The sequence below is a fragment of the Callithrix jacchus genome, chromosome 15 (genome assembly GCF_049354715.1).
Source record: "Callithrix jacchus isolate 240 chromosome 15, calJac240_pri, whole genome shotgun sequence".
NCBI lineage: Eukaryota > Metazoa > Chordata > Mammalia > Primates > Cebidae > Callithrix > Callithrix jacchus.
In genome coordinates this window covers 5,499,898-5,571,986 of record NC_133516.1, presented here as the reverse complement: position 1 = coordinate 5,571,986, position 72,089 = coordinate 5,499,898, and the positions used below count along the sequence as shown (strand labels likewise).

General features: G+C 44.7%; 1 pseudogene across 1 annotated transcript; it reads right to left on the bottom strand.

Annotated features, from left to right (window-relative positions):
* Positions 1-35,630: 35,630 nt before the first annotated feature.
* LOC144579461 (coiled-coil domain-containing protein 77-like) lies at positions 35,631-64,654 on the bottom strand (annotated as a pseudogene). The gene is made up of 10 exons (XR_013527001.1): positions 64,390-64,654; positions 57,484-57,626; positions 50,250-50,349; positions 48,726-48,798; positions 47,111-47,199; positions 45,402-45,550; positions 39,894-40,113; positions 37,472-37,597; positions 37,229-37,381; positions 35,631-36,483 (listed from the first exon to the last, which is right to left on the bottom strand). The product of XR_013527001.1 is annotated as a coiled-coil domain-containing protein 77-like (transcript).
* Between the last annotated feature and the right edge of the window lie 7,435 nt (positions 64,655-72,089).

The window sequence follows — 72,089 nt, the reverse complement described above, 5'->3', positions numbered from 1 at the left end:
CTTTTCCTGTCATTTTCTCTGTGTACCAACAGGAAGGAGGTTGCAAAGCACTCAATTAGGTTACTGGCTCCGGGTTGAGTGGGAGGCTGGATTTAGCCTATAAACCCAGAACGGTTTGGGGACACCTTTTTCTCCCTGTTGCCCCTACCTGCCACATTTCAGAGGCCCACTGACCTACCATCTAAGATGCCATATTAGTGGCTATGAAGCCACCTGGAAAGAGGAGATGGAGGACAGAAATATCTTGATGCAAGAGGAAGGAAAGAAGCCTTGGAGAAAGTGGAGGCTTCAAGGCCCCACCCTCTGTGCAGGGAAACCCTGGTCCAGGATTCCCCACAAGCTGAGGCTGAGGCAGGAATATGCCCCCAAGAGAGGACCTGGAGGGCTGTGTCCAGGGCTCCCTGCAGGGTGGCTGAGACTCCCCCCAGCCCTCCAGCCCAGTTGCCTGGGCCCAGCCACAGCTGTTGGCACAGAGTCTCCAGGTCTAAAATTAGCTCCACTCTCCACCCAGGCAGCTCCACCATCCACTCTGGCAGACAGGAGCCCTGCGGTGAGGTAATGACTGGGGCCTGTCTGCCCAGCTTCAGGACAACACAGGGTTAAGAGAAGGCAGCACAGAGCAAAGCCCCACATTCCCACCATGGCCAGGCCTAGCTGGGCACTGGAAAACCACGAGACACGGGAGTGTCTGGTGTGGGGAGCTGGGCTTCTGCTTTGCTTCTGGTTTCCATGTCTGCACCCATGGTGTCTACCCTGTCATATCCTAAGGCACACCAAGGAAAGGAAAGCAAACCTTCACCGAGAGCTTAACGTGCTAGCTTTTCAACTTGCTGCCACAGTCTTGTGAGGTCAGGCCATTATTCCCATTACACAGATCGCCATGGGGATGCTCATCACCTTAGTTAACCTAAGTCAGTGACCCTGGGAGGAAGAATCCAGAGTCCCACCCTGTTCTTTGGAGGGGACATCTGTTTCCTTGAGGGGCACCTCTAGCGAAAACTCCCTCCCTCCCTGAGGCATGCCCATGACTCACTAACTCCCACCTCTCCTTCCCACAGCTTCTGATGGTCTTTGAGGTGGGAGCTGCCAAAATAAGCAGCCAATTCCATGGCCAATCCCTGGGCAGAAATCCGTCCCACCCCTGGGCTAAGCACACAGCAGTGCTTCTGTGTTGGCTGCCAAGCAGGCAGGGAGGGAGAGAGGTGAGGCTGAGAGGGACTGGTCCAGTGCTTGGCCTGGAAGGGCAGAGGAGGAGGCTATGCAAAGATACCCATGGTCACCAGGGCCTGGGGAAGTACCCCAAGTCCCTGCATTTCTCCAGCCAAAGGCTCCCCAGAGATGTCTCTCTAAGAACCATCATCCATGACCCATGCAACTGCACCCCTCCTCACAGCCCCACCTATGGAGCCTACCCTTTTATTCCCAGGTGAGAGAAGGAAGGGTGAGGACAGCCGTGGTTCTAGGAATAAGGCTGGGCCTGGGTCCCACTCCCAGTCCTGCTTGAACAAGAAGGCGAGGTCACCAATAGGAACCCAGGCATCTCCCTGGTGCTCCTTTTTATAATCATTCTCCAGCCACAGGCACCTCAGAATCCCCAGTGCTGAGGCAAATGCTATTTTCTTTGGGAATAATGTCAGAGTCCGAGGGACCTCAAGAACCATGACGTCAAGCCTTCTGCATTTATGGAAAAGGAAACCGAGGCCCAGGGGCCAGAGCCGATCTGCTCAAAGTCACAGAGCCAGTTCACACAGAACCAAGATGGACCTCACACAGCCCGAATTCCACAGAGTATTCCTATCTTAACCATATGCTTAAGAGAAAAAGGACTTATGCTGTTTTTAAATGGGTTAGTCCTGAATAGAACTCCCCATCCTGATTGCTGCTGGTAACAAACTCTAGGATCCACTGTACTTACATGAGCAGACATGTGAGACAAATCACCAGACCACTGAGGCCTCAGTTGAGCACGGTTCCCCTCCAGCCTAAATCCTCTATGATTTGACAGCATGGCTGCTGCCGTCCTCCTGTTATGGCAGGTCTGTTGTCACGCAATTCACCAGTGATTTTCCCTGTTCCTTGGCCAAATGTGCTGGTTTCTTCCCAGGTGTCATTCTTCTGGCCTTTTTATCTGTACCTGACACAGTTGCTCAACTTCCCCCTCATCGAGAGTCCTTAGAAGTGTGATCCCCTCCCCCCGTATTTCCTTAACTTCACTTTGTTTCTCTTCTTAGCTAACTGTAGGTGACCAAAGGTCCCCTAGTTATATGCCCTTTTACTGTAATGACCAGATTCAAAGTCACAGTGCCCCATCCAGTTTGGCAGTCCAAGAACATCAGCTCAGGGAAGGGATCTGGGCAAGGTGGGACAGTAACACCATCAAAGCCACAGCCATCACCAAACATGGTGGCATGGCCTTGTAACCCAGATATTCTGGAGGCTGAGGTCAGATGATGGCTTGAGCCTAGGAGTTTGAGACCAACCTGGGCAACATGGTGAGACTCTGCTTCATTAAAAAAAAAAAGCCACCACCATGAGACAAAATACCTTCAGCAAGAGTTAGGGCATTCCAGAGAGACTCTGGGTTCTCTCCTGTGGCCTGCTGAGCCTCTGAACTCTTCTACATCCCCTACCTGGAGCTGGGTCAGAAGCCCTGATTCCTTTAGGTGTGTCCATGCCAGCTCCCTCTTGCCTCAGTTTCCCCTCTGTAAAGGCGACTGTAACGTCTGTCTTCCTTTTTATTTGCACTCCGGGGTTCATCACGCTAGGTGGGTGTCATTTTCCCTTCCATTGCTCCATAAGGACACCTTCCTAGACGGGTGGAAAATGAGGAAACTTCCTTCAGGGAGAAGAGAAGTCGCAACCTCTGATCCTAAAGGTAACCACAGCTGTGACTTCCTGGGAGAAAGGCTCTATGCAAAAACAAGGTACTATTGTTTGCCAGCCCTTCCACCCCTTCCTTCACAAGAGTGGTTCATAAAAACCCTGCCAGCTGGAGAAGGTGTTCACCACCCTGAAACTTTCCAAACCTCAGAGATACAAAAGGACCCGAAAAATATAGAAAAACTCTTTCTCAAGGATTTTTTCCCTTTGAAATAGCTGCTAGACTGGCATTGGAAAAGAGGTGAAAGAAAAAGAAAAAAAAATGAAAAAGAAAAAAAAAGCTGCTAGAAGAATCACCACTAAAAATATCGCAGTAAATTTCTATATCCTGAACTTTCCTATTCTTTTTTGTATTAACAAGTACCTTGGGTAGTTTATACCCATTTCTTTATCTCAAAATGGTAAACGTTGACTTCCAATTTGATAGCTCTTGCTTCAATCAATAAATATTTCCCTGTAACACATAGGTGGTATTTTCTAAGCCATCTAATTAAAGCTTCACTACTGTAGAATTTTCTTTATGCAAATATTTTTTCCATTTTCATGCATCAGAGCAAAATTGAATCCTTATTCAACAAGCTAAATCAAGCTTGAAAATTATTTTTTTCACTCCCTCTGTGTAATCTTTATTTTTTTTTTAAAGACAGAGTCACTCTGCCACCTAGGCTGGATTGCAGTGGTGCAAACACGCCTCACTGCAGCCTTGATCTCCTGGTCTCAAGCAATCCTCCCACCTTGGCCTTCCAAGTAGCTGGGACCACAGGCTTGAGCCACCATGCCCGGCTAACTTTTAATTTTTTTGTAGAGATGGAGTCTTGCCATGTTACCCAGGCTGCTGTCAAACTCCTAGGTGCAAGCCGTATGCCCACAGCAGCCTCTAAAGGTGCTGGGATTGCAGGTGTGAAGCCCTGTACCCACTCTGTAATCTTCCAAACATGTTCTGAACCTGTTTGTTGCTAACGCTCTGCAGTTTTTCTTTGTTACTCATGTTACTTTTTGCCCCCACATTGCCAGTAATGGACTTCCATTTGCTAAGCAGAACTAGGATTATGAAAATATCTGCCCTTGGCTGGGCGCAGTGGCTCACGCCTGTAATCCCAGCACTTTGGGAGGCCGAGGTGGGTGGATCACGAGGTCAAGAGATCAAGACCATCCTGGTCAACATGGTGAAACCCTGTCTCTACTAAAAAAAAATACAAAAAATTAGCTGGGCATGGTGGCACGTGCCTGTAATCCCAGCTACTCGGGAGGCTGAGGCAGGAGGATTGCCTGAACCCAGGAGGCGGAGGTTGCAGTGAGCCGAGATCGCGCCATTGCACTCCAGCCTGGGTAACAAGAGCGAAACTCCGTCTCAAAAAAAAAAAAAAAAACTTCCCTCACCAACTTGTATATTTCTACACAGAGAGAATAATAATGGAAAAGACAACAACGTTTTAAATACATCACTAGTCTGTCTACCAAAGGGCTTCATCATTCATGTGTTCCAGGATTCTTTTGATTTAAAATCAACTTCATCTACTCATTATTTTCCATCCCTTCTCAATTCAAGAAAGTGAGATGGGAAATCACGACTCCATTTGCCTTTTATTTAAGAAGCCGTACACCGGAATGGGCTGTTTCTCAGCATGGGAGTGTGGAAAAAAGGAACCTGTGAGATGAAGAATGTCAAGGCTTGGCCTTTCTCTTGCAATGTGAAAATTCAATTAAACATCAACAATAACTTCTTTGAAGGTTACTCTTAACTATCAATATCAATGCAGGGTGTCAGTGCACGGATCACGCCTAAAGGCACCTGAGTTGGGGACATGCATGATCCATCCCCAGCTGAGTGGCAATAACTTCAGCTAGTTCACTCGTGAGAAAAAATAGATCAACAGACTTGAGGTTGGGCTACATGCAGGCACAGTATACTACCAGATCGCTAGGGCAGTTAGAAAAAGAAAGAACCTTCCCTGACCTCATGCAACTCAGATGTTAAAAGGAGGCATCCTCAGCAAACAAAAAGGGAATGAGCGAAGGCAGTGGGTGAGTGGCATGGTGTGGTGTAAACAACAGCCTAGGCACCAGGAGTCCTGAGCCTGGCACTGCTACATGGGGAGGCTGAGTAAAGCTCTCCAGGCCTTAAATTCTTCACTGGTAAAATCAGGAGGCTGAGTAAACAGATAACATCTTAAGGGGCAGCTCAAGTCAAATTGTAGTGACTGCCTGGTGGGCTATGTTGAGAAAGATTCTGAGACTGCATCTGAGCTCAGTAAAAGAATTTCATGTTCCATTGGAGATGTGTGCCATGAGCCTAGAATCAGAAATGTAAGTATAATCCATCTTGGAATTTAAAATCTCTGGACTTCTGCTTTGCTTTTGATTTTCCTCCATGTCTGTACCCATGGGGTCCACCCTGTCCTAGGATTCGTTGATATGTGAAAGACAGCACAGTAAAACCAATCAAAACAGAGACAGAGGGTCTTTAAAAGCTGATTAAGTTATGATAAACAATAATTGCGCCTAACATCTGCACATATCTTCAAGTCAACTTTCAATTCTGGACACATACTAAGTGCTTAGATAAGCATTTATTTATTTATTTTTGAGGCAGAGCCTTGCTCTGTTACCCAGGCTGGGGTGCAGTTGTGTGATCACAGATCACTACAGCCTCCAACTCCTAGACTCAAGCAATCCACCTGCCTCAGCCTCCCAAGTATTAATAACTAAGACTACAGGTGCCCACCACCATGCCCACCTAACCCTAACTTTTCTTTTCTTTTTTATTTTTAGAGACGGAGTCTTGCTGCCCAGGCTGGTCTTGAACTTCCAGCCTCAAGGGATTCTCTTATCTCAGCCTCTCAAAGCACTGGGATTACAGATGTGAGCCACTGTACCCAGCCAACAGCAAACATTTATCAAGCACTATGTACTAGAAACTGTTCTAAGTACGTTATCTATATTATTTCACTTAATTGTCACAACAAAAACATGAGACAGGTACCATTAATAGTTCCATTTTACAGAGAAGGAACTGGGCCATATTGAGGCTCAATAATATGCTCACTGTGCCACAGCTTACTAACCACTGGAGCCGGGGTTCAAACTCAGGTAGTCTGACATCAAAGCTTCTCACCACTATGCCATGATAAAGGAAGGAAGAAATGGAGGAGCAGAGACAGCAGCAGATGGCCTGGAGGGCACACCAGGAATTCCAGAAGTTTAGGCAGGAAGGATGGCCATGTCATATGGAGGAAACATGGGCACAGTGAAGCCTGTGCCAACTCGATTCTAAGTGAACTGCCTGGCTCTTCCATGCATTCCAACAATGCTGTGGGGAGAATGAAGCAAACTGTCCTAACCAGATACTCTGGAGCCATCTTTGGCTTCTCTAACAACCTAGATGGGATACACAAGACCAACCCAAATGAAGTAGGAATGAAAGAAAGTCAGTGCTCAGTTGTAAGTTTCAGAAAACTTAGGTGCAACAGAAGTTCCGAAAAGAACGAGGTCAGCTGGTTCTGAAATAGTTGAGGAAGGTTTCAGGGAAGAGATGAGAGAAAAGGATGAGCAGAGCTTTGAAAGGCAAGCAGAGGGATGTCAGAAGACTGGAGAACAGCAGGCACAGGGTGAAGAGGAGGTACTGCAGAGCCTGAGGGAAGACAAAGCCCGGGGAGGAGACCCCACCTCTGGTTCTCCCTTGGACAGGAAGTGATGAAGCTACTGCTCTCTGAATGGCTGCTTCCAGATGGATTATTTAAACACTCTTCTCCATCTCCCAGCAGCGGGGCTCTTCCTGGCTCTCTTTCTCCCACCTAACATCTGTCCCCTGCAACTAGAGTAAGGAGATTTAATCAGGAGACCATTCCCAAGTCATCAGATTCCAAGAGCTTACCAGATACCAGGCACTGGGTAAAGCTTCAGGCTGAGTTCTTAACTAGGGATCCATGGATAGGGGTCAGGGGCCTGTGTCACCCTCTGTCACCCATGCAGGGGCCTGTGCCACCTTCTGTCACCCAGGCTAGAGTTCAGTGGTGCAATCTTGGCTTGCTGCAACCTCTGCCTCCCAGGCTTAAGTGATCCTGAGCCTCCCAAGTAGCTGGGACTATAGTAGTGCCACCACTTCCAGATAATTCTTGTATTTTTTGTAGAGACAGGGTTTCACCATGTTGCCCAAGTGATCCACTCATCTTGGCCTTCCAAAGTGCTGGGATTACAGGTGTGCACCACCATGCTTGCCCTGGGCTAATTTTTAAATTTTATGTAGAGACAGGGTCTCACTGTGTTGCCCAGGCTGGTCTCGAACTCCTGGGCTCAAGCCATCCTCCTGCCTCAGTCTCCCAAAGTGCTAGAATTACAGGTGTGAGCCACCGTGCCTGGCCTCTTCATCAGATTCTTACAGGTGTATGTGATCCACAAAAGTTTAAAAATCTCTTCCAGCTGAGGAAAAAAATATAAATAAATAAATAAATAAAAATCTCTGCACTATGGAGACAAAGAGGGGGAAATGCCCAGGTCCAGTACTCCAGAAATTTACAATCTCATGGGGAAGACAAACACAGACAAAAATAACTCTGATGCAAGCCTGACTTTTATAAGTGCACCAATGGAGGTGTGAAAAAAATGTTGTAAGAGGAAGAGACAGGGTTAATTCAGGCTGGCTTTCAATAGGATGTCCCCCATCCCTTCATACTGGTTTTGGGATCTGGGTTTGTGATAAAGAAGAAACAGTCACTATCATTTTCTGCCCAGCCCAGACAGTCTTTAGCCAGTACTTCTTCCTCAAGCACTCCTGGTCGAAAACTCAAGTCTGAGGCTGACTCTATTCCTGCCAGTGAGGTGAAGGAGGACCTTGTTTTCAGGACAAGGGGAGTAGGAAGGAGACACTTGCCCTGAAAACCAGTGATGACTCTTTTCTACATTTTTTCCCTCTTCTACCCAGCTCCCATTCTCCAAATTCCCGAGGTCTTTGTAATCCTGACACCCTTTTGGTATCAGTCCTCCAGGCCTGAGTTATCTGTTTTAGGATTGTCACTCCAAGCCAGTCCCTTTGTGTGATTACTGTTTCTGTTTCTTCCCAGGCAGCGTCACCATCTCAAATCCTGATCTCTTTGTTTACTCAATTATCCTGTCTCTTCCTCACCGGAAATGTGTGCTGTGTGATGGAAAACTCTTTCAACATCTTGTTCCCTGTGATGTCCCTAAGACCTAGAGCACAGCCTGGCATATAATAAGATCTCAGTAAACCCATGCTGAATGAATGACTGTCTGCCTTCCCACCCTTTGCATTCTTCTGTAGGACCACCATGGTACCCAAGCCCCAGAGAGGAAAGTACAAGAACAAATGAACGCATTTTTTTCCTCAGGAGACCATTTCTGAGATGCTGGGTGCACAAGACAACCCTTATTTAAATGATGCTGACAGTACAGCCAGAGAACCATGTGTGAAACCCATAACTTTAGTATTCTATCACCTTCTACAACAACCCTACCGCCAAAGTCTGTCACTTCCTGCCTTGAGATGTCTCAGCTTTTACCTGTCACCCCTTCAGGGTAGGCACTCACCACCCACCCCCTGGGTCACTGAAGTAACACCTGAGCAACCTCACTATGTCCCAGCCATCCTGCAAACTTCCAACAGCATAATCAGCCTGCATAGTAAAGCCCTCCATAAGGTAAGAGAAATCTCCGGCAGCCAGAATACGAAGATGTAGAAATCGAAGCAGTAAGCAGATGCTAACACATTAGCAGCCTCTTAGTTTGGGACAACCAACAATTTTAGATAATTAAATAAATTTGTTTTAAATTTTAGATAATTAAATGAATTTGTTTTAAAGAACGATGCAGTATTTTTATTTTTATTATTAATTTTTTTGAGACGGAGTCTTACTCTGTCACCCAGGCTGGAGTGCGATGGCACAATCTCAGCTCACTGCAACCTCTGCCTCCTGGGTTCAAGTGATTCTCCTGACTCAGCCTCCAGAGTAGCTGGGATTACAGGTGTGCACCACCATGCCCAGCTAATTTTTGTATTTTTAGTAGAGACAGGGTTTTGCCATTTTGGCCAGGCTGGTCTCGAACTCCTGACCTCAAGTGATCTGCTTGCCTTGGCCTCCCAAAGTGCTGGGATTATAGGTGTGAGCCACCTCGCCCAGCCACAAGATAGTATTTTTAAAGGGACCCAACAAATTTGAAATAGAACTAAATAAAACTTATTAAAAAATACAGTCACTAGGCTAGGCACGGTGGCTCACACCTATAATCCCAGCACTTTGGGAGGCTGAGGCAGGTGCATCACCTGAGGTCAGGAGTTTGAGACCAGCCCGGCCAACATGGCAAAACCCCATCTCTACTAAAAATACAAAAATTAGCTGAGGGTGGTGGCACATGCCTGTAATCCCAGCTACTCAGGAGGCTGAGGCAGTAGAATCACTTGAACCTGGGGGGGGCGGAGGTTAGAGTAAGCTGAGATTGCATCATTGCACTTCAGCTTGGGTGACAGAGGGAGATTACATCTAAAAAAAAAAATACAGTCACTAAAATGAAAAAAATGGGATAAAGCTTTCTCCCTCCATTTCACTCCCTAATTTCTCTACCCATTTTCTGTGCCTGTGCAATCTCCCCTGCCTTCTGCTGTTGGAAGTCATTCACCTGGCATGTGTTCCCCATCTCCACCTCTCTTTCCCAGGCCCTCTGCTCAGCTGAAATGAAAAGAAAGGAGACCCAGGACATGGAGTACGTATTGCGCTGTGTGCCTGGTCCATGAGGGAATCCTCCCCATCCTCATTCCTCCTGCCCACCTTTGCCTGAGAGGTGCTGATGAGCAGCTGGGACCAGCTGGCTGGCAAGGGAGGTGTGCATGAGCACACACCACACACATTCATTTGAACCCAGGCTTGGCAGGCAGGGTGGAAAGGAGTGGATCAGAGGATTTGTAAGAAGATCTCAGCAGGGAGGCCTTTAATCTTTGAGGCAACTGCTTGTACGGAGACCATGTTGTCAGAGATGACCTTGGAGGCCAAAGCAGTCAGAACTACTGGGAGAGCTGCCACCTCCTGGTTCAGGCAACTGAGCCTTGGAAAGACCAGTGCCAGAATGTCAAAGATATTCCTTTCTGACTGTCCCCTTCACCCCTTAGTGACATGGGCAAGTTCCAAATCTACTCCTGCAAAGAAGCATCTCACTCCAAAGATTACAGAACTGAAGCCCTCAAAAGGACAGAAAATTAGTTTCAGATAAACTGATTTCCTGCAAACAGGAAACCAGGAAAATCAGTTACAAAGCTAGGATGTACAAGGAGAAAACTGGATGGACATAGTGGCTTATCCCTGTAATCCCAGCACTTTGGGAGGCTAAGGAGGGAGGATTGCTTGAGCCTAGGAGTTCAGGACTAGCCTGGGCAACATAGTGAGATCCCATCTCTAAAAAAAATTTTTTTTACATAAATGAGATAACTGCCATGTGTTCCTGTCTTCCAGTCCCAGAAATCTCAGCATGTACTCAGGGGCATGCAGCAGAGTAAGAGGCTATCACTTCCCAATTGCTGTGCTTCTGTGCCTTGGTACAGCCCCCCACATAGCTCTCATTCTCAGCAAAATCCTTGACTCTTAGCCTGGCCCCCTCCCCTAATATAAATCTTTGCCAGGGATGGAAAGATACAGGCACTGCTGAACATCACGGAGGGAAAAAGTGATTGAAGAATGTGTATTTGGTGGCAGGTGCTGGACACGGATGGCATAGTGACCACTGGAGGACTGGACACAACTATGTCATGGGCTGAGAAGTTGAAGAGGCACTGGAAAATGGGCCAGTTGAGGAATGTGTCTGTTTGCCCCTCCTGCCCAGCCATTCTCTAACTCCTATCAGACTGAGAGGGAAGAGATGGGAACCAACATACGTTGAGCTCTTAATATGTGCTAGGCTCATTAAATCTCATTTAGTCACAAGAAAAGCTCTACAGGAACTGCATTATAGCCCCACTACCCAGACAAGACCCCTGAGACTTAGAAAGTAATAAATGCCTTCTACAAGGTCCCACAATTGGTGAGAAATAGAGCTTGAACTTGAACTTTGCCTGTCTTCAAACTCCACAATTTTTTCCAGGAATTATCAATGCTTTTCAGTCCACTCAGTCTGCCACAAAAAAGTAAATGTTCCATAAACATTTTGCTTTAAGTTTAGAATGAATTGCTTCTGTAGCCATTCAGGGTTTGCAAAATAAATAGAAACTGCAAAATACACAACAATCAATTTCTTGAGCATTTATAAATAAGATCCTTGGTCGATGTGAAATGTCATTTCTTTATTTCCACTCCCACCTCTCTCTATTCTCTTCCCATTTGTAGGCCCTCTTCCTGGGTAGTGTGGCCACAAAGCAGAATTTTAGCTGTGCAGAGTGGGACACACGCATAGCCTCTATTAGGCACCACAAGAACACAGTTTCAAAGAAGAAATGGGTGGAAGAGATGGATAAAATGTATTCCCTGAGCAGGGATTCTCAGCTGCTAGTAGAGGGGCTAGGGGCTGGTTCTCTAAATTAGTTTGTGACTTTATGCATCCAAAAGCAACAGGCTGGCAGTGGCTACAGATCTTCACATTGAGGTTTCCTTGCTGGTGTGAGGAGCTTCCTCCCAGGCCTTTGCAGGGACGGTGCCCACACAGCAAACCAGGTTTCTGGCCTTCCTGGTCAGTCTCTCAATTGTTCTCTTGGTAGTGTCAGGGATGCCTCAAATTTTATTGAATTTGCCTTGTATGGGGTCATGATTTTCAACAAAAGTGGCTCAGGCCCCAACATCTGTCAGTAAATTCCAAGCTTTTGATAGTCTTCTGTTATGGAAAGAGGTAATAATTTGTGGATGTGATTCAACTTTTTAGTACCTAAATAAAGACCTCCAAAAAGGTCAGGACGATACTATTTTGGCTTTTTAAGTTTTTAAATCCAGACTTTTTGTCTATGGCATCCTGGAATCCAACCTCTTGTTATCACTGCTTATTGTACTTTATTTTTGCAACAATGTCTAGGTCAGAGTGGTGGCATTTTAGGGGCTCACTTCTTCTTCATGCTTGTATGCATAACATAGTGCTCTTGTTGATTTATTATATGCCTTGATTTGGTCCAGGAAAAATTAACTTATAAAAATTAAAGTAGCTTAGAATATAAGATGACATAAACTGGAAATAGTTGGTTGTGGGGCTGGGGAGATAAAGGCACAGGCATAAAATTAGTAGAAAAATACAGATCATAAAATCCTTTACACTTTTCACCAGGTGAGGATAAAACTGAATCTGAAAGCTTTCTAGTAACCAACACAAAGAGAGAAATCAGAGTGATTATGCAACTTATATGACCAATAAAAATTAAAACAAACAGCTCAAGAAAAGCACAGCTATTTCCAAGATCAAGACCAGAAGAAACATGTTTAGAGAGTTCTCACATATGGATGAGCAGCAGTTCTCAATTCCACCCTGGCAGAGAGCTACTGGGGAATTTCAGAGGCTGTGTATCCTATAGCTTTTAGGCCCCTGGTCTTCCTTGGCCTTAGGTTATTTTATTAGTGATGCTGGGGTGCCTAAAGGCAAAAAAGTACTTTCACAGGAGTTAATGTGGTCCAGATACATAGCTGTTATCTAGTATAATAAGCACACATTTTTTTTTTTTTTTTGAGATCGAGTCTTGCTCTGTCGCCAAGCTGGAGTGCAGTGGTGTGATCTTGGCTCAGTGCAACCGCCTCTCCCGGGTTCAAGTGATTCCCGTGCCTCAGCCTCCTGAAGAGCTGGGACTACAGACAAGTGCCACCATGCCCAGCTAATTTTTTGTATTTTAGTAGAGATGAGGTTTCACCATGTTGGCCAGGATGGTCTCGATCTCCTGACCTCGAGTTCCGCCTGCCTCAGCCTCCCAATGTGCTGAGATTACAGGCATGAGCCACCGTGCCTGGCCCAAGCATGCATTATTTTTATCCTTATTTTATTTTATTTATTTATTTTTTTGAGACAGAGTCTCCTTCTGTCACCCAGGCTGGAGTGCAGTGGTGGAATCTTGGCTCACTGCAACCTTAGCCTCCCAGGTTCAAGTGATTCTTGTGTGTCAGCCTCCTGAGTAGCTGGGACAACAGGTGCACACCATCATACTCAGCTAATTTTTGTAGTTTTAGTAGAGATGAGGTTTATCATGTTGGCCAGGTTGCTGGTCTTGAACTCCTGACCTCAAGTGATCTGCCCACCTCAGCCTCCCAAAGTGCTGGGATTACAGGCATGAGCCGCCACACCCAGATGCATCATTTTTATAATCATAAATAATATCATTTTAAAATGAGAGTGAGCGCAGTGGCTCACTCCTATAATTGAGCCCAGGAATTCAAGGGTACAATAAGCTAAGATCACATCATTGCACTCCAGCTTGAGAGATAGAGTAAGACCAGTCTCAAAAAATAATTTAATTTTTAAAAATGTTTAATAAAAAAGCACAATCTATTATTCCATTTATATAAAATATTAAAATATGCTAAATTAATCTATGCTGATGGTAGTGATTGACAGCCCCCTGTGGGGGCACTGGGATGCTGGTAATATTCTGCTTCTTCATCATGGTGCTCATAACACAGGTATTTTCAGTTTGTGAAAACTGCTCATCAAGCTTTCTGTACATATACTTGAATAAAAAGAGGGACCACAGGAACGATTTGCATGTTTATCTTCTTAAAAAGTTGGTCAGTATCAGGCCTTTTGTAGTTACAAAATAAAGAACATACTGAACATAAAAATAAATTATATACTAGGCCAGGCACGATGGCTCACACCTGTATTCCCAGCACTTTGGGAAGCCAAGGCAGGCAGATCAAGAGTTGAAGACCATCCTGCACAACATGGTGAAACCGCATCTCTAGCACCTGTACTCCCAGCTACTTGGGTGAACCTGGGAGGTGGAGAGGTTGCTGTGAGCTGAGATCATGCCATTGCACTCTAGCCTGGTGACAGAGTGAGACTCTATCTCCAAAAAATAAATAAATAAATAAATAAAATCATACACTAAAGTATCACAAGAATACAAAGAATATTCATTTTTGCTTATCCAATGGATATTTCTAACATTCAAAGTACCACTTGTTAACATGAGTCTGTAAAAACTGAAAGATCTGTCACGCTTTGTTAAGAATATGTAACACATGCAGCCCAGTGCCCTTTAGAGCCACCATACAACTATTCTCACCTCTTCCACTCGCATTTTTGTATATTGGCTAATATATAAATCTATTAATTATATGAATCACAAGGTCAAAGGATTGAAAACTTGTTCGCCTAGTTGAGACCACATAATCTTTACATATAAAGAAAGGCGCTTATGGAAAATAAAAGCTTAGTTTTGAGACTGGTGGAACACTGTAGAGGAGAACTAGACAGTGAGTGGCCAACTCCAAGAACAGCCTCTAGGACTCCTTCCAAAGCAAACTCTGCTATGTCCGCTGCTCCGCTCTGCTCCATACAGCTCAGTACTAGAGGGCTAGACCAGGATCCATGGCCTGGAAAATTACTGCCGTGTACTTACCAGCCTCTCCTGAAACCAGCCCAGAAGCGCTTTCAGAAAACCTTGTGCTACAAAGCAGTTATAACCATGCACAGTGTCTGAACAACTCCCAGGACAGGGAGTGGCAGGCAGCCCCAGAACCACCAAGCAGGGGAATCTCAGCTGAGATTGAGGGTTCCTGGGTAGTAGGCAGGGTAAAGATGGCAGATGTGTTGCTGAGGTTCTGCTGGCCACATCCGCACAGGGACTGAGAGACCACGGAAAGGAGAGATTCTAAATATGGGTAAGGTCGCCTATTGTCAAAAACTGCATTCCTTGTATAGGCAATAACCAAACAAAGCACACGATTTAAAAAAAAGTCTTATCATTTATCTTTTGCATTTGTATTCACAGGCTATTGTTGTGTATGTGTATTATGGTACAAGGAACAAGAACTTCTAGGTTTTATTCTTAGGTCAGTCCCTGATAAACACAGTATCTGCATGTGGAAAATATCAGGTGCTTGGAAATTCAGAGCTGACACATTCATATCCAGAAGGTACTTATCTGAGCACCTAGTATGTGCCCAGAATTGAATGTTGATTTGAAGACACACAGTAGCCTGGTGACCTGAATGTCAGCATAAAGAGAGGTAAACAGGACACGTGAAAGGAAGCTAGAGGTTCCCTGGGACAGAGAGGCAGCCCAGCCAGAGCTGCATGAGACAGTCCCTGCCCATGGGAGCACACGAGGCAGTTGTGCTTGCTGCTGTGCTGGGGTTCAACTCCATGCCACACTATCCCTCCTCTGCCCACACATCTGTCTCATTCGCTTCTCCCTCTTTCCCTGCCTGCATCTCAGATTACTGCTCTGCCCTGTGTTACCTCTGTTACTGGAGGGTTTGTATCCTTTCCAAATCAGAATGGCTGTGGTGGCCCGGGCTGCAGTGACTGCTTCACACTGTGGATGCGCCTCCCTCAGCCCACTCAAGTCAGCCAGAAGTCACTAAGGCCAACCAGGGAGACGTGGTACAGATAGAGGAAGGCAGTGAAAGTCAATGGCTTTCTGAGCCTCAGAATACTTTGGGATCCAGCACGTAATCCTGGCACTTAAATGGGGACATGCCAGACCCAGCTTTGGGAGATCTAAAAGAGGCCAGCGTATGCCTTCCTTCTGTCCTGGATTTGTGCCCAAAAGTCATCCTCTGGCTCTGAGATGTTTCATCTCTAGAAACCATCTTTTTTTTTTAAGGTGGAGTCTTGCTCTGTCACCCAGCTTGGAATGCAGTGGTGCAATCTTGGCTTGGTTCACTGCAACCTCTGCCTCCCGAGTTCAAGCGATTCTCCGACCTCAGCATCCCTAGTAGCTGGTTTTTTGGTTTTTTTTTTAGTAGAGATGGGATTTTGCCATGTTGACCAGGCTGGTTTTAAATTCCTGACCTCAAATGATCCGCCCTCCTCAGCCTCCCACAGTGCTGGAATTACAGGTGTGACCCACTGCCCCTGGCCTCTAGAAACGGTTTTAGTCCAGAACTCTGTCTTCAGATAGAATCTTAGCTGATCCAATCTGAACAAATGGGTATATAACTTGTTAAAACCTGCCTGATCTGAGAATCGTTAACTTCCAATAACAGTTTGTTCCCAGGGCTGTTTTTCAGCCAGTACATATCTCAGGATAGCCACGTCACTTATTAAAACACTGAAATCCTTACGCGTGTGTTAGTACAGTGACTGCCCTAGGCCCTCTGAGTGTCCCACTGCCACCTGGACCCCCTCCCTAGGACAGCTTCATGACCCAGCAGCTAAAGGGTTATGGTTGGCCTCAACAAGGGGACTCATCAGGACACTGTTCCAGAACCACCATGCCATACCAAAAGTATTGTTACCCTCCACTTGTCCCATTCTACAATGCTACCCTATTGTAAAACGTTCAACTGCTTTCTGCTAGCTACTGAATAAACACCACTCTTCAAGGTTTTTACTGTCTTCCACACATAACATCATCCTCTATTCTCCTTATACCCTCTGTTTCACCAAACTCAGCTGTTCAATATTCTCAAATACAAACTTTCCCAGACTCTCAGTCTTTGTGACGTTACTTCTGTCTGGAATCCTTTCTGTATCCACCAAAATCTTACCAACTCTTCAAAATCTCCCAAAATGTCACCATTTCCATGAAATATTAGTTGGGAGAGCTGTTCCCCATTTCAAGAGGTGTTACAGAAACATATAGGTCCTATGTTTGCAAAACTTAATGACTTTTATATTACAACCATTTTGATGTAGGCACCTTAGCTCTCCTCCTAGATAAAGCTGTAGATGCTAGAAACCCCATCCTGGTCATCACACCTACCTGGCCCCACACAAGGCCTGGCTCCAGTAGGCGCTAAGTCAATATTTGTGTGAATGAATGAGTGAACAGTCTCAATTCTTTTGTCCATTTTCTACTTGTTAAGGATTTTGGTTGTTTTTCTCTGAAGCCACTCCAGCTGTGGTTATATCTCCTTCTACATATGGAGCCCAAATTGTACATCATCCACATCTTAAACTACTGGGTTATTTCATGAAGATAAAGAAGGAAGCATGTGCCCCTGTCATTACTGGTAACCCTGGAGTTTGTGACTGCCATCTCTCCACACTCTTCTTCCAGCACCAGATCCAGCACAGGGACAGGCAAATGAAAGGTTCCTGGTAACGGAGGCTGGCCTTACAAATGACAGGGAGCTGTGGAGGGTGGAGGGAGTTGGCAGGGATTGCTGGAGAGGGGAGGCGGGGTGGATTGCTGGAAAGCAGAGCCAACAAGCTGGTTCTGGTTGCTGTGGTTGAGGCCAGGGATACACGCCTGGGAGGTGCAGTTTTACTACCCTGGTTGACATGCAAGGGTGTGGAGGAGGGAATGCTAGCAACCCCTTTCCACCTCTCCTTTCCTAATGCCTCCCCCCTGGCTCTCCCTCCAGAGGAATAGCTCTGAGCTAGAGTGAAACCTACAGGAAGAGGGAACTCTGATGCAAGATATCGGCTTCATCACAACAAAAAAGGATGGGAGACAAGAAGCCAGAAACCACAGCTCCTGTCCTAATCTCATTCAATAGGGAAATAGAGAGTAGAATATAAGGGGACAGCCCAGGACAAAAAGACAATGTAGCCAAAATGATGGCTACATTGGGAAGAGGTGTCACCTCCCAGGCCCCCACCTGCACACCCTCCAAAGGAGCTCATCCATTTGGGGCCGAGTGGCCGTACAGGGGAGAACAGATTCACTGTCTTTCAGAAGGAAGAACAAGGCCCAGAGGAGGGAAGAATTCACTATGGGCAGGCAGATTTTGGTCATCAGAGGCAAGGGCTCTTCTGCGTCCAGCTGGGGCACTGGGGTGGACTCAGCCTTCCTAGTGATGTGCTGAGCTCTCCAGCCCTGGAAATGCTCATGCGCAGTCCAGTCTTGGTATCCAGACTGAAAGACAACTTGGAGATCATCTAGACAAATCATTTTCACCTGAGAAGCTGTCCTTTTCCCCTTGATTCCCCAGCTAGTTAGTGGCACAGCCAGTCTCCTCTAACTCACAGCCAGAATTATTTCCATCACCACAGAAAGGTTAGGCCATAAACATACATTTCCAACCCGAAGAAGCTCAACGACGGTCCCTAATAATTCCCTCTCTTGGGCCACAAGAGAAGGCACAGCACCACACCCAACTCTGGATAGAGGAGCTGACAGGACTAGAGGTCAGAGTGTCTTCTCAGCAACTTGCTCAGTCACTCTGTCTGAGTTTCCCCAAAGCGGGAGGGAAGTGAAGGCATGGGAGGCCATGTGCCAGAACTTTGAACCTCGGCCCCTCAGTCTTGCGTTGGGCACCTGGCAGTAGTGAGAGTTTCTCCAGTCCTTTTCCCAGCGATTGCAGGGTCTTTTACAGCCCCTGACACTGTCAGTTTTACTTTGTTACTCCCATCCGCAGTACTTTGAAAACCATCTGGCACCGCCATACCTATTTATGTAAAAAGGCAGAGACCATGCTCTCCTGTTGTCCTCGGAGGAAACTGAGGCATGGAATTACTAAGTGGCTTTGGCTAAGTTAAAAACAGAAGTAGGAATCTACCCGCTGCCCACTCCACCTTGCTTTCCATCCATCTCCTTAAACTGGAGAGTTTAGGAGATTGCTCAGGCTTCAGATAACTAGCAGAAGGGGCGGCCAAAACAGGCAAGGCAGGGCGCAGCGGGGAGGTGGGAGATTCAGAGGAAGAGGACTGCGCTGGGAGAGTAGTGAAGCGGGAAGGAGAGGGGACTCTCCGAGGTATCCTGAAAAAGAACCCCCCACAAGACGCCGCAGGAGAGGAAACGGAGTGAGCCAAACAGAAGGCGGTGGGCAGTTTGGGCCGCACGGACTGGAGCGCGTGCCTGGGCATGGACAGCCGAGAGCATCCCGCACACGAATCCCCAGCTAGCGCGTGGACCCTGCGAACTTCCACCGCGGGAGCCACAAGCCGGACACCGCAGGAGGGGCCGAGTCTCTGCCAGCGTCTCGGCGGGGCGGGCGAGGAGCCTCTCTCCAGGTCGCTCGCTCTCCGAGGGAAGAAGCGAGGAACACCCCCGGGATGCCCCGGCCCCACACGGCCAGCGGGCAGGCCCGGGCTCGGGAATTCTGCGCTCGGCCCCGCGGCTTCCCCCGCCCGCCGCTCTCCCCGAGTACGCGCGGGGCGACGCCAGGCACCTGAGGGAGAAACGGGTGGGAAATCGGGTCTGAGGATGGGATGAGAGGCGGGTCCCCCCAGCGCAGGAGCCGCCGCTGCCCACCCCCACGCCCTTCGCCTCCCCTCGGCGCTACTTACTCCGATTCAGGGGACTCCCGCCGACCTGGGCCGACGCCACCAGTTCCAGATACAGAGTCCAGAGCCCCGAGGACACCAAGGCGAGCGCCAGCAGCAGCCGGAAGCGCCTCTGCAGCAGCTTCACCCGGCGTAGGAGGAGAAGGAGCCGCGCGGCCCGGGGGCTCCCCATGGCGCTGCGCCCAGGCGGCCGCCGCCGGCGCGGGCTGCAACCCCCGGAGCCGCCGCCCCCTGGCCGGGCCCCGCTCCCCGGGCGCCCCGCGTCCCGGCCCAGCGTCTCAGGGCTCCACCGTGGCCGCCTCCCCCGGCCGCTCTCCGGCAGGGCGCGGGCTCATGCTCCGGGCGCGAGGGGTCCCCGGGCTGAGCGGGCACCCCGCCGTTCTCTCCGGGAGTGGAGCCCGGCTCCTGCTCTGCGCGTGTGCTCCGCGCCGGGCTCTCCTCGCCTCGCCTCTCCGGTCGCAGGCTCGCCGCCGCCCTCTCTCGCTGCCCAGAAGGAGGCTTCCCCGGCGCACGGCCGCCAGCCTCCGCCAGTCCGGGACTGGGCTCCCGGCTCGGGCCGCTCCGGTTCGCCGCACCTGGCCCGGCCCCGGCCCCGCCCCGGCACAGGTGGGCTCCGCCCCCGAGAAGCCGGGGACAGGAAGAGGCTGTTCTGGCTTCCCTAGCAAAGCGAGAGGTGGGGCCAGAGACCTGGTGCCTCTGCCGACCGGGCACGGGTGGGGTGACTAGCGGGTGAGTGATGATCCGGACTCTGGGCGACCGAGGGAAACCGAGTCACCGCCCCGGCGCCTGACGGTGTGGCTTTAAGCAGAAGCGAAGTAGAGGCTGGTATGGGGGTGCCCAAGGCTTCAGCCTCAGAGCCTTTCGTCGCCTACAGCAATGACCCTACCCAGAGTAGACGTGATATTCGTCGGGAGATATCACTGGACACTTAACTCCGACGTAGCTTCGTCGTCCACCGGAGATTTGAAGACCTTTCTCCCCAGCCTGAACCACATCTCCGAGAGGCACCCACGGTGACCCCCAGCAAGCAGTTTTCCCAGACTGGTCAGGAATGGCTGTTTGAAGAGAGTATCTGTTTGGGGGGTTCAAAAAATGAATTTTAAAAAGAAAAGAAAGGAGCTCACTCTTAGAGTTGAAAAGATCGCCAAGATAAGCCAGGCACGGTGGCTCACGTCTACAGTCCCAGCACTTTGGGAGGCCGAGGCGGGAGGATCCCTTGATCCCAGGAGGTCAAGGCTGCAATGAGCCATGATTGCAGCACTGCACTCCAGCATGGGCAACAGAGTGAGACCCCATCTCAAAAACAAAACAAAACAAACAAAGAAAACCCACAATATTCCGCTCCTCTGCCTTGAGGCAGGTTAAGCATTCTTATCTGATTTAAATGAGATAATTAAAGTATCAAGGGCGAAATGAACTGCCCAAGGTCATTCAGCAGGTTACATTGCAGTTTTCTTTTTCACCGTTCTCTCTTCTGGGAAAAATGGTCAGGAGACCATGGGAAAAGTGAAGGGGTCAAAGTGTTCCTGGACATTTTTCAAGCAAATTAATATCACACAAGTACTGTTCCAAGACAAGTTCTCACAGAATTGAGAGTCACGTTTCCCTTTTCTCTGTTCTCACCACAGTTGGACATTGTACATCTCTGCAGGACTTTTCCTAATCAGCCTCCCACCTCCAAGCTTCCCATCTCATCCTCTCCACTGCCACCAGATGGGCTTCATAAAAAGCCAGGCTTGGTGACACGCACCTGTAGTCCTATCAGGAGGCTGAGGCAGGAGGAGTGTGAGGCTGTAGTGAGCCATGATCATGTCACTGCACTCCAGGCTGGGTGACAGAGTGAGACCTTGTCTCAAAACAAACAAACAAAAACCTCATATGTACCTACACACCTGCTCAAAAATATTTAATGGCTTCCAATGCTTATTGATTAAGATGCACACTGTAAACCCAGAATTCAAGGCCTTCCAGAACCTTCTCCAACTTTAGGTGACCACGTGAAACCTGCTCCAGCTAAAATGAGTTTATTCACTGCTCTCCAACACATTCTCTTTTCTAGTTGGTCAACTTGTACCCTTTCTCCAAGGTCCATTTCAGATTCTATAAAGCTTTCTTGGGCAAGCCAAGTCCTAAGCACCTCCTTCCTTCTTGGAGCTTTAGTAGAACTTGCCATCCGTCTCACCATCTGATATGTTGGAACTCACTTGGAGTGTGTGAGTCTTGTTTTCCTAACCTCACTGTAAGGCTTCAAAAATGGGAGCTGGATTTCCAGTGGGTGCCACAACATCCATTTAGCACTTAGGAAGGTTTGAGGATGACAGTAGCACTTTGAGCAAACATCTCCCAGAACTTTCACTGTAGTTCTTGAGCAAAGGGTGGATCCAAAGGACAATTCTCTAATTGCAGGCCCTGGAAAAGGTCTCTGAAGTTCCAAAGACACAGATTCCTGCACTTCTCATGTTCTTCTTTGTTTCCACAAGTCCAAGATAGGGGCAGCCAGCGTGTGCACAGCCTGTGCAAGCTCAGCTGAGTCATGTGGGAAGTGACCGGGGCCCCTGTAAATAGAGTCCCTCTCTCATTGAGGGCAACCCAACTGGGTGTTAGGCTGAGTCATTTTAGCACTTTGTCATGGAAACAGGTGGCAGCCTTGCCACAGTTCTCTCCTCAGACTGAGAAAACTCATGCATTCACTTCAGTCAACCAAATGCTTGAAGCATCTATTATGTAGGAACTGGGAGAGATTTAAAACAGCGAGCATGTTGTTTAGTTGAGGAAAAAAGATAGTCGACAGGAAAAGAAATCTGACACTTTCAAGGCCAAATTTCTGGTCCAAACATGAATTCCAGAGGAATTTAGAAGAGGAAGGAGATCACCTTGTACCTCTTGATTTTTTGTCCTCCTCTTATTTCTATTTTGTTTTTATAACTTGAGCAGATTGTAACTTTTCTGGCTTATGGTGAAAGGATCCCAGCTGTCGAAGAGAAAAGAGGCCAGGAAATTAATGTGGCTCTCCTCTCTCCCTCTTCTGTTCCCTTCTCTCTGTGGGTGACACCTTAGAACTGAGATATCCCTCACATTCAGACCCTGCTTGCTCCACATCCGTTTTTGACTCCTAGTGATGTTACAACAGGGGAAGATCTGAATTTTGAGGCCCGAATTTCCCAATTAGCTGAGCTCCAGAACTAAGTATATGGATTGAGGCATCATGGTGGCAAATTTTAGTAGAATAATATATTGTCACCAATGTCCATTGTGTGAATTTACCCGGATACTCACCAGTTCTTTTTATGGTTTTCACTGTCCTTTCACCCTCCCATTTCAGCTGCAGAACCTGACCCAGAATGGCCCAGGGTCACATTGTAAAAATTGTACCCAAAAGGAAAAATAATGGTAGAAGGTGTATTGCATACACCTGCAATAATGGTAGAAGGGTCTGGTCTTTGCTTGGCAAGAATATCACAGGGAGGGCAGGTCAAACCATAAATGTTCTTCTCCCAAATTACAGAGGCTATAAGAGAGGTTGACTAAAGTTTTCTAAAATGTGTCAAGCTTAGCATAGGGACCAGAAATTTCTCATTTGTGGAGAATTCAGAAGGGAAGGGTGTTTAGTGAACTATATGTATGGTGGCATGTATGCAGAGCAAGTCTGATTCTACTCTACAGGGATGTCAAATATACTCAGTAACTCCAGTGCCCCCTGTACCACCCATCCTTTTTCCTAAAACCTGATACCTACATTATCAGGTAGCACCTTTGAGCTTACAGAGCATTTTTACATCTATATTACATGTGTTTTATTTCTCACAACCATATGAGAACAGATGGGGAGGTAGCCTTTGCTGTTTACAGATAAGCTTTGCAAGCCTCAGTTTCTTCACATGACCAATAAATGATAGAATCAGAACCGGAACCAGATGTTTAGCCTGCTGGTCCTCTTTCCATTGTACCCAGAGAATTCCTCCTTCTCCAGCCTGATCTTCCATATCTGCATCCATATTCATACCTTATCTATCTCTATCTCTATGTATCTTATCCCTGCCTATATATACCTGTGCATGTGTTGGGCAGACTGTGTTCCATTACTTTGAGGCAATTTTTAAGAGATAAAAGAACGATGCTGAGGCCAGGTGTGGTGGCTCACGCCTGTAATCCAAGCACTTTGGAGGCCAAGGTGGGCAGATCACCTGAGGTCGGGAGTTTAAGACCAGGCTGACCAACATGGTGAAACCCCGCCTTAAAAAAAAAAAAAAGAACTGTGCTGGAGATAGGCATGAATACCTGCTCCCCAACTGCCAGGGCCATCCTGGCAAGCATTTATTTGTTTCATCTCTTTCAACTCATGCAAATCACGTATCCTGGAAACTCGTTTCACTGATTCCATTTTCCAGATAAAGAAATAGGCTCAGAGATGTTAAATAACTCGCTCAAGGTCATGTAATGTACGTGACCAGTCTCTTAGGGCTCAGACTCAGGCTTTCTAACTTCAGATCCAGGGCTTTTTTCCCTTTGCACATGCTATGCCCCTGGAAGTTCCCCTGCAGAAGTATATTCACTCCGGAAACTCTGAGCTCACCTTCAGCACAACCATAACTCATTCAGCCACATGATCATTCTTCTCAACTTCCCCCTTCCCACCCTCACCGAGGCTGCCTGCCCTGCTCTTTATAGAAGAGACCCTTTTTCCTAGCCCTCCTTCCATGAGTCCATCTTTTACAAATCTTTCTGTATGGTTTGCTGCTATGGAGGCCAATCCCAGAAGAGGATGGAAGCCCACACTGAATACTTCTTATTGGCCACTTCTCTTGCTTTTCCAAACAGTTGGGCTCTTCTGTTTGGTCAATGGAAAGAATGGTATGAGCTCTGGCAAAATCTCAAGCCTCAGTTTCTCCATCTGTGGTCCTAAGTAATTTTGCAAACTAGCCTGGGAAACAGATGAATATTGCTATAGAAGCCTCTCTTTAGAAGAACATGTTCAAGATTGCATGGTAAAAAGTCAAAGGAATCAGATGAGGGGAGTCAAAGGAAAGATGAAGAGAGGGCAGAGAGGTTATGCTGAGGGTCAAAATAAAGCTTATTTTCTGGGGAAAATCCCGGGCAATTCACACACTGAGAACCTCTGACTTCATCTCACTCCCAAGCAAGTGATTTGTTAATATCATCCTCAGCAAACCGTGAGGGGCGACCCAAACCAGAACTATGTGCTTTGAAGTTCTAAGTTTGGCATCTATGGCTGGGCCTTGCTTCCTCTTCAATCTGCATTATGAATGCCTCCAAATTGTTCTGGTGTCTTTTTCTGCCTTCCTCCCTCAGGGAGAAGGATTCCCCAGCAAGTCAAGAGACAATTGTCCAGGTCAAAAAAATTATCTTTGTCTTCTTCAGGCTTTTCAACTGAGCAATATCAATTCCTTCCAACCACTAAGGTTTTCTTTGTTGCTGACACACCCAGAAGGACATAGTGTGAACAGCGCTCTTGGTTGCTCATTAGCTGGTGCTGAGACAGGAAAGCTCTACCTCCTCTCTCTCTGACCACCAAACTCCACTAGAAAGACATTCTCTCACCCTTCTCTAGAAAGGCACTCTCCTGTCTGCACTCTGTAGTCTTCTGCTACAGGTACTAGTGAGGAGATTTGTAGCCGAAGGTAAGGCATGATGACCCACAGCTCTGAGTAGCTTCTTCCCCACTCCCAAGTCATGGCATATGTTTAATGCATGGAAGCTGTGTGGCTCACCAAGGTGCTAGGGTAGTGCCATCCCTCCAAGTGAAGTCTTAGTGCTTCCTTCTCTTCTCCCAAGGACACATCCCACAGGCTTGGTCCCTCCCTACAACTTTGAGCAACACACATACGTGTGTCTGAGCACACACAGATGTGTGTGTCAGCATTTTCAGAACAAGGCATAGGTCCCTAGGACTCTCAGTGAAGCTGGATTTCCTACCACAATTCTTTCCTCCTGAATAAAGAAACTCATATGCACACCTCACTCCTGACTTCACAGTTTCTCCAGCCCCTCACAGGGCTTTTCAGTGACCACACCTTTTCTACATTTGATAATCTGTACTCCTTTTACAGGCTCTGGCCCAGAAGCCATTCAGTAAATACTCTGTAGTAATCGAGAATGTCCTTACTCCCCATTCATACGAAGCTCTGTCAACGTGAAAGACCGCTCTCTTAAGGATGCTTCCCCTAAGAACACAGAAAAGAGGCGTGGATGTTCTTCTCCCCTTGCCTCAAACACGGTTGAATCCACGGCGGGGGAGCGCCGCAGCCCAGGTAAGTGGAGCGCACGGCTGTGTTAACCCACCTCATGGCTTGGCTTGGGAGGAACGATGGTCCTAAAGCCGGCTACATGTGCAGAGCGCCTCAAAACAGCTCAATTGCTCAAGCCCCAGACAGACTTCCTGAAAACCTTCTTCATCTAAGTTCATAGGTCCAGGCCTATGGACTCTGCTGCGGGAACCCCGGCCTTGCCACTTAACAATCACTGTGGCATCTCAGCAGCGCGTCTCAGTTTCCAGACGGTGATGCTGGCTGGCCGCTGTTGAGAGGCAGAGCTGCTGGTTTCAGGTTTCTCAGCCGTGTTATCTAAGGACCGGCTGCTTGGGATTTGATCAGGGCTGGTTCAAGAGAGAGGCAGACGCCGTGTTTTCCCCAGAACAGACTCCTCTTTGAGCTCTGCCACCACCCGGACTGGGGATGGAAGAAAGAAAACAAAAATCCCCACTGTATGTGGCTCTCTGGAATTCAGCTTGGCCCTGGAGAGGGAAAAATTAAAGAGCAACATTGCTCCTCTACCTCAGCGCCCTCTGCAGGCGGCAAGACCCATTACAGCTGAGCTGGCCCAAGATTGGGAACCGGTTAGGGTGAGGACAAAAATAACTTCCGAACCCCTCCGCAGTGGTGGAGGTTCCCATCTCATTCCTAGGTAAAAACTCTGAGCCAAGGAGTCTGATTTAAAGTCAGTTTGCTGGCCAGGCGCGGTGGCTCACGCCTGTAATTCCAGCACTTTTGGAGGCTGACCCCACTAGTTTCAGACCAGCGTGGGCAACATAGCAAGACCCCGTCTCTACAGTAAATAAAAAAATAAAATAAAATAAAGTCAGTTGGCAAGAACTGGTTGAAACAGAGCATCCTCACTGGCTAAGCTATAAAGAAAGAAAACAAACCCAGTTTAGTGATTTGGGACAAGACGGTTGGTGAAACTACATAGTCATATGGTGAAGTTTTCCATTTTGTTTTTCTAGCCTCTCATATGTTTGCCACCTACACGGTGTGTGGGTGGTGGAGGTGGTCAAGACAGGTATATTTGTTTTGTTTTGTGGTTTTTTTTTTCTCTGTCATGCAGGCTGGAGTGCAGTGGCACAATATATGGCTCCCTCCAGCCTCAACCTCTTAGCTCAAGTGTTCTTCCCTCCTCAGCCTCCTGAGTGGCTGGGACTACAAGCATGTACCACTATGCCTGGCTAGGTTTTTTCCACTTTTTTTGAGACGGGGTCTTGCTCTGTCTCCCAGGCTGGAGTGCAGTGGTGCAATCTCGGCTCACTGCAACCTCTGCCTTCTGGGTTCAAGCAACTCTCGTGCCTCAGCCTCCCAAGTAGCTGAGACTACAGATGTACGTCACCACGCCTGGTTCATTTTTGTATTTTTAGTAGAAATGGTATTTTGCCATGTTGGCCAGGTTGGTCTCAAACTCCTGGCCTCAAGTGATTTGCCTGCCTTGGCCTCCCAAAATGTTGGAATTACAGATGTGAGCCACTGTGCCTGGTCCTTGGTTACATTTTTTTTAACTTAAATTTTTTGTAGATATGGGGGTCTTGCTATGTTGCCCAGGCTGGTGTCAAACTCCTGGGCTCAAGCAGTTTTCCCACTTCAGCCTCCCAAAGTGCTAGGTTTACAGACATGAGCCACTGCACACTGCCAAGGCAGAAGAATCTTTTAGAAGCTCCAGGGCATTGAGTTCATGCCTGTAATCCCAACACTTTGGGAGGCTGAGGTGGGCTGATTACTTGACCCCAGAAGGTAGAGTCTGCGGTGAGCAGTGATTTGCACAGCACTCCAGTCTGGGTGACGGGGAGAGACCCTATATCAAAAATTAAATACATAACAAAGATTCTTCTCCCTTGATGAGGATTCTGCTCTTCAGACAGGCGTCTTACCCTAAAAAGAGTGTTGCCAGAGCAGGCCAGTGGGAGATGTGCCTGGTAAAGCCTGGCATTGTGGCATTCCAGGTGTTATCCAGGTGTTCACAGGAGTATTTCACACTCTGAGTTTTCCTTCAGAGAATGTAGAAAGTGACCTCAGAGACTTCACATTAGTCTCTGAATTGTTTTTGTAATTTAGGTCAGATGTCCTTTGCTCTACATTTTCAGATCCCAGTGTTATGTCAGCTTTCTAAGATGAATATATTGCTTTCAGGAATGTTTTCCTTTAAATGCCACACTATTCTCAAGGGAGATTTCTCCAGCCTTTAGAGGCCTATAGGAAAGGAAACCTCACAGCATTCTCACTGTAGAGGAGAGTCACAGGTAGCATCATGGAGAGGAATGCCAACACCTCAGGAGAGGATATGGGTGCCTTGTGAAAAGAGCCCCAAGTCGAACTCCTGGAAACACCAAAACTGGTGGGACAAGCAGAAGCGGAATCAGAGGCCAGGAGCAGGCAAGTGCAGCAGGCACAGAGGTCAGACTAGGACAGAGACCTAGGAAGCAGGGAGAGCCAGAGGCAGTGTCAGTGCATGGATGGGCAGGCAGCTCTACATTTTCAGATCCCAGTGTTATGTCAGCACATGATCAACACTCAGGAGGCAAGGGCAGGAGACTGGGTGGGAAGCACCCAGATAGGAGAGCGGTGAGTCCAACTGACTCAAGGTGAAATATAGAATCCGGCCTGGTACCACGGCTCATGCCTGTAATCCCAGCTCTTTGGGAGGTTGAGGCAGGAAAATCACTCGAGGCCAAGAATTTGAGACCAGCCTGGTCAATACAGTGGGACTCCATCTCTATGTAAAGTTTTAAAATCAATAAAGAAATAAAAGTGGAGGCCAGGTGTGGTGGCTCATGCCTGTAATTCCAGCACTTTGGGAGGCCCAAGCAAGTAGATCACCTGAGGTTGAGAGTTTGAGACCAGCCTGACCAACACGGAGAAACCACATCTCTACTAAAAATACAAAATGAGCCAGGTGTGGTGGCAGGCGCCTGGAATCCCAGCTACTCAGGAGGCTGAGGCAGGAGAATTGCTTGAACCCAGGAGGTGGTGGTTGCGGTGAGCCGAGATTGTGCCTTTGCACTCCAGCCTGAGCAACAAGAGTGAAACTCCGTCTCAAAAAAAAAAAAAATGCAGGGGAAGAAATATTGAATTTCAAAGATGAGGACAAAAGAGTCCGGCTTCAGGAAATGAGCAGAGAACACGTAGAGAAAGAAGAGTTTCCTAAGGTCATTTTTTGGGGGAAGGAGTTCATTGCTTTGACATGAAACAAGCAAGAGAACCTGTCTGCACACAGAGAACACAGCTGTTTTCCACAGAAGTTTATCAGGTGCTGGCCTAGCCTAGGGAGTGACATGAGAGATGAGGCTAGCATGAGGAATGTTATTTCTCCACCTCTCTAATTTAAGTAAAAAAACCTCAGGCACACTGGTTCAATCTGCACTGATTACTGAGCTTTGGGCCAAATGAAACCTTACAAAATGTGCATGACAATACTACTTAGGCTTATTCCTAATTGGGATCCCTCTATTTAATATTAATTATCCTTCCCAAATGCCAAGGCAAGGTTGCCAATTAAGAGACTCTGGAAGAGCCAACGAAAGCAATATTGAAATCATTCATTTAAAGTCAGCACTGCTGTTGTTAAACTCTGAGAATGTGACCACTGTGGGCCAAAGGGAAGGAAAATGTCATAAGACAATGCAAGGCTAATCACAAACACTGTGGTCCAGTCTAGAATTACCAGGACTCACTAAGTGCACACTAGTGAAAAAGGAGTGAGTCACTGATTGGGGGTAAACTGGGCAAAATGTGCAGAAGATCCCTGTACTATTTCTTAGAACTGCATGTGAATCTACAATTATCTAAAAAAAATAGAAAGATGAGCTGAATCGTCAAGGAGAAGAAAGTAAATATTTGTCCAAACTGAAAAAAAATATGTTTAGCAGAACAACTCAAGATGTATCTATTATAATGATTCATATATATATGAGTCTATTCTGTTCATGTGTCAACACAAGTTATTTAATTAATTTATTTATTATTATTTTTTCAGATACGGGGCTTCACTCTGCAGCCCCGGCTAGAGTGCAGTGGCCTGATCATAGCTCACTGCAGCTTCAATCTCCTGGGCTCAAGCGATCCCCCTGCCTCAGCCTCCCAAGTAGCTAGGGCCATAGGCATGCACCACAATACCCAGATAGTTTTTTCTATTTTTTGTAGAGGTGGAGTCCCACTATGTCCCTAGGCTGGTCTCAAACTCCTGGCCTCAAGTGATCCTCCCATCTTGACCTCTCAAAGTGCTGGGATTACAGACAAGAGCCACTGTGCCTAGCCCTAATTTTTTAAAAAATTGAGCGGCTGGCTCAGCCTGAAAAAAAAGAGGCCAGGCAGCTGAAGAGGCAAAAAGAGAGCCGAGATCTGCAAACATAAAAAATCATAGCTGCTACTTGGAGTTTGAGTTCCCAGAAGGCTGTTCTGGCAAGGATGGTGGGTTTCTCAGTGACAAGCTGACTCCACAGGCACCTACATAGGTGCCTGCATTCACTTAGGATGTGAATATTCTCATCTAGCAGTTTCCCCAAGAAGGGCATCATCTCCAAAATGAGAGATTTCCTACACACAATAACACAGGTGCGCTGTGATGTCATCTTAAATGTGAGGCAATGACGTGATTAATCTCTAGAAGTCTAGGTTGTGTTCACAGTTTCTTTTTGTATGGCTAACTTGAAAATAAGCTTCCAACCAGTCCAGGAGTGGACTATCTCAGCTTAAGCTCATAAAGCAATGTTTTCACGTGGAGAGATTTCAAACGCCCTTCCCAAACGTTTTCTTTGCAGGGCCTCCCTTCACTTCGCAGCCAAACCCTCCTTCCAGCTCTATCTCTTCACCTGCCTTTTTTCCTGCTGCTCTGCCTATTCTAGCTCTGTTTGGCTCTGTGCCCTTACCTACTTAGGGAGTTAGAAGGGCAGATGAAGCAAACTGTGACTTGCTGCGATCCTAGACACTTTTTCCCTGGCAGGCAGTTCAACTCAATAAATCCTTCATCAAGACCTACTCCTGACAACTCTATCATTCGTCCCCTGCCAGCTCCCTTCAATCTTTCCGGCGTTCGCTCTTCTCAAGCTCCTTGTCACATCAATGCCCTATCTCACTTTCAGTGGAGGACTTGACTTTATTTCCTCTGAAAACAGGGTAGCTACCCTTTAGAGTTTTTATGCTAACTCATATGCTCTTACTGCACCCATCAGTACAAGTGCTCCCCCAGCCTCTTACTTAGCAACCCCTCTCACTCTTTTGGCTTTTCCCTTTTAGCTTGCAAATACAATTAAGTCTTCCCCAGCCTAAAATTATCAAAACTCCTCTTTTTTGGCTTTATAAACTCTGAAGCTATTTCCCATTTTCCTTCTGGCCTCATCCCTCAACCTAATGTAAGCCAACTTTCATCTCTACTTCAATGAAATTGCTCTAAATTCACCTGCTGCTAAATCCCAAACCTCAATTCTAATTTACATGATTCTTCTAGAGCATTTGACAATGCTCCCAACCATTGACTTGAAGTTCTCAGTCCCCGAGTTTCCAGAACACTATGGTCCTGTTATTCAGACCATCCCTTTCTCACTGGCTACCACTTCTCTTACTATTAAGGGTTCTCCTCTTTGACTCTCTTGTCTTCTTATTCTGTATGCTTTTCATCTTGGATCTCATCCACATCCGATTACCTTCTGTATGTTAGAATTCCAAATCTTTAATACTAACTTATCTTCCAGATCTCTATTCCCAAATTTACGAGAAACAGGCTGCTTCTCCTAAACATTGAAGCTCACTTAATGGTGTCACTGGACACATGGCACGTCAAGCCAGAAACTTTGACGTTAGAAAATTATCCTTTTTTCCCTTTGAGATACAGTCTCACTCTTGTTGCCCAGGCTGATGTACAGTGGCACGATCATAACTCACTGCAACCTCAAAGTCCTGGACTCAAGCAGTCTTCCCTCCTTGGCCTCCTGAGTAGCTAGGACTACAGGCGCGAGACACTGTGCCTGTCTAATTTTGTTGTTGAGACAAGGTCTCACTCTGTTACCCAGGTTGGTTTCAAACTCAAACTCCTGGGCTCAAGCGATCTTCCCACCTCCTTAACTCTTCCCTAACTCACATCTCATCCATCACAAAGATAGGATGACCATTCTACTCCTAAATGATCTGCAAATCTGTCCCTTTCTCTTTCTTCTCAATGTCTCCCTTTAGCTTAGACCCTGAATTTCTCTTCTGGATGAGGACAGCGCCATCTTTTTCCTTTCTGTTCCTAGATACAGTGAGTGATGATAGTGCAATCTGCTATGTTGCAAATATTACAGTCTTAGTAGCCCAGCTAACGTGGTGTGGGTGGAGAGGCAGTGAGAATCATAAGACTGGACCAAAAATAACATAGCCAGAGACTATTTTATGTTGTGAAAAATCCCATAATTTATATGGATAAGCCGGGCACGGTGGCTCACGCCTGTAATCCAAGCACTTTGGAGGCCAAGGCGGGTGGATCACCTGAGGTTGGGAGTTCAAGACCAGCCTGACCAACATGGTGAAACCCTGTCTTTAAAAAATAATTTTTAAAAAAAGGTTATATGGATAAAAAGGTGACTTATTACCAGGTTACTCATATATACAGTTAAAAGTCAAAGTTTAAAATGCAGAGCAAATGATAATGATGGCACTTTTCAAGGATCTTTTGCACTATCCTTTGATTTGTTCCTGCAGATAATGCAATAAATCCTAGAATTAAATGATTGTGCCTTAGCTTGATCTGAAATACAAACATTTACCAGGAAATAAACATTTCATATATTTATTATTTCATGATACTTTTACCCCTTCGCCTGCTTTGAGACAGAGTCTTATTTTATAGCAGAGGTGCAAACATGGCTCACAACAGCCTCAACCCCCCAGGTTCAAGTGATCCTCCGGCCTCAGCCTCCTACGTAGCTGGGATTACAGACATACACCACCACACCCAGCTAACTTTTGTAGTTTTTGTAGATGGGTTTTTGCCATGTTGCCCAGACAGGCATGGACCTCCTGGGCTCTAGCAAGCCTCGGCCTCCCAAAGTGTTGAGATTACTAAATTACTGACGTGAGCCACCACACCCTGACCCCCTTGCCCCTAATTTTTAAGAAATGAGTTTGTATTTCAAATTATTTTTCATGCATGACTTTATATCACAAAATATTTGATTAAGTTGTTTTTCTCTAGTTTTAAGTAAACCTGAACATTTTCAATTGATTCAAAGCATCTTTGAATATTTAACAGGTCTGCATAATTGTATTAAATAAAATTTCATGCCATTTCTTATGCCTTATATTACATAGCTCTGTCTCCTGCACTTGCATTTCCCCATTCTGTTCTTCAATGCCTTCATACATGTTGTTCCTCTGCCTACAAGGTCCAGCTTCTTGTCTGTCTCCAAATTCACTTTTGAAGTTCAGTTCACATGCAACTCCTGTGAGTCGCCTTCTCTGTTGCTTTCTATAGAGCACCGATAGCACTGCACTTCATTACTGAGTTTTTTCTATGTTTACCTTCCCCACCAACCTTTGGAGGACAAGTGTTATAGTGTTCTCTGTAAATTTAAGATCTAGCATAATTTCTAGAACATAGAAAGCACTTAAGGGGCCAGGTGCAGTGGGATGCTTGTAATCCCAGCATTTTGGGAGGATGAGGCAGGAGGACTGCTTGAGGCTAGGAGCTCGAGACCAGCCTGAGAACATAGTGAGACTCTACCTGTACAATTTTTTTTTTTAATTAGCTGGATGTAGTGGCATGCACCTGTAGTCCCAGCTACTTGGGAAGCTGAAGTGGGAGGATTGCTTGAGCCCAGGAGTTCAAAATGGCAGCGGGTTTTGATTGTACCACTGCCCTCCAGCCTGGGCAACAGAGCAAGACACTGTTTCTTGAAAAACAAAACAAAATAAATAGCACTTAAGAAATAAATTACTGAATGAAGAAATGAATTGCATTAAATACATCACAAGATCCAATTAGCAGTAGTGAGCAATTGATAAGTCAATTGAAGCCAAAATATAGGTAACAGCTAATTATAACTGAATGCCGACTATATATAAGCACCAGACTAAGCCATTTCATGGAGGTTGTTTTGTTTTGCTTTGTTTTTAAATTGACATAGGCTGGGTGTGGGGGCTCATGCCTATAATCTCAGCACTTTGGGAGGCCAGGGCAGGATTGCTTGAGTCCAGGAGTTCAAGACCAGGTTGGGCAACATAGCAAATCCCCTTAACAAAAAAATACAAAGGTTAGCTGAGCATGGTGGCGTGTGCCTGTAGTCCCAGCTACTAAGGGAGCTGAGGTTGAGGCTGCAGTGAGCCAAGGTTGAGCCACTGGACTCCAGCCTGGATGACAGCAAGACCACATCTAAAAAAAAAAAATTGATATATAACCCACATACCACAAAATTCACCCTTTTAAAGCATTCAATTCAGTGGTTTTTAAAGTATCTTCACAGTTTGACAGCAATCACCACTAATTCTAGAATATTTTCAACACTTTAAAAAGAAACCACGAACCCATTAGCAGTCACTTCTTATTGCCCCCTCTTCTCAGCCCTTGGCAACCACTAATCTACCACATGGATTTGCCTATTCTGGATGTTTCATGTGTATGGGAATCACACAATATGTGGCCTTCAATTTCTGCCTTCTTAGCAGAATGTTGCAAGTTTCCCCCATGTAATAGCATGTATCACTACATCATTCCTTCCCATGGCTGATAATATTCCGTTATATGCATATACCGCATTCTGTTCATTCACCAGCTTATAGAGATTTGGATGGTTTCCACTTTTGGCCTATTATTAATACTGCTATGAACATCTATGCACAAGATTTTGTGTGGGTGTTGTTTTTTTATTTATCTTGGGTATATACTTAAGGAGTGGAATTGCTGGGCCTTATGGTAACTCTATGCTTAACTTTTTGAGGAACTGCCAGACTGTTTTTCGAAGGGGAAGCACCATTTTACCTTCTCAAGAGCAATCTATGAGGCCTCTAGTTTCTCCACATCCTTATCCACCCTTGGTATGGACTTTTTGGTTAGAGCCATCCTAGCGAGCATTAGTTTCCATTTCCTTAATGTTGAGCATCTTTCCATGTACTAACTGGTCATCTGTGTATCTTTTTTCGAGAAATGCCTATGCAGATCCCTGGCCCATTTTTAAATTGGGTGTATGTTTTAAATTGAGTTGTAAGAGCTCTTTATATACTCTGGGTACTAGGTTTTCTTTCTTAATCCTCACAATCTCCCTGCTGAAACAGGTAGCTTTTTGTTTCTTTTACAGAGACTAGAGCCCGGAGAATTTTACTACGAGGTGTGACTCAATCTAGACCTGTGGTTCTCCAAAGCCTGTGCCCTTTCCTCTATTTTATGCTGCTTCTTGGTGATAGTTTTAACTGATCGTAAGATTTAAAGAGTGGCCACACCAGTGGGTGGTTAATATAAAGATGAATGTCATTAGAATTGAGACCAGGATGTCAGAAACATCAACGGATTGCTGAGGTCACTGGTAGTGTCTCAGTCATTTTTAAGTAAGTTGGAGTACATAATATTTAAGGTTCGGCCAGGCACGGTGGCTTATGCCTGTAATCCCAGCACTTTGGGAGGCTGAGGTGGGTGGATCACAAGGTCAGGAGTTCAAGCCCAGCCTGGCCAACATGGTGAAACCCCATCTCCATAAAAAAATAAAATAAAACATAAAACATAAAAAAAGAAGAAAATTATTTAAAGTTCTTTCTTACTCCCAAATTCTCTAATTTTTGGAATTAGAGAGGAGGCCAAGGCAGGTGGATCACCTGAGGTCAGGTGTACAAGACCAGCCTGGCCAAAATGGTGAAATCCTGTCTTTACTTAAAACAAAAACAACAACAAACACACACACACACACACACACACACACACACACATTAGTTGGGCGTAGTGGTGAGTGCCTGTAATTCCAGGTACTTGGGAGACTGAGGCAGGAGAATCACTTGACCTGGGAGGCAGAGTTTGTAGTGAGCCAAGATTACACCACCACACTCCAGCCTGGGCAAGAGCGAAACTCTATCTCAAAACAAACAAACAAAAAACAAAAACCAAACTTGTACAGCAGAGGCCATAGAACAAGAGAGTAGGCTGAGCTGCAGGAGTCATTAACAAAGCATAAACATAGCATTGAGAAGAAGTTACAGAAAATTCAAATAGAATCTTTTAAATGAATTATTTTATTTAAAATAGAGACACCATTTTTAAAAAGCCATGTTACTGATAAAGTATCAAACTTTCCATATAAGGATTATTTCAGTTTCATTCACCCTTGACAAAGTGTCTCCTTTGTTTATCCAGATGGACATTTTGTTTGAGCAGAGTCTCTAGTGCCCTCTGGTGAAACACCATCAAATTGCCCAGAAATGCGATTGAGGTTCTGTGCGTGACGGAAGGTGAAATAGAATGAGCGCCTACTCCAATGTGACAAGTTGCGATGTGCTGACTTCTTCCTGAGCTCAGGAGAAAGGCAGCCTCCGTGAGTGCTTCCTTCTCTCTCTTTAGGGAAAGCGTTCTTCCCACAGACACTCAGTCAAGCTCATTGCAAAATACCTTCTTCCTAAGCTTTCATCATCACTGCCTTCTAAAAAAACCCAAAAACCTGTCATACAGACGGGATAAATAATGAAAGCTTCTCAGTCGTTTGGGATGAGGCCCCCACTCCACACAAATGTAAAATGACAGCAAAAATGATAAAGCAAGCTGAATATGAAGAAAAGCTTTCCTAGTGGTCCTTGATTCTTCACCCTGTCTTCATGCCACCACTCTAGTCAACTCAGGTCTACATTGTCTGGCAGCAGATGACCTTGTCCTGAGGTTTCAAGAAGCACACCTCTTCCAAATGGGGGCCATTTCCAAAAGTAGACATCAACAGACTCTAAGTTCATTTTCCAGACCAAACACTTTGGACTTAAGATTCTTCAATTCTCCTTGTATCTTATGTGCCTGTCTATTGCTGTCATGGACTTCACACAGAATGGTGAGATCCTGATTTGCCAGGGCATTAACTGTTACCTAGGGATTTGAAAAAAAAAAAAAAAGAAGAAGAAGAAGAAATGGGCAGAGATATCAGTCAAAAAGACAGCTATGCTGGCTCCTGTTTATGAGATTTTGAGTACATAAGATAAATTCCATCCTTAGTTTGTTCAGTGGCTAACTAAAGAGGGAAAATGTAGAATTAAGGCAGAAATCTCATGAAACTCCTTCCCATTCAATAAAGGAGCCTTGAAATAGAGATCACTGAACAATGGCGGAGGAGTAAGAGACCAGAATAAGCAATACCACTGGTAAATTTGTCAAAGAATCAAAGCAGGCATCTCCTTTTTCTGTAACTAACCTTGCTTGGAACATAGGCTAACTGGCTAAATCTCATTAAGAATGCCGTTGAGGCAACTTGTATTCTAAAAAGCTGTGTCTGCTGGAAAAAATTACTCTATCGCTCAATTACTCACTTTCCCCAACTGTAAAACAGACATAATTATTTAATCTACTTCTTGAATTAGGAGGGATGACAATTTCTGTTAAGTTTAGCTTACTTGGAAGTATTCACGATGCAGTCATTTAATGATTTCAGGGTATTTGTATTTTCTCTCTAGCATGTACTTGTTGAACCAATTTTCAGGGAGGCTTAAAGATGGTGATCTGTTAGTGTCTACTAGCAGGGAAACAGTGCATCCTTCTTTGAAGGAACCCTCGTGACCCAGTGTTCCCTCACTTCCACCTCTTTTCTCCCTTGCGGCAATTCAGCATCCACAATTACCTTATACAACATTTGCTCCAAGTCTTTCAGTTTCTGTCGGAGAACCTTAGTATCTGTCTTAAAGCCTTCTACTTCCAAGATACGTCGCTGCTCCACTGCTTCATAGCGTTTTGTCATTATCTGTAAACGTTTCCCCATCTTGTTAGCGCGATCCTAAATACAGGGAATGGGAAGGCACTTATGAAGGTGACGGAAGCATTTTCCCACTTCCTACTCCATTATAACTGGCAGACAATTCTGTACCTTAAAGATCTCACTCCTCATTCCCTCTTCCTCACAAATTCGGGCAAGTTCTTCTTCTAAGGAAATGCACTGCTCCTGGTACATATTGGACAGCTTTTTCTCTTGTACTAACTTATCTTTTAGGGACTGCAAATCAAAGGGACAAAAACCATTAATAATCAGTTATACAGTTTAGGTAATTCAAATAGCACTTAGATAAAGAAAGAAGGAAAACAAGAGATTTCCAAAGGTACAAAATGAGTTAAGGAACCAGATGACAAGAGCGTTGAGAAACATCTGAAAATTTCCTACTTCTAGACTAGTCTCTTAAGCCCTTATTCTAAAATGTATGCAATAGAAATTCAAACAAATATTTTTGCCTCTGGGAAGAGTCAGACAATGGAGCTCAGAAGCTGTCCCAAGTGAGACATTACAGTACATGTTTTGGGCTACATTTCTAAAATTCTTCTTTAAAAAGGAAGAAATATGAATAACACTTATTATACACGCTCCATTGAACAGTTAAAATGATCTTTTAAAAACCCAAATCAGATCATGTTACTTTTTTTTTTTGAGATGGAGTCTTATTCTGTTGCCAAGGCTAGAGTGCAGTGGTGCTATCATGGCTCACCACAATCCCTGCCTCCCAGGTTCAAGCGATTCTCCTGCCTCAGTCTCCTGAGTAGCTGGGACTACAGGTGTGCATCACCATGCCCAGCTAATTTTTATATTTTTAGTAGAGACGGGATTTCGCTATGTTGGCCAGGCTGGTCTTGAACTCCTGACCTTGTGATCCGCCCACCTCGGCCCCCAAAGTGTTGGGATTACAGGCGGGAGCCACCACACCTGGCCCATGTTACTTCTTTCACACAATCCTTCAAGGACATAACACTTCTGAGAGCTAAATTCACACTTCGTACCATGTTGCACAAGGCCCTCCACAATGGGCTGCTGCTGACCCTGCCTTCTTAAAGAGCATACAACTTCCTCCTTACTTATTCCTCTACAGCTAAGACACCAGCCTTCCATTTCCTTGAACATACTCCAAGCCTATAAATTTGCTTTTCCCTTTGCCAGGAATGCTCTTCCTCAAGGTCTGTATGGCAAGCTTAGTCCCATTTTTCAGGTCTGAACAAAAACACTAGATGTAAGTGTCCCTGGGTGTTCCTTCTATTAATACAATTGACTTCCAGCAACTTCATGTAGTCTTCATGTAATTCTTTTATTCCCTGAATACCACTTTTTTTTTTTTTAACAGAGGCTTGCTCTGTCACCCAGGCTGGAGTGTGGTGGGCGATCTTGGCTCACTGCGACCTCTGCCTCCCTGGTTCAAGAGATTCTCCTGCCTCAGCCTCCCAAGTAGTTGGGATTACAGGTGCCCACTACCATGCCTGACTAATTTTTTATATTTTTAGTAGAGATGTGTTTTCACTATGTTGGCCAGTCTGGTCTCGAACTCTTGGTCTCAAACTCCTGACCTCATGATCCACCCACCTCGGCCTCCCAAAGTCTTTTTTTTTTTTTGAGACACAGTCTCACTCTGTCACCCAAGACAGAATGCAATGGCATGATCTTGGCTCACTACAAACTGCCTCCTGGGTTCAAGTGATTCTCCTGCCTCAGCCTTCCAAGTAGCTAGGATTACAGGTATCTGCCACCACACCTAGCTAATTTTTGTATTTTCAGTAGAGATGGGGTTTCACACCATGTCGGGCTGGCTGGTCTCGAACTCCTAACCTCAGGTGACCCACTCACCTCAGCCTCCCAAAGTTCTAGGATTACAGGTGTGAGCCATGACGCCCGGCCTAATCTATAATTTTGTTAATTATTTGTTAATGTTTCTGTTTTTTTCTCACCCATTAAAATATAAACACCATGAGGGCAGACCTTGTTTAGATTATTTATTACTGTAACTCTGGAGCCTAACCCATAAGAGGAGTGCAATAAATATTTGTTGAATGAATTAATCAACAAGTCTAATATTTTAAATCCTCAAACACTGTAATGATCAGCTGTTCTTTGAAACCTAGTTCTTTTTTTTTTTTTTGAGACGGAGTTTCGCTGTTGTTACCCAGACTGGAGTGCAATGGCATGATCTCGGCTCACTGCAACCTCTCCCTCCTGGGTTGAAGCAATTCTCCTGCCTCAGCCTCCTGAGTAGCTGGGACTACAGGCACGCACCACCATGCCCAGCTAATTTTTGTATTTTTAGTAGAGATGGGGTTTCACCTTGTCGACCAGGATGGTCTCGATCTCTTGACATCGTGATCCACCCACCTGGGCCTCCCAAAGTGCTGGGATTATAGGCGTGAGCCACCATGCCCGGCCTGCTACAAGAGCTTCCTGGAGTGAATGGATCTTATATTACAAATTGTAGGTTATTTGGAATTCCTTCAACTCTCCCAGAAAAATAAATAACTTCTTTAAGACATAAGGACATTACCTTAATATATTCACTTTGGGCATGATGACTCTCATGCCTGATAGGCAACACTTTTCCAATTTTATCTTCTTTCTTCTTATACTTCACCCTATATTGCTTAATCTTTGACATCAAATGATCTTTTTCAAGCATCCATGACTTCTCTCTATTTTGGTTTTCAGATCTGAGTTGCAGAAAATCTTTGGTGCTCTCATAGAGCAGTTCTTGGGTATGGTGAAGACTAGGAAAGAAAGTATAAAATGCACACACGAGGATGCACACACAGCACACTTGAAAGCAAGGATTATTCCAAAATGGAAGAGAGTGGTTATCTTAAAATTGTATAATATATAAATTTTGTAAAATATTAGCAGTTTTAAAAATCTGATTACTGGCAATCTTACATATTTTACTGGGCAAAGTGTAATGTGTCTACCCATGCTCACTGGTTCATAGACTGGTCTTTACAGATATTTTCCTGAGTGCTAATTTCTGGTTTTATGATTGGAAGGACTGCAGGGATATTTACACATAGGCTGCATAAGTATGAGCCATTCCTAGGAATAAGACAAGAACTAAATCATGGTTTCTGACAAGTTAACACAAATTGTAAAGTATCAAAAACAGCTTTGCTTTTGTGTATGTTGTGTTCCATGTAGAACTGCCTGTATCAAAATCTTATCCTTTTTTATTTTAAAAATAACTTTTTTTTTGAGACAGGGTCTTGCTCTGTCACCTAGGTTGAAGTGCAGTGGCACAATCACGGCTCACAGCAGCCCCGACCCCCTGGGCTCAAGCAATCCTCTGTCTCAGCTTCCTAAGCAGCTGAGACTACCTCCCAGGGGGGTGTGCCAGCTTATTAAAAAAATATTTGTCTGTAAGGAGACAGGGTCTTGCTATGTTGCCTAGGCTGGTCTGGTCTGGGACTCCTGGGCTCATACAATCCTCTCACCTCAGCCTCCCAAAATTCTGGGATTACAAGTGTGAGCCACTGCACCTAGCTTCCTTTTTAAAAAGTCAACTTCCTACATGAAGTCATTTTCAACAACTTTAGCCTATTTTAGTTCCTCCATTCTCTGAAATTCCATAACAGTGCTAATGTTCTCATCTTATAATCCAATACTTGCTCACCTGTCATATTTTAACTGTCAACATGCACTTTTTCCCAGCCTGAGTGAAAGCATATACCTTATTTATCGCTTATTTTTGCCCCAATGCCATGAAATTGTCAAGGATAATACTAACTACTAGACATACACAGGCAGTAAACAGATTCTTGATGACTATTTCCTGAAATTTGGGGATAGACAATGTTTCTGTCTCTAAAAACAATACCCCTGGAAGCTAGCAACTCATCAGTTTAACATCAACACCTAGAAAAATGCTATACCAAATGATCTAACTGCTTGCGAGAATGTTAAATATCATGAAACAATCGCTATAGTTTTCTACTGAACAAATAATGTCGGATCCATTTAGTTATTTTCATAACAGATAAGAGGAAAATGATAGCATAGTGCCAAGCACACAGTAGAGTAAATGTCACAAGTTGAATATATGCAGTCAGGTATGTATGCATGTGTATAGAGAGAGATTGATTCAGTTACCACACGGATCTCCCCCACTTTCAGTGAGTTATTTTATTCTGTCTTACATTACGTTCTCAATTACAAACCGGGAAAGTATGGGGTTGTTAAAATACTAGTAGCTTGAAAGTGACACCCAAAGGGCAGTCATTAATGGCCTTGGATTTCATGCCATTCATAGGAAGATCTATCTAATGGAAGGAACCGATCACGTGCTCAGATGTGAAGATAATGCTAAACAAGGAAAGTTATTGATATTCTGGAAAAACATATAAAAAATGACAAATTACCGTGACAATTTAAAAATATCTGTCCCTTAGAAACAAAACTCAATGAAAAGTCAAGATGCTAAACTTAAGTGCAAAAATATTAAAAATAAAAATGAAAATGGAGAAATACTGGCCAAATGCAAACACATTATACTATGTTAAAAGAAACATAGCAGGCCAGGTGTGGTGGCTCACACCTGTAATCCCAGCACTTTGGGAGGCTGAGGTGGGCAGATCGCCTGGGGTGGGCAGATCACCTGAGGTCAGGAGTTCAAGACCAGCCTGGTCAACATGGTGAAACTCTGTCTCTACTAAAAACACAAAAATCAGCTGGGCGGGGTGGCGAGTGCCTGTAATCCCAGCTACTTGGGAGGCTGAGGCAGAAGAATTGCTTGAACCTGGGAGGCGGAGGTTGCAGTGAGCCGAGATGGCGTCACTGCACTCCAGCCTGGGCAACAGAGCGAGACTCCATCTCAAAAACAAAAAAACAAACAAAAACAGAAAAGAAAAGAAACATAGCTTGTAAGGGCCAGAAGACATTTTCTACCCTGCAATTTTCAGAGATCCTAATTTGAATATCATGTCCAATTTTAATCACCACACTTGACAATGGAGAAATAGACAGTAGAAAAGTTTGGGAAGACAGTAAGAAAATGATATAAGAATGAAGAATGTAACATGAGAAAATATTTTAAAAGGTAGGATGTTTATTGCACAAAAGCGATGGTAAGGTACAATTTGATAAGGACTGTTACGTATTCAACAAATATTTGCTGTGTGCCTATTGTGCACAGAGAGCAGGGCAGAGGCCACACAGCAAGACTCTGGGAACAAAGGCAGCATTATAATATGTGGTGATAAGTGTCACCACAGAGGCATGCTAAACATGGGAATAGGGAGAAGGAAGAACTGAAGTTGGCCTAGAGAAGTCATCAAAGAAGGAGGTGATGGAAGGTGCTGCCACGTAACAAGCGTCCCATAAACAATAGTTATAATTAGTCTGGCTGAAGCACAAGATGAACTACAGCAACAGGGGAGGAGCTGAGGCTGAAGGTTTATTTGATGTCAAATGATGATGTCCCTAAAAACGGATGCTAAGGTATCAGGACTTCATTATAAGGTAAGTGGAGACTATGAAATATTTTTAACCAGTTGATAATTCCTAACAGAGGAACTAATCATAGTAGTCAGGAGGACTGTAAGAATACAAAGGATCAGAGACAGGAAGAACAGGTAGATTATTGCAACAATTAAACAAAGGAATAGAGCTTGAATTAATGTAGTAAGAATAAGAACGCAGGGCTTGGCATAGTCGCTCATGCCTGTAATCCCAGTGCTTCAGGAGGCTGAGGTGAGAGGACTGCTTGAAGCCAGGAGTTTGAGACTAGCCTGGGCAACACAGCGAGACCCCATCTCTACAAAAAATAATAAAAATAAGCCAGGTCTGGTGGCATGCACCTGTAATCTTAGGTACCTGGAGGGCTGAGGCAGGAGGACTGCATGAGCCTAGGAGTACGAGGCTGCAATGAGCTATGATCACGCCACCGCACTCATACTCTGGGCAACAGACCCTGTCTACTGAAAAAAACAAAACAATGAGAGAGCAGAAAATGGACTTAAGAGCGTTTTTAGGCTTACAGTCCATAGTGTTTGGAATTAAGGAGTAAGTTTAAGAGTTGAAGATGATCTTGTGGTTTCAAGCATGGGAAACTGAATACATGTGATGCCATGAAACTAAATGAAAAAAAGTTGTAGGTTTGAGATGGGGACACGGGTATTTGTTGGAAGAGACAAACAGTGTGTGTGGTTTCAGTAATCATGAATTTGACAGGCTCAAACACCTTCAACTGAGGATGTCCTTGTGGCATAGGTCTGGCCTCTAGAACCAGACAAAAGGGTGAAGTGGTTAGACAGGTAGAAGAACCAAGAAAGACAGGTGCTGCAGAAATCAAGAAAAATGAATTCAAGGAGGGGCTGATCAGTGATGGCAAATATGCAGGAAGATACTAAATATAATAAGGACTGAACAGAGATATAACTGGTCTTAGAAGTTAAGAGGACGGCCGGGCGCAGTGGCTCATGCCTGTAATCCCAGAACTTTGGGAAGCCGAGGCAGGTGGATCACCAGAGGTCGGGAGTTCAAGACCAGACCAGCTAACATGGTGACACCCCATCTCTACTAGATATACAAAATTAGCGGGGTGTGGTGGCGTGCCCCTGTAATGCAAGTTACTTGGGAGACTGAGGCAGGAGAATTGCTTGAACCGGGGAGGCGGAGGTTGCAGTGAGCCAGGATGGCACCACAGCTCTTCAGCCTGGGCAACTGAGTGAGACTTGGTCTCCAGGAAAAAAAAAAAAAAAAAGTTAAGAGGTCAATGATGATCCCAGAAAGGGCATGCTTCATAAAATGGTGGGGATGAAATCAGACTGCAGAAAAGTAAAGAAAAGCAAGTGGGTCAGGAACAAAAACCATGAGGACAGAGTTTGCTATTTCTTGCTTTTATTTGTTTAGATTTTTTTTTTTTTTTTGAGATGGAATCTCGCCCTGTCCCCCAGGATGGAGTGCAATGGTGTGATCTTGGCTCACTACAACCTCTGCCTTCTGGGTTCAGGAGATTCTGCCTCAGCCTCCTGTGTAGCTGGGATTACAGGCACACGCAACCACACCTGGCTAACTTTTTGTATCTTTAATAGAGACAGGGTTTCACCATGTTGGCCAGGCTGGTCTTAACTCCTGACCACGTGATCCTCCTGCCTCGGCCTCCCAAAGTGCTAGGATTACAGGTGTGAGCCACCACGCCCAGCCTAATAATTTTTTAAAAGTATGTACATTATAGGAAACTGAAACACACAAGAAGCAAAGAATAAAGTCAGCCACAATCAGAGGCACTTTACAGTTTGTAAACTTGTTCTCCACTTGTTCTCGAGAAAGTTTGTAAACTGTAAAGTTTATAGGATGTTCTAAGTCTTTGTGTGTAGACACAACATCCAATTTTATGGGATTGAGACCGTACAGTATGTATCATGCTGTTTCACACATCATAGATATTTACCAATTCAAAATCCCAAAGCTTTTTGAGTATTTTGATAACCAAGAATACACTACACCAACTCAATCTGTTTGAAAAAAATAGAATCCTGCCTTTCTTGGGTCAAAAATTTCTTAGAAGACAAAAATGATGACACGTCTCTAGAAAAAAGCACTGGCAGAGTTCTGATGAAAATACTGAGTGTGCAGGTTTTTTGGTATAGATATGTAAACTCATCTTTTCCATATTCATGAAGGGGCAAACAAATGAAAAGGACCCTAGTACATTGAGTCAGACAGCACATCAGTGGATAAAATAACACTTTTTTCTTTTTTGAGACAGGGTCTCATTCTGTCGCCTAGACGTGAGCCACTGCACCCAGCCGAAGAACTTCTTAACCACCAGAAGCAAGCTAAAACGCTAAAATGGATTTAAAGGAGCAGGTGAAAAACTCATCAGCTCTTCAACAGCATGCCTAGAAAAGCGAGACACTCATCCACCTAGAGGCAGCTGTTTCTGAGGAAGACAATTTTTTCAAGGTTCCCTTCAGTTCTGTGACCCACAGTTGCTCAAGTACAAAATGTTAACGTTCAAGCCACTCAGAAAAATAAAACACCTGTTAGGCACAGCTTCTTAGACCCTCACTTTCTGGTTAGTTCTTTGATTTTGTCCTGATTTCTCTGGTGCTGAACTTGTACTTCCTCGAGGCGAATCCGTCTATCCTCCATGAGCCCTTCCACTTGTTCTCGAGAAAGTCTGGTCTGTTCTCCCAGCTGAGCCTGCAGTGCTTCCACCTAGACAGGCCAAAAAGTGTGAGAAATCCAGCCCTACTTCCACTTACTTCATACCTTTAGGAAAAGTGAGCCTTTCTCCAGAAAAATTAAAAAACAAACACAAACAAAAAGTCTCAATTCTAATCCTCTTCTTTGTTTTGAGACAAGGTCTTGCTCTGTCACCCAGGCTGGAGTGCAGTGGTATGATCATAGCTCACTGCAGCCTCAATCTCCTGGGCTCAAGCAGTCCTCCCTGCCTCGGCCTCCAGGAATACAGGTGTGTACCACCACGCCCAGCTAATTTTACTTTTATTTTTTGTAGAGATGGGGGTCTCACTATGTTGTCCAGGCTGGTCTCGGGTTATAGAGATGGGGTCTTACTATGTTGTCCAGGCTGATCTCAAACTTTTGAGCTCAAGAAATCATCTCTCCTTGGCCTCCCAAAGTGCTAAGATTATAGGCATTACCATGCCCAGCCCAATTCCTCTTAATGTCTTTTTTTTTTGAGACTGAGACTTGCTCTGTCACCAGGCTGGAGTACAGTGGCACAATCTTGGCTCACTGCAACCTCCAACTCCCTGCTTCAAGCAGTTCTCCTACCTCAGCCTCCTAAGTAGCTGGGATTACAGGCATGTGCCACCACATCCAGCTAATTTTTGTATTTCTAGTAGAGACAGTGTTTCACCATGTTGGCCAGAGTGGTCTTGATCTGCTGACCTCGTAATCCACTTGCCTCAGCCTCCCGAAGTGCTGGGATTACAGGCATGAGCCACCTTTCCCGGCCTCCTCTTAATGTCTTATAAATGGGGTTAGGCTACACAAGAGTAGATGCTTTGTCCACACAAAACCCAGCATCAACATTACACAAACAAAGCTACAAAATTCAATTTCCTCGACCCTGTGATTTGTGCCTTTTTGCTGTCTCCTTAACTGCCTCCCTTTTAAGACACCCTAGCTCCACAGAAACAGAACGACTCTTTTCTTAGTTTTCAGTTTCAACAAGTAGAGCAAAATGAATATAATATAATTTCCTTCTCTGTCTGGCTGCCATGACTCCACATGGAGACACTGGCCAAAGGTAAAAACTGTCATTTAAATCAAGAGACTTATCCTAATGAGGACAGAAACTTTAGTGCAATTAGATAAAGAATCATGGTTCCAAATGACACATAATAACCAGGAGGTTAATGGTTCATTACTTTCCCAGACTTTAGAACTCATGCACTAAATAAATGAATGTACCACCAAATGTTGATATATCAGCACAGACAAGCTTCCTTCTGCAACTCTCTGCATACCCCTAGGCCAGAGAATTCTCACTTTATAATGGTTTTGGTGGGTGGGGCTTAGCATATTGAATTAAAGGTGCAGAGTAGTGCTTTTAGAATGTTCCAATAGAAAAGGATGGTTTTAACATATAAGCTCGTGGAAATTAGGAATGACCACAATTTTCTTAATCACATGGTGCTTAAACGTAACCTGTGTGCAGTGAGATACTTACCACATGATACTGAAGATATGTTATATAAAGTTCAACTTGTGGATAAAAGCCATCTTGGTCTGCCAAAATACATTCTTTACCTGTAGGATCAGCATCTGTATGTCTCTTTGATAATGCCCAGAACTTTCTCCTCTTTCTCTTGATGGTCTTCTTTTGCTTATTTTAGGATCTAAAATAGAAAACAAAATCAATCAAGATTTTACCTAGCTTTTCCATCTGTTATTGAAATATCAGCATTTCCTGCGTAGAGGAGTTCAGATTCATTTACCTGTAAGGGAAGAAAAGGAGGAAAAAGGGAAAGATTGTAACTACAGGGCTTAACTTTTCGAATAGGAATCTCTATAAGGGAATCTGCTGGATGTCACCTAAATAATCATATTATTCATCTTCTGGCACAATCAACCACTAAATTTTCCTTAGAATAAACCACTAAAATAGTTGTGTCTATTTCTTAATAAAATTCTATTTAATCAGAATAAGGTCAGGTGCTGTGGCTCATGCCTATAATACCAGTGCTTTGGGAGGACAAAGCAGGACAATTACTTGAGGCCAGGAGTTCAAGGCCAACTTGAGTGACAGAGTGAGAACCCCACTCTACACAAAATAAAATAAATTAGCCACGTGTGGTGGTGCTTGCCTATCGTCCCAGGTACTCAGGAGGCTGAGGTGGGAGGGTCACTTGAGTCCAGGAGTTTAAGGTTACAGTAAACCATGATTGCACCACTGCACTCCAGGCTGGGTGACAGAGCCTGTCTGTCTCAATCAATCAATCAATCAATCAACAAACAGAATAAGAAAAACAAAACTTAAACATTTTGGTTATGACACATCACACAATTTTCAAAAGACAAGGTTATTTTTAAAATAAGGAAGACTAAAAATTGAACTGAGCAAAATTTAATTTCTTAGATGATTCGAAAAGCTCATTAAGACATTAGATCACCAAAGGCATCATCATGAATGTCAATTATCACTGTACAGTAGGAAAACATTTCCGGTTGTCTGCATTGTGATTTTCTTTTCTTTTTTTCTTATTTTTTTGAGACAGAGTTGGCCAGGTGTGGTAGCTCATGCCTGTAATCCCAGCATTTTCAGAGGCCAAGGCAGACAGATCACAAGGTCAGGAGATCCAGACCATCCTGGCCAACATGGTGAAACCACATCTCTACTAAAATACAAAAGAAAAACAAAACAAAACAAAAAACCACAAATTACCTGGGCGTGGTAGCATGCACCTGTAGTCCCAGCTACTCAGGAGGCTGAGGCAGGGGAATTTCTTCAACCTGGGAGGCGGAGGTTGCAGTGAGCTGAGATCATGCCACTGTACTCCAGCCTGGCAACGAGCAAGACTCCATTTCAAAAAAAAAGAGAGACTTGCTCTGTTGTGCAATGGTGTGATCTCTCCGCTCACTGCAACCTCTGCCTCCCGGGTTCAAGCAATTCTCCTGCCTCAGCCTCCAAAGTAGCTGGGATTACAGGCACCTGCCAACACGCTGGCTAATTTTTTGTATTTTTCATAGAGATGGGGTTTCACCATGTTGGCCAGGCTGGTCTCAAACTCCTGACCTCAGGTGATCTGCCCACTTCAGCCTCCCAAAGTGCTGGGGTTACAGACATGAGACACCATGCCCAGTCTGCACTGTGATTTTCAATTCTGCATCAATGAGAATTTCTAATAGGTTATATGGTTGTTACCTGCTTTGAAAGCTGAAGATTCATTCTGCTCACATTCACCCACAGCCTGGATAGTCTTTTGGAGAATGGTGACCTGAAGAAGCAAAAACTGGTATAGAAGTGCCTTCCTATAAATGTAATATTTTACTTTTCGATCTGCCTTAGTTCTGCAGATTGAAAACTCTAAGTTAAATTTGTCAAAATTGATATTATATAAGGATGTCATGCATATGAGAGGCCACGCAGGCAAAGTAACAAATTGGGTAAAACCCTGTGTTGACGATATAAACTTAAAGTTGGCCGGGTGGTGCCATGTGCCTGTGGTCCCCATTACTCAGGAGGCTGAGGTGGGAGGATTGTTTGAGCCCAGGAGCTTAAGGCTGCAGTGAGCTATGATCACTCCACTGCTCTCCAACCTGGGCAACAGAGTAAGACCTTGTTTCTAGAAAAAATAAAATAAATACCTAAATAAAATTGCAAGGCTATTTAGTAATACATGATTAAAAACAAACACAAAAATAGCTTGGGGCACAGTGATACTTGACTGTAGGTGGAAGGACGGTGCTTAAGCCCAGAAGTGTGAGTCTACCCCGGGCAACAGAGCAAGACCTCAGCTCTAAAAAAAATTAAAAAGAAAAAAACTTTTTAAAAGCAGCTCTTTGGTGGATGTGGTGGTTTATGCCTGTAATCCCCGCACATTGGGAGGGCAAGGCGGGCAGATTGCTTGAGCTCAGGAGTTTTGAGACCAGCCTGGGCAACATGGTAAAACCCTGTATCTACAAAAAATACAAAAATTAGCTGGGCATGGTGGTGTACACCTGTAGTCACAGCTGCTTGGGCTGAGGTGAAAGGATTGCTTGAGCCCAGGAGGCAGAGGCTGCAGTGAGCCAAGATTGCGCATTGCACTCCAACCTGTGTAACAGAATGAGACTTTGTCTCAAAAAAAAAGCAGTTCTTGACCAAAGACCCTTAGGAAATGGATATATACATATACAGATATGTATAAAAATGCTCAGAAACTGTTTATATAAGTGAAAAAAAAGAAATAGTATACATATACACATAACTATTTCTATAGGAATGGAAAAACAGATGGAAGTATATATACCAAACTATTAATAATGAATTATCTCTGTGGTATAGGATTATGAGAACCTGCCATTTTCATATGATAGATTACTATACTCTGTGTTTGTTTTTAATAAAGACCATGGATTAGATTTGCAATCAGCATAAACAAAGATTTAAAAAGCAACTTAAGTACCAAAACTGTCTCCCACACAGTCTGCTCCTGCTTTTCTCTCAATCTCAACTAAAACAGCCACCCCTCTGGGCTTCAGGTTTCTAAACAGTGAAAAGAGGTAAACAATGCTACTTCCCAAGGTCTTCAAACAAAAAAGGCTTTGAAAACTCAGGCAAACACGGCATTATGATAGCTAATTCTCCATCTGCCTTCTCTAGCAAATGCTAAAATTCTTCTGATGACGGGCCCTAGCCTGTGATCTGTAAAGCCACCCTCACCATGCTCCACCAAAGATTACTTACTTTGTGAGGAGGCTCCTTACAAAAATAGTTCACTTCTCCAGTGTCTGTTTCCACAAGAGCCAAGAGATTCTAGATCTTTCTTCTCTTGTCTTCTAGTTCCCTCTAATTCTCATAGAAAGCAAACACACATTATTACATGTCCCAAGTAAGTAACCTTTTCTGTTTAAAGGATCTCCCTTCTATTTTTTTAAACAATAGTAACCTCAAATTAAAGTTAAACCTCAAATTAAAATAGTAACCTCAAATTAAAACTGAATAGGATGTACCTAGACTTTAGCTCTACTTTGTAAAACATCAGGTATGTCCATTCAGAGAGAAGGGGCCAGGACATTTTGTGCTGATTCTAAAAGGGAACTGTAGTGGCTGCTGAGGAGCACTGCTCAGATCTTCTTTTTCTTGGCTTATGGGCTCATTCTGCCACCTGCCAGGAATGCTGTCTGCTGACAGCTTGTAGTTGAATCTCCAGCCAAGGGAACTGCCTCACCCCGGTTTCTGCCTCTCATTCCTTGGGGACAGCTCATATCCAGTGCCTGGTCAATGAGGGGGACACAAAAATCCAATCCCCTTGCCTCAGTTCAGGATATCTTTCAAGAGCCATCCCAGCTTCAGAGACCCCTGTGGTGTTGGCTGAGGCCTGCTGCAACTGAATCCCAGTTTAAGTTGCCTTACTTCCCAATACAATTCCTGCAAGCAAATCTCCAAGGCACAGTCTGTTTCCCAGAGAACCCAACCTAAGATAGCTCAGGTCTGGACTGGACCAAGGAGGCCAACGCTGAAAAGGGATTTCAGGCTGGGTGTGGTGGCTCACACCTGCAATCCCAGCACTTTGAGAGGCTGAAGTCAGGAGTTCTCTACTAAAAATACAAGCATTGGCTAGGTGTGGTGGCGTGTGCCTAATTCCAGCTACTCAGGAGGGTGAGGCAGAAGAATTGCTTAAACCTGGGAGGTAGAGGCTGCAGTGAGCCGAGACAGCACCGCTGCACTCCAGCCTGGGTGACAATGTGACTCTGTCTCAAAAAAAAATAAAAAATAAAAAACATAAAAAGGGATTTCAGAGCCAGTGATACAGAGATGGTTTATAGAACATGACATTTCTCACAGCAAGGTAGATGGGTAGTCAACAGAATATAGCCTAAACAATAAAAGGTAAGTCAATGATGGAAAAGAGGCTGAGGGCTGCATCCCATGCAAAATCACAATCTCTGACTCATTTTCCAGGCCCAAGTCAGTTTTATAAGTCCCCAGGACTATTACCTAAAGAAGAGGGTAGAAATCCCAGGAGGTAAGACCCTGAGACACTACAGGGTAGATGTTCATGGTTGATTCCTCCCATCCTTCAAAGGGCCTATAGCCATTTATTCAAGTAACTATATACTGGGGAAAAGGAAAGACCTGGGTATTTGAAGGATTGTTGGATGCAGGGTCTAAGCTGACGCTGATACCACAAAACCTGAAGCATCATGATGGCACTGGGGCATGTGGGCACCAAAGAATAAATGGAATTTTGGTGCACGTCTAGCTCACAGCAGGCCTACTGGATCTACCAAATCAATGGTCATGTCTTCAGTTCCCAAATGATTAAAATGGTCATACTAGGTAGGTGGCAGTACCTCCAAACTAGCTTCTTGGCTTCTGGGGTAAGCTAAGTAAAAGCCGCTGAAACCGCCCCTCCCTACCCAGTCAAGATGATCAATAAAGACCTAAAGAATGCAGGGGTGGAGGTCCTTATCAAAGCCTTATTTCATTCCTCAGTACAACCTATACAAAACCAGATGGATTCTGGAGGATAACAGCCGACTACTAACAAGTAGGTCCCAATTTCAGTCATTGTGCCAGGTGTAGCACCTTTGCTGGAACAGAAGTACTTGGTCTCAGGCATATGGTACGTGGTCACTAGTTAGATAAATGCATTCTTTTCTACCCCTCAAAAGACCACAGGCAGTTTATATCATGTGATGTCTACAATGGTGCACTTTTAGAGTCTTCCCCCAAGGCCATGTTAATGCTTTTCTTCTCTGTCAATATAGTATAAAAGAATCTGGGCCAGGCAAGGTGGCTCCCACCTGTAATCCCAGCACTTTGCAAGGCAGAGGCCGGAGGATTACGAGGTCAGGAGTTCAAGACCAGCCTGTCCAATATGGTGAAACTCTGTCTCTACTAAAAAATACAAAAATTAGCTAGGTGTAGTGGCACATGGCTGTAGTTCCAGCTACTCAGGAGGCTGAAGCAGAATTGCCTGAACCCGAGAGGTGAGGTTGCAGTGAGCCAAGATTTTGCCATGGCACTTCAGCCTGGGCAACAGAGTGAAACTCTGTCTCAAAAAAACAAAAAGAGGAATCTGGATCTGGCTACTTCACAAATCGCCAGGAGCTCGCTACCGATGACATCACATTAAATCACATGAACAAGAAACAGCAAGTGCACTGGAACCCTTGGTGAGACATGTGTGCTCCAAAGAGTTGGAGATGAACCTTACAAAGCACATACGTAAAGTTTTTAAGGGTGTGATCTAGGTATATCAGGATACTCCCCCCGAAGTAAAGATCAACTTATTTCCTCGGGTACCTGCTACCACCAAGAAGGAAGCATAATGCCTGAAAGGCATCTTCAGGTTCTGTAGACAACACCCTTTGTATTTTGGGATCAGTATCCCATATATCAACTGACATGGAAGGCGAGCTTTCAGTGTGGCCCCGAGTTGAAAGGAGGCTCTATTGCTTGGGACATATGACTTGGCAGATCCTATGGTATCTGTGGTGGCACAAGGTACCAAGTGGAGTTTACAGCAAGCACCATTACAAGAATCGTAAAAGACCCTCTGAGAATCTGCAGCAAGACTATGCTGTCTACAGCTGAGAATGACAAGACATTTAAAAGCCAGCTTCTGCCATGCTAGTAGATCCTGCTAGAAATGGAGCACCTGACCATGGGACATCAAAAACCATGTGGCGAGGCTGGGCATGGTGGCTCACACTTGAAATCCCAGCACTTTGGGAGGTGAGGAGGACTAATCGCTTGAGCTCAGGAGTTATGAGACCAGCCTGGGCAACATGGAAAAATCCTGTCTCTACAAAAATACAAAAATTAGTCAGGTGTGTTGGCTTGTGTCTGTAGTCCCAACTACTTGGAAAGATGATGCAGGAGGATCACTTGAGCCTGGGAGGCAGAGGTTGCAGTGAACCAAGATCGTGCCACAACATTCTAGCCTGGGTGACAAAGGGAGACCCTGTCTCAAAATAAAAATAAAACTAAACCATGTGGCTAAGTCTTTTCAACAAATGGTGTTGAGAAAACTGGACATCCACATGCAAAAGAATGAAGTTGGAACTTTACCTAACGCTATATACAAAAATTAACTCAAGGCCGGGTGTGGTGGCTCATGCCTGTAATCCCAGCACTTTGGGAGGCTGAGGTGGGTGGATCATGAGGTCAAGAAATTGAGACCACCCTGGTCAACATGGTGAAACCCCGTCTCTATTAAAAGTATGAAAATTAGCCGGGCATGGTGGTGGGTGCCCGTAGTCCCAGCTACTCAGGAGGCTGAGGTAGGAGAATCGCTTGAACCCGAGAGACAGAGGTTGCAGTAAGCCGAGATCGTGCCACTGCACTCCAGCCTGGTGACAGGGCAAGATTCCATCTCAAAGAAAAAAAAAACCTCAAATGGATCAAAGACTTAAACATAAGAGCTAAAATAATTAAAACTTTAAAAGAGGCAGGAAGTGCTCTTTTCTAGTGCTCACATCTATAATCCCAGCAATTTGGGAGGCTGAGGCGAGCAGATCACCTGAGGTTGGGAGTTCAAGACCACCCTGACCAACATGGAGAAACCCTCTCTACTAAAAATACAAAATTAGCCAGGCATGGTGGCACATGCCTGTAATCACAGCTACTCAGGAGGCTGAGGCAGGAGAATCGCCATTGCACTCCAGCCTGAGCAACAAGAGCAAAACTCCAACTCAAAAAAGAAAACAAAAAACAAAAGCTTTTCAAAGAAAACATAGAAGAAAAGCTTCCTGACAATGAATTTGGCAATTTTCTTAGACGTGATACCAAAAGCAGAAGCAACAAAAGAAAAAAATACATAAATTGAACTTCATAAAAATTAAAAACTCCTGGCTGGGCACAGTGGCTGATTCCTGTAATCCTAGCACTTTGGGAGGCTGAAGCAGGAGGATCACTTGAGGCCAGAAGTTTAAGACCAGCCTGAGCAATATAGTGAGACCCCCCCCCCACCGTTGCTACAAAAAAGAAAATAAATTAGCCAGGCATAGTGGCACATGCCTGTAGTTCCAGCTATTCCAGAGGCTTAGGCAGGAGGATCATCCTGGCCGACAGTGATACCCTGTCTCTAAAACACAAAAGAAAGGAGAAAATAAAAAGGCAATCTATGGAATGGGAGAAAATATTTGCATATATCAGTATATCTAATAAAGGTTTAATATCCAGAATATATAAAGAACTTCTATGGCCAGGCATGGTGGCTCACACCTCTAATAGGTGGGTGGGTCACTTGAGCTTAGGAGTTTGAGCCCAGCATGGGCAGCATAGCAAAACTCTGACTCTACCAAAAACACAAAAATTAGCCAGGCCTGGTGGCACATGCCTGTAGTCCCAGCTACTCGGGAGGCTCACATGGGAGGACAGCTTGAGCCCAGCAGACAGAGGGTGCAGTGAGCCGTGATCATGCCACTGCACTCTAGCCTGGGTGACAGAGTGAGACCCTGTCTCAACAACAACAAAAAAGCACTTCTACAACTCAACAACAAAATTAACCCAATTATTAAAACGGGCAAAAGATTTGAATACACATTTCCCCAAAGAAGATATACAAATGGCACATGAAAGATGCTCAACATTTTTAAATGCAAATCAAAACCACAGTGAGACTCCCTCACATCCATTAAGATGGTTACTATCAAATAAACAGAAAATAAGGCTGGGCACAGTAGTTCACACCTGTAATCCTAACACTTTGGAAGGCCAAGCTGGGCAAATCACTTCAGCTCAGGAGTTTGAGACTAGCCTGGGCAACATGGTGAAACCTCATCTCTTCAAAAATTAGCCAAGCATAGTGGTGCACACTCGTGGCCCCAAACTAATTGGGAGGCTGAGGTGGGAGGATCATCTGAGTCTGGGAGGTCAAGGCTGCAGTGAGCTGTGGTCCTGCTGCTGTACTCCAGCCTGGGTGACTGAGCAAGACCCGGTCTCCAAAAAAAAATAAAACCCCAGAAAATAACCAGTGTTGGCCAGGCACAGTGGCTCAGGCCTATAATCCTAGCACTTTCAGAGGCTGAGGCAGGAAGATTGCTTCAGCTCAGGAATTTGAGACCAGTCTGGAAAACATGGTAAAACCTCATCTCTACCAAAAAAAAAAAAAAATATATATATATATATATATATATATATAAATAAAATTAGCTGGGCATGGTGGTACATGCATGTAGTCCCAGCTACTTGGAGGCTGAAGTGTGAGGATCACCTGAGTCTGGGAGGTAAAGGTTGCAGTTAGCCAAGATCATGCCACTGTGCTCCAGTCTGGATGACGAAGCAAGACCCTGTCTCAAAAAAAAAAGCTTTAAAAAAAAAAAGAAAATAACAGATACTGGCAAGGATGTGGAGTAACCAAAACTCTTGTGCACTGCTGGTGGGAATATAAAACAGTATAGCCACTATAGAAAATAGTATGGTAGTTACTCAAAAAAATAAAAACAGAATTACCATATGATCTACTTCTGGGTAGATACACAAAAGAATTAAAAGCAAGGCTTCGACCAGGCACAGTAGCACACTCCTGTAATCCCAGCACTTTGGGAGTCTAGGGCTGGCAGATCACTTGGGCTTGGGAATTGGAGACTAGCCTGGGTAACATGGCAAAACCCTGTTTCTATAAAAATTACAGAAAAAATTAGCCAGGCATGTTGGCACACCTGTAGTCCCAGCTACTCAGGAGGCTAAGGTGGGCAGATCGCTTGAGTTTGGGAGACAGAGGTTGCAGTGAGCTGAGATACACCGGTGGGTGAATAGATAAACAAAATGTGGTACACACATATAATGGAACGTTGTTCAGTCTTAAAAACGAGGAAAATTCTGACAGATGCTACAACATGGATGAACTCTGAAGATATTATGCTAAGTGAAATAAGCCCGATGTAACAAATACTATATGACTCCATTTACATGAGGTACCTAGAATAGTCAAATTCATAGAGATGAAAAGTAGAATGATATGTGTCCCAGAGACTGGGGTAGCGGGGATGCGGGAGCTACTGCTGAATGGGTACACCATTTCAGCTTAGGAATATGAACATGTTCTAGAAATGAACGGGGGTGACAGTTGTGCAACAGTATGAACATACTTAATGCCACCAAACTGTACACTTCAGATGGCCAAAATGGTAAACTTTATGTTATGTATATTTTACCCCCTGTCCTCCACTCCCAGCACACACACACAGAAGTGTACTGTAGTGGAACATGTAGTGTACTGCTCAGATTCCCCCTCAGGACCAAGACATTCATCTCCCAGGAGCTCAGTTCTTCTCTAAAAGTTTCACTTGGCTCAAGGGGGCTTCCTCTCCCAAGTCTACACACCCTCCCTCCCTGGGGACAGCTTGCATCCTATGACTGGTCAATGTGGGGACACAAATTTGAGTCCTTTGCCACCAAAAGGCCCCCCTATCCTTAGTGCTCCCTATGGGGTTGGCTAAGGCCTCTGTTACCATTGTATCTGTTCCTATTCTATCTCTGCCCAAATCTGCTCATAGCTATTATCAGAGAGCTTCTCCCATAACTGCCCTGAAGGCAAATCTCCATCTTAGAGTCTGTTTCCTATGGAATACAACCTAAGAGAATTAATGTGGAAAAATTTATCTTTTTAAAAGTAATTTAAAGGGCTGGGCATGGTGGCTCACACTTGTAATCCCAGCACTTTGGGAGGCTGAGGTGGGTGGATCACTTGAGGCCAGGAGTTGGAGACCAGCCTGGCTGACAGGGCAAAACGCTGTCTCTATTAAAAATACAAAAATTAGCTAGGCATTGCCGTGCACACTTGTAATGACAGCTACTCAAGAGGCTGAGGCATGAAAATCGCTTGAACCAGGAGGCAGACGCTGCAGTGAGCCAAAATTGCACCACTGCACTCTAGCCTGGGCAACAGAGTGAGGCTGTCTCAAAAATAAATAAATAAAGTGATTTCAAGTTATAACTCCAACCTTTCCCCTCTCCTACTTGGTACCTGATTCTCAGTCGGTCATTTTCTGAGTAGAGGCGTAAAACATGTTCCCGTTCTTGGAAGAGGCAGATCTGCAGATCACTTAGAGCTTTCTGCAATTCAGCAATCTCTTCTTCTCTCTGCTGTAAATCACATTCAAGTTTATGCTGCAAAAAGACACAGTAAGATACTTGAAAGATACTGGGTTTCAATGGAGTATCTCTTACGGGACAGGGAGCAGTCTATTAATGTAGAAATATTCTAAAGTAAATAATTTCACCAATACAGAATTCAAATGACAGCAATAGGCATGTACATATAGACTGGAGTTTATTTATTTATTGAGACCAAGTCTTATTTGTTTATTTATTCATATATATATACATACATATATACCAAGTCTCACTCTGTTGCCCAGGCTGGAGTGCAATGGCACGATCTCAGCTCACTGCAATCTCCACCTCCCAGGTGATTCTCATGCCTCAGCCTCCCCAGTAGCTGGAATTACAGGTGCATGCCACCATGCCCAGCTAATTTTTGTATTATTAGTAGATATGGGGTTTCGCCATGTTAGCCAAGGCTGGTCTCAAGCTCCTGCCTTCAAGTGATCCTCCCGCCTTGGCCTCCCAAAGTGCTGGGATTACAAGCATGAGCCACCATGCATGACCTTGACTGGTGTTTAAAAGCTACAGGATGAGTGTGAAGTTTGCACTTAACATCAAAGCTCTCACATCTTCCTTTTATGGACTATAGAATCCAAAATGCCATATGATTCACCTATTCTATCTATACTTTCTCTTTTATTTTTGAGACAGAGTCTTGCTCTGTTGCCCAGGTTGGAGTGTGGTAGGATGATCTCAGCTCACTGCAACCTCTGCTTCCCAGGTTGAAGTGATTCTACTTCCTCAGCCTCCCAAGTAGCTGGGATTATAGGTGCGCACCACCACATCCGGCTAATTTTTTATTTTTAGTAGAGATAAGGATTTTCCATATTGGTCAGGCTGGCTTAAACTCCTGAGCTCAGGCAATCCGCCCACCTTGGCCTCCCAAAGTGCCATGATTACAGCTGTGAGCCACACCTGGCCTATCCGCACTTTTTTGGTAATGCCTTCTATAGCATAAGCATTATTATTACATGCAGGAAAACAAAGATGAAAAGATATGATTCCTGTCTACAGAGCTAAGGAAATTCACGGGAGAGAGGCAAATGATTAAAATAAGATAACTACCTAATGGAAGCACGCATGGTGGAACGGTGTGGGGAGAGTGTGGCCGGAATAAAATTCTAAAATAACTACCTAATGGAAGTGGTGGAACGGTGTGGGGAGAGTATGGCCGGAATAAAATTCTAAAATAACTACCTAATGGAAGCACGCATGGTGGAACGGTGTGGGGAGAGTGTGGCCGGAATTAAATTCTAAAATAACTACCTAATGGAAGTGGTGGAACGGTGTGGGCAGAGTGTGGCCGGAATAAAATTCTAAAATAACTACCTAATGGAAGCACGCATGGTGGAACGGTGTGGGTAGAGTGTGGCCGGAATAAAATTCTAAAATAACTACCTAATGGAAGTGGTGGAACGGTGTGGGCAGAGTGTGGCCAGAATAAAATTCTAAAATAACTACCTAATGGAAGCAAGCATGGTGGAACGGTGTGGGGAGAGTGTGGCCGGAATAAAATTCTAAAATAACTACCTAATGGAAGCACGCATGGTGGAACGGTGTGGGGAGAGTGTGGCCGGAATAAAATTCTAAAATCTGTTTGGGAAGCCAAAGTACTCCCACCAAAGAGCTGACACCTGACAGAGGAACAGAGGACTGGGGGAGGGATAAGCAGACGGTGGGTTCTCTAAGAAGAGAGAGCAGGAAATAAGAACCATGACAGAGCCTGATGTTGTTAGAAAGGACGAAAATCTCGTCACATGCTACGACATGGACAAAACCTGAGGACGTTATGCTAAGTGAAATCAGTCAGTCACAAAAAGAAAAACTACAGTATGATTTCACTCTATTCTAGATAAATCCTGCTCTATTTCTTTTTTCTGAGACAGAGTCTTGATCTGTTGCTGGAATGCAGTGGTGTAATCTCAGCTCACTGTAACCTCCACCTCCTGGGCAATTCTCCTGTCTTAGCCTCCTGAGTAGCTGGGACTACAGGTATGTGCCACCATGCTGAGCTAATTTTTGTATTTTTAATAGAGACAGGGTTTCACCATGTTGGCCAGGGTGGTCTCGAACTCCTGACCTCAGGTGATCCCCCTCAACATCAGCCTCCCAAAATGTTAGGATTACAGGTGTGAGCCACCGTGCCTGGCAAATACTGCTCTACTTCCAATCCATAGAAATAGCAAGTAAAATAGTGGTTACAGAAGGAGTGGGGAGAAATGAGGATCTGTTTAATGCGATGGAGTTTTGGTTTTTTAAGATGAAAAGGGTTCTAAAGATCAGTTGCACAACAATGTGAATATACTTAACACAGCAGCCTTGGCAGATCACTTGAGGCCAGGAGTTCAAGACCAGCCTGGTCAATATGATGAAACCCCATCTCTACTGAAAAAAACAAAAATCAGCTGGGCGTGGTGGCACACCCTATAATCTCAGCTACTTGGGAGGCTGAGGCACAGGAATCACTAAAACCCAGGAGGCTGTGGTTGCAGTGAGCTGAGATTGTATTATTGCACAATCTAGCCTGGGTGAAAGAGCAAGACTCTGTCTCAAAAAAAAAAATGTGTATGTGTATGTATACATACATACATACATACACACACACACACACACACACACTTAACATTACTGAACTGAACACTTAAAATTGATTAGGGTCATTAAAAATGATTTTATAAAGAAGGCTGGGCACAGTGACTCACTCCTGTAATCCCGACACTTTGGGAGGTTAAGGTAGGAAGATGGCTTGAGCCCAACAGTTCATAACTATCCTAGACTGTAGAGTGAGATTCTGTCTCTGCAAAAAAATTAAAAATCTGGGCCAGGCGCAGCGGCTCACACCTGTAATCCTAGCACCTTGGGAGGCCAAGGTGGGTGGGCCATCTGAGGTCAGAATTTGGAGACCAGCCTGGCCAACATGGTGAAATCCAGTCTCTACTAAAAATACAAAAATTAGCTCAGCATGGTGGTGGGCACCTATAATCCCAGCTACTCAGGAGGCTGAGGCAGAATTGCCTGAACCCAGGAGGCAGAGGTTGCAGTGAGCTGAGATCACACCACTGCACTCCAGCTTGGGTGACAAGAGCAACACTTTGTCTCAAAATAAATAAATAAATAAATAAGCAAGCCAGGTGTGGCGGCTCATGCCTGTGATCTCAGCACTTTGGGAGGCTGAGCTGGGCAGATCACAAGGTCACAAACTAAGACCATCCTGGCCACTAAGGTGAAACCCCATCTCTACTAAAACTACAAAAATTAGCTGGGCGTGGCAGCACGTGCCTATAATCCCAGCTACTCAGGAGGCTAAGGCAAGAGAACTGCTTGAATCTGGGAGGTGGAGGTTGCAGTGAGCTGAGATTACCCCACTGAACTCTAGCCTGGTGACAGAGCTAGACTGTCTCTAAATAAATAAGTAAGTAAGTAAGTAAATAAATAAATAGCTGGCATGGCAGTACATGCTTGTAGTCCCAGCTACTTGGGAGGCTGAGGCAGGCGGATTGCTTGAGTCCAGGACTTTGAGGCTGCAGTGAGCTATGACCACACCACTGTACTCCTGCCTGGGCAACAGAGCAAGACCTTGACTCAAAAAACAAAAAATCCAGAAGTCCACAGATACAGACATAAGGTGATAAAAATGACAAGTAAATATTAACAAGCGATTTGGAGAAAGGTACAGCATACAGGACCACAGTGGAACTTACAAGGTTGGAAACACTTTTTTTGTAGAATCTATAAAAAAAATTAGGCTAGGCATGGTGGCTCACCCCGAGTCCCAGTAAATATATTAGAGATGCTGCATCACTGTTATCTGGCAACCAGCCCCCATCCTGAGGCTATTCAAGAGCCCAAATGGAATGAACTACAATGTAGTTCATTGTATACATACATAACATGATAAAAATGACAAGTAAATGTCCAAAAAAAAGCCTAATAAATTTGGACAACTACAAATATTTCAGTGCTGCTAGAGTGAAAAGTGTGAGGCCAACTGGGGATGTAAGAGGGCAGAGCAGGTACTGGCAAGAAAGATACTGTCTCAGTTTAAATGCAATTCTAGAGTCTGCATGAGCATCTCGGCAAGAGTGATGTAGGTGTGGGAATGGATTAAGTAGTATTTAGGAAGCAGAATCAATAAGACTTGCCAAATGATTTCAGTGTAAGGGGCTTGGCAGAACCAGAGGCAATGATGCCACTTACCAAGACAAAGAATAAAGAAAAAGTTAAGGAATGAGGAATGAAGGGAGGTGAAATGGTGGCAGTACATGTGTGGGTGCGGAAGCTGGGGTAGAGAAAGGAAGCTCTGGAGAAAAGTGAGTCAGGGTTAGTGATTTAACAGTCACCATCACATATGTAGTAGTGTAATATACAAGATCATTTACAGTCGAATCTGGAGGAACTTTGACATTTAAGAGTAAGGAAGGAGAGTTGTTCATGGACACGAAGATGAGGTGATCAGAGAGGTTAGATAGAAATCGTGAAAGAAAAATGACACAGAAATCAAGAAAGGAAGAAAATTTTAGAAAAGGAGAGGTCAAAAGTGACAAACCCTGCAAAGGGCAAAAAAAGAAGAGATGAGTTTGGTAAAGAGGTACTTGGAGACCACAGAAGGCACAGTTTTAGTGGTGTGGCGAGGACAAAGATGAAACTGCAGTCGAGAAATTTCCCTTTCAGTGAATGGGAAAGTTACATGATTCTGGAAGTGCGACTGGGAAAAGAATGAGCCATTTATATAAAAAGAGTAGCTAGAGAGAGAAGCACAATGAAGGAAGAGTTTTTAATTTTTCTTTTAATTTGGAAAAAACTTCAATATGTTTATATACTGAGAAGAAAAAGCTAACATCAAGCAAGAAGTTAAAAATACAACAGAAAGTGGAGAAAAATGATGGAGCAGGGTTTCTCAGGAGGAAAAAGGGATGAGGGCTACAGTAGGCATGGGATCAATCCAGCTCAAATAGGCAAAGATGCCTTGTTCCTGAAGCAATAAGAAGATTGTCAGAAAGGCTAGGCACCGTGGCTAACACCTGTAATCCCAGCACCTTGTTAGGCTGAGGTGGGAGGATTGCTTGAGCCCACAGGTTCAAGACCAGCCTGGGCAACACAGTGAGATCACATCTCTACAACACATTTCTTTTTTTTGATTCAGGGTTTCAATCTGTCACCCAGGCTGGAGTGCAGTGGCGTGATCTCAGCTCACTGCAACCTCTGCCTCCCAGGTTCAAGCAATTCTCCGGCCTCAGCCTCCTGAGTAGCTGGGACTACAGACACCCACCACCATGCCTGGCTAATTTTTTTCTATTTTTAGTAGAGACGGTGTTTTGCCATGTTAGCCAGGATAGTCTAATCTCCTGACCTCATGATGTGCCCACCTCAGCCTACCAAAGTGCTGGGATTACAGGCATGAGCCACTACACCCAGCCTCTACAACAAATTTTTTAAAAATTAGCAGGGCATGGTGGCATGTGCCTGTAGTCCCAGCTGCTCAGGAGGCTGAGTGTGGGAGGATCACTTGCGCCCAGAAGTGAAAGGCTGCAGTGAGCCATGATTGTGCCACTGCCCTCCAGCCTGGGTGACAGGGCAAGACCCTGTCTCAAAAAGCAAAAAACCAAACAAACAAAAACCAACCAAAGAAAAAAGAAAGGAAAGAAGAAGATGGATATGGAGGGACTAACTGTGTGTAGACGGACGAGCAGGAAGGATGCTGAGAGAGGAGCACTAAGAAGGAGTTGCAGGCTGGAGGTGAGCGTATGACACAGATGTGGAAGGAGAGGAAACCCAGTATGGACAGGTAAGAAAACTGTTAGATAGTGGTTGAGGGTACAGCTAAATTTGTTTACATACTGGTTGTTTTGTGACCTTTCTACAATAGGGTTCTCAATCAGGAGTGACTTTGCACATACATACACCCATTCCAGAAATATCTGGCAATGTCTGGAGACTTTTTTTTTTTTTTTGAGACAGAGTCTTGCTCTGTTGCCAGGCTGGAGCACAGTGGCGCAGTCTCGGCTCACTGCAACCTCTGCCTCCTGTGTTCAAGTGATCCTTCCACCTCAGCCTCCCGAGTAGCTGGGACTACAGGTGCGTGCCACCACACCCGGCTAATTTTTGTAGTTTCAGTAGAGATGGGGTTTCACCATGTTGGCCAAGATGGTCTCGATCTCTTGACCTCGTGATCCACCTGCCTTGGCCTCCCACAGTGCAGGGATTAAAGGCGTGAACCACCATGCCCAGCCTGGAGACATTCTTGATGGTCGCAGCTGGGGGTGTTGTGCTACTGGTATCTAGTGGGTAGAGGCCAGGGAAGCTGTTAAACATCCTGTGATGCACAGGACAAGGTTTTTGCTATACAGGTGGAGCAAAAGAATAATTGAGCAAGGGGTCATTTACAGGCAGTGCAGTTACTACCAAAGTAAAGCAACATGGGGTTTAGGTTTGAAGGCCACGATGTCAGAGCTGTAGGTAGCACTTAGAAAACTGAAAAGTTAGGAAGTTACGAAGGTAACAAAGAAGTTAAGGACTAGTCAAGTTATAAGATGAAAGAACTACAAGTTTAAGAAATGTGGAGATATCAGAATTTAAGATTTTATAAGAAGAGTAGTTTTGGGGGTTATAATCCAAGGAGGGCCTGAAGGGCAGGAAGGTGGGCTGGGGAATAAAATAGGAATATTTTATAGAACATCTGCTTATGATACAAGCTGGTACTTCTATAGCATCTCTAATTAATGAAGACTTCATCAGAGATCTAAAAACGTGTGCGTTGTCTCTTTACCTGTACTTCACAAGTTTCTTTGTACAGTTCCAGTTTCTTCAGTAAGTCCTCATTTTCTGCCTCACACTCAGCCATCTTCTTTTGATAATATTCCAGGAGGTCCTTAGAAGGGCAGAGTTTGGCCAGGTGATCTTCTAGGGAAGGCAAGGGGGTTGACTCCACTGATATCTGCCATTCCCCTCCTCTTGGTGGAATCACTGATGGCAATACCACGTTTGGAGACAACTGTTATCCTATGTGAAATTAGAAAGGAAATATTTATCATACTCCGTGACCATTTATGAGTTATAACTTTCTAAATAAAAGGGTGTTCTGTATTCCTAAAGTGCTTATAATTAAGTTGCTCATAAATTTGAAAGTTTGGCCAGGCATAGTGGCTCATGCCTGTAATCTCAGCACGTTAGGAGGCCAAGATGGGAGAATCACTTGAGCCCAGAAGTTCAAGACCAGCCTGAGAAATACAGTGAAACCCTGTCTCTATTTAAAAAAAAAAAAAGTTGAAAGTTTGATATTACAGGATAGTAAATAATTTTATTAATTATCTTCCAAGTACTACTGGTTTAAAGCTAAATTCAAAATACATGTTAGAACCAGGAATGGTGGCACAGCTGAGTAGCTGAGCAGTCCCAACTACTCAGAGGGCTGAGGTGGGAGAACTGCTTGAGCCCAGAACTTCCAGTCCACCCTGGGCAACACAGCAAGACCCTGTCTCTAAAAAAGTAAAAGTAAAATACATTAGAAACTAAAGAAATAATTTTAAAAAATAGAATATAGGCTGGGTGTGGTGGCTCACGCCTATAATCCCCACACTATGGGAGGCTGAGGTGGACGGATCCTGACGTCAAGAGTTCGAGACCAGCCTGGTCAACATGGTGAAACCCTGTCTCTACTAAAAATACAAAAACTAGCCAAGCATGGTGGCGTGTGCCTGTAATCCCTGTTGGAGGCTGAGGCAGGAAAATTGCTTGAACCCTGGAGCAGAGATTGCAGTGAGCCAAGATCACACCAGGGCACTTCAGCCTGGCGATAGAACAAGACTCTGTCACACACACACAAAAAAGAATATAAACTAAGTGAGACCATGTAGTAACAATTAGAAAATGCAGTACTATAAGACACATTGCAGGCCGGGCACAGTGGCTCATGCCTGTAATCCCACCACTTTGGGAAGTCAAGGCAGGCAGATTGCTTGAGGTCAGGAGTTCAAGACCAGCCTGGCCAAAACAGTGAAACCCAGTCTCTACTAAAAATACAAAAATTAGCTGGGTGTGGTGGCACATGCCTGTAATTCCAGCTACTTGGGAGGCTGAGGCAGGAGAATCACTTGAACATGGGAGGTGGAGATTGCAGTGGGCTGAGACTGCACTACTGCCCTCCAGCCTGGGCAAAATAGGGAGACTCTGTCTCAAAAAGAAAAAAAAGAAACAAACATACTGCAATGGGAACAATCACATCAGATGCTAATCTCTAACATCTGAGACATTTGAATTGCACAGACTAGAACTAGATGTTATAAGTGGCAAAAGACTCTGATCAAAGGCTGGATATGGCCGGACATGGTGGCTCATGCCTATAATCCTAGCACTTTGGGAGGCGGAGGCAGGTGGATCACCTGAGGTCAGGAGCTCAAAACTAGCCTGGCCAGCATGGTGAAACCCCATCTCTACCAAAAATACAAATTAGCAGGGCTTAGTGGTGCATGCCTATAATCCCAGCTACTCAGGAGGCTGAGGCAGGAGAATCATGTGAACCTGGGAGATGGAGGTTGCAATGAGCCAAGATTGCGCCATTAAAGTCCAGCCTGGATAACAAGAGTGAAACTCCATCTCAAACAAACAAAAAAAGGCCATGCATGGTGGCTCACGCTTGTAATGCCAGCATTTTGGGAGGCCAAAATGGGCAGATCATGAGGTCAGGAGTTTAAGACCAGCCTGACTAACATGGCGAAACCCCATCTCTACTAAAAATACAAAAATTAGCCGGGAGTGATAGCACACGCCTGTATTCACAGCTACTCAGGAGGCTGAGGCAGGAGAATCGCCTGAACCTGGGAATTGGAGGTTGCAGTGAGCTGAGAGCATGCCACTGCACTCCAGCCTGGGCAACAAGAGCAAAACTACGTCTCAAAAAAAAAAAAAAAGGGTGGACATGAAATTTTTGTTTGTTTGCTTCTAGCAAACAAGACTTGAGCTAAAACAATGGAAGTGAGAAAACAAATAGTACAGAAGAAGAGGAACCCTTATGTGAAAATAAATCCAGCTTGGTTGTCTACAATTTACAACATAACAAAACACACAGCAAAGTGAAGAAACTATACCAGAAGCTCTGAGTTGTAGTTAATATATGTGCTTGCTTCTAATAAATAAGCATGAAGATATTAAAATTTGTCAACTTGTATGAAGAAAACCTTAGACATTTTCCCAATCATTAAAAACTTGGGAGAGAAATACTATTTTATTTAACTTTTTTTTTTGAGATGGAGTCTTGCTCTGTTGCCCAGGCTGGAGTGGCAATGGTGTGATCTCAGCTCTGCAACCTCTGCCTCCCGAGTTTAAGCAATTCTCCTGCCTCAGCCTTCCGAATGGCTGGGATTACAGGCGCACGCCACCATGCCTGGTTAATTTTTGTTATTTTTTTGGTAGAGATGGGGTTTCACCATGTTGGCTAATCTCAAACACCTGACCCTGTGATCTGCCCGCCTCAGCCTCTCAAAGTGCTAGGATTACAGGCGTGAGCCACAGTGCTTGGCCTACTTAACAGTTCATATTTTCTTTCTTTTCTTTTCTTTCCTTTTTTTTTTTTTTTGAGATGAAGTCTTGCTCTGTCACCCAGGCTGAGTGCAGTAGCACGAAAGTTGCTCACTGCAACTTTCACCTCCTGGGTTTAAGTGATTCTCCTGCCTCAGCCCCCCAAGTAGCTTGGATTACAGGTTCCTGCCACCATGCCTGGCTAATTTTTATATTTTCAGTAGACGTAGGGTTTCACCACGTTGGCCAGGCTGGTCTTGAACTCTTTTTTTTTTTTTGAGACAGAGTTTCGCTCTTGTTACCCAGGCTGGAGTGCAATGGCACGATCTCGGCTCACCACAACCTCCGCCTCCTGGGTTCAGGCAATTCTCCTGCCTCGGCCTCCTGAGTAGCTGGGATTACAGGCACGCGCCACCGTGCCCAGCTAATTTTTTGGATTTTTAGTAGAGACGGGGTTTCACCATGTTGACCAGGATGGTCTCGATCTCTTGACCTCGTGATCCACCCCCCTCGGGCTCCCAAAGTGCTTGGATTACAGGCTTGAGCCACCGTGCCCGGCCTTGAACTCTTGACCTCAAGTGATCCACCCATCGTGGCCTCCCAAAGTACAGGGATTATAGGTGTGAGCCACCACGCCCAGCCAACATTTCATATTTTCTAAAAGGGGTTGTCTCAGGCTGGGAGCCGTGGATTATGCCTGTAATCCCAACACTTTAGGAAGCTGAGGTGGGAGGATTGCTTGAGCCAGGAGGTCAAGGCTTCAATGAGCTATGATTGCACCACTGCACTCCAACCTGGGCAACAGAGTGAGACTCTGTCTCAAAAAAAAAAATAAACAAATAAAAATAAAAAACTTTAGGAAGTACATTTCCAATACCTTTCCAGTTCCTATGATAAGACTAAGACCATACAAGTCTTGATTTCTTTTTTTTTTTTTTTTTTTTGCGGCGGGGTTTTGCTCTTGTTTCCCAGGCTGGAGTGCAATGGCGCGATCTCGGCTCACCGCAACCTCCGCCTCCTGGGTTCAGGCAATTCTCCTGCCTCAGCCTCCTGAGTAGCTGGGATTACAGGCATGCGCCACCATGCCCAGCTAATTTTTTGTATCTTTAGTAGAGACGGGGTTTCACCATGCTGACCTGGATGGTCTCGATCTGTTGACCTCGTGATCCACCCGCCTCGGCCTCCCAAAGTGCTGGGATTACAGGCTTGAGCCACCGCGCCCGGCACAAGTCTTGATTTCTTATTTTAACAAGTTGAAAATAAGAAGCAAATGTCTTGGCCGGGTGCAGTGGCTCAAGCCTGTAATCCCAGCACTTTGGGAGGCCGAGGCGGGTGGATCACGAGGTCAACAGATCGAGACCATCCTGGTCAGCATGGTGAAACCCCGTCTCTACTAAAAATTACAAAAACAATTGGCTGGGCACGGTGGCGTGTGCCTGTAATCCCAGCTACTCACGAGGCTGAGGCAGGAGAATTGCCTGAACCCAGGGGGCGGAGGTTGTGGTGAGCCGAGATCGCGCCATTGCACTCCAGCCTGGGTAACAAGAGCGAAACTCCGTCTCAAAAAAAAAAAAAGAAGCAAATGTCTTACTTTCTGCAGACAGGGGTGTGTGTTGGGGTAAAGTTCATGCTGTCTTTTTCACACCTATCAAATACACAAAAAATTCATAATGAGGGGCCAAGAACAGAAAAATAAAAACAGTACAGGACGTATAGACTAGTTCCCTCTTCAACATCATCATATTTTCCTCTTGGAAAGAACTTAATGTTTTAAAATGTAGTTTTCTTTAAAGTATCTCCAAATCCTGAAATTCATGCCTTTTGAATTTTCAAAAGGTACTCCTCATAATTATTTTCAAATAAAAACCAGAATGGTATTAAATATTTAAATGGATAAGCAAACAAAGGAAAAAAGGTCTCCCTGTTATCTGCAACAATGAAAAACAAATCTACAATCTTTTCCTCGAAGTTATAGGATAGGAGAAGGAGATGCAGAGAAGTCTCTAATAAGCAATAAACAGTACATACCGTCAGGTGCAGTGGTCCACACCTATAGTCCCTGCTACTCAGGAGGCTGAGGGAAGATCATTTGAGCCCAGGGGTTCGAGGCCAGCCTCAGCAACATATTGACTTCCCCTGCTCCACTCCCCTCTCCAAAGAAGGAAGTAGTAAATGGAAATTAAGGTAGAGAGAGTACCCACTATATCGAATTTAAAACGAATACAAAGCCATTGATGCTATCTTTATTTCACATGCTTTCTCTAGCATCTTGAGCAAAAGAAAAAAAATTACAAAATTTAAACGTCTCTTCACAATCTCCATCTCAATTCATAATGCAAGATCTTGAGCTCCTGTACTTGCAACAACCTTATTATAGAAATTTTCCTGGGGAGGGATAACGTGGGGAGAAATGCCAGCTATAGTATGCACCTGAAGTAAAATAAATAAATAAATAAATTTATAAATAAATTATCAGGAATACAAACCTCACGGCTGGAAAGGGAATATCATACCAGGTTACATGATTGACGGGGGGGGGGCAGGGGGAGGAAGAGAGGCTGATTTTGTATTGCTTTGGTGAAAGCTTTCTTATCAAGCATGCTCTGTCAATCCCTTCTGACTCTGAGCAAGTCAGATGATGTTCTGCTATGTTCTTCTACCTGGTATAATCTGCTTAAAATCTTCAATCCTTTGGGAAAGAATTTTGTGAAAAAGTAGCAAGAGATTATCACCACTGTTACTTCCATACGCCATTTTCCTGCTCAGAACCCCACAGTGCCTCTCTCCCTGATTCCTTTAAAGTTTTCTTTGTTTGGCTTCCAGGGGACCTCTTCCTGGTTGTCCGCTTTCCTTACTGGTCATTACTCATTGCGTTGGTGATCTCCTGAAGTCTCACAGCTTTAAATAGCATATACACATTAATGGTTTTCAAACTGATGCCTTAGTCCTTACTCTGCCCTCTGCTCTAGACTCACACACCTAACTACCTACTCGATCTCTCCACGTGGATGTCTAGCAGGTTTCCCAAGCTTGCCAAGTGTAAAACTGAGCTCCTGATACCTACCTCCCACCACCAAAACTTGCTCTTCTCTTAGAATTCTACATTCCAGTAAATGCTAATTCTATGCTGCCAGTTGTTTATGACAAACAAACAAATGTGATTGGAGAAATTTTACTCCTCCTCTTTGTCTTACATGCCACACACACCCATTAGCAAATCCTACTAGCCAGCACATCAAAACATCTAGAATCTGACAACTACTTAACACCTATACCCTCATTGCCCTGGTTCAGCCGTTTTTTGCTTTTTTTTTTTTTTTTTTTTTTAATATACAGGGTCTTTCTCTGTCACCCACGTTGGAGTCCAATGGTGCAATCTTGGTTCACTGCCACCTTCACCCCACTAGGGTTCAAGTGATTCTCCTGCTTCAGCCTCCCTCTGGAGTAGCTGGGATTACAGGCACAGGCCACCAAGCCCCAGTAACTTTTGTACTTTTAGTAGAGATGGGGTTTCACCATGTTGATTAGGCTGGTCTTGAACTCCTGACCTCAGGTAATTCACCCACCTCAGTCTCCCAAAGTGCTGAGATTACAGGCATGAGTCACCATACTTTGCCCCCGTTCCACTTTCAACCTCATCCCTTACAGTATATTCTCAACACATTAATATATATCAAAACACAAAACTCCCCTGCCCAAAAGCCTCCAATGACTTTCATCTTACTCAGAAAGTCAAGGTCTTTAAAATTCGCTACAGGGTCATATATGATCTGGCCAACCCCATGACTTCTGTGACCTCACCTACTACTCTTCTCATTCACTGCTGCACAAACACTGGCCTCTTTGCTGTTCTTCAAACACAGGCACACTTCTACTTCAGAGTCCCTATACCCATGTAGTTCTCTTTGCTATGATGGTCTTTCCTCATTTATCTATGTGGCTTACCCCCTTCTCCTCCTTCAGAGCTAAAATGTCCCTTTCTTGATGAAGTCTTTCCTGACCACTCCACCACCCTCATCCATCTTCTCTGCTTTACTTTTCTCCATAACACGTACAACCTTGGCTGGGTGGTGGCTCACTCCCGTAATCGCAGAACTTTGGGAGGCCAAGGCAGATAGACTGCTTGAGTCCAGGAGTTTGAGAACAGTCCGGGCAACATGGCCAAACCCTGTCTCTACAGAAAATTAGCCAGATGTGGTGGGATGTGCCTGTAGTCCCAGTTAAACGGGAGGCTGTGGTAGGAGGATCGCCTGCACTGGGAGGCCAAGGCTGCAGTGAGCCATGAGCATGCCATTGCAGTCCAGCTTGGGTGACAGAGAGAAGAAAAAAAGCCAAACACTTAGAACCATCTATCTAATATTGAATGTCTGTCTCTCCACACTGTAATATGCAAACTCACTAAGGGCAGGGGTTTTTATCTATTATGTTTACTGCTGTATCCCTAGTAACTTAAATAGTGCCTGGCTCATAATAAGTACTTAATAAATATTTACTGGACATGCACACACACTAATTCTCAATATGAATCTGAAAGACTATTAAACATCCTTTTCTTCTGCTGGCCAGTCTACTCAATCTAGCTAAAAAATCTGTTTCTGGTTCTCTCATCCCACTTGCTTTCTTCTACAGCCAACCCTTCAAATATGCCATCTTTATTCTTTTAATTCTCTCCTTTAAAATGATTGCTCTCCTCCTCCAAACCCACCTCCTTCCAAAATACTTCTCCAGATTGGGCCAATTTGCCTCTTGTCAAAATACCCTAGAAAAGAAAAATTATTGGATTAGCATGGTAGGATTATGGGTAACATTTTTTAAAAATAGCTTTATGGAAATTTAATTTGTATATACCATTAAATTCATTCAAAGTATACAATTCAATGATTTTTAGTATATTCACAGATACGTGCACCTATCACCAGAGTCCTAAGCAACCACTGATCTACTGTCTCTACA